This window comes from Apteryx mantelli, chromosome 5 (genome assembly GCF_036417845.1).
Source record: "Apteryx mantelli isolate bAptMan1 chromosome 5, bAptMan1.hap1, whole genome shotgun sequence".
NCBI lineage: Eukaryota > Metazoa > Chordata > Aves > Apterygiformes > Apterygidae > Apteryx > Apteryx mantelli.
Window position 1 is genome coordinate 46,642,033 of NC_089982.1, and position 72,089 is coordinate 46,714,121.

General features: G+C 37.2%; 1 protein-coding gene across 1 annotated transcript; it reads right to left on the reverse strand.

The window, feature by feature from the left end:
• Positions 1-4,182: 4,182 nt before the first annotated feature.
• HPGD (15-hydroxyprostaglandin dehydrogenase) lies at positions 4,183-31,942 on the reverse strand. The gene is made up of 7 exons (XM_067297131.1): positions 31,789-31,942; positions 31,556-31,679; positions 27,395-27,501; positions 14,969-15,065; positions 7,908-7,984; positions 5,690-5,853; positions 4,183-4,767 (listed from the first exon to the last, which is right to left on the reverse strand). The coding sequence occupies exons 1-7, from the start codon at positions 31,879-31,881 to the stop codon at positions 4,629-4,631; spliced, it is 801 nt and encodes a 266-aa protein (XP_067153232.1). The 5' UTR covers positions 31,882-31,942; the 3' UTR covers positions 4,183-4,628.
• Positions 31,943-72,089: the final 40,147 nt, after the last annotated feature.

A 72,089-nucleotide genomic window follows, 5' to 3' on the forward strand; every position in this document is an offset into this window, starting at 1 on the left:
AAAGGTAAAGGCATACAAGGCATTGGGCAGCAATGTCCCAAAACTGTATGGCAAACTCCAGCATATGCAAGCATATTTTAATAGCAGTAGTTCTTATGCAATTTGATATGAAGAAGAAACATTATGGGAACTGTATTTTTATTTATTATGATATTCATTTCACTTATTCTAAAGTGACCAGCATTTCACCTGTATCATGGTTGGTCAATGCTAGGTTTCAGCATCTCTATCCTGGCTCAGGATACCTATGTGTATTCTTCAGTGTTCTTGTTTCCTGCTTGTGGGTGAAAGCAGGAGGGCTAGAAACCCTCTGATGAAAAATAAAAGCTGAGAGAGTGTAGTTCTGTACTGAGAAATTCTGCTTCTGCAGTGGTAATAACCTCTGTAAGATTTGCCCAGCAGATGCCAGCAGTGAATTAGCACAGAGCTTGTCAAAAGTTAAAGAAGCTGAATACTTAACTCTTGTCCAGAGACATATTGCTTAAAGTATGATTGCTTGAAATAGATTTACTTTTTTTTATTAAGATTAATTTTTACTCTGAAGCTGCTCATCTTGTCCTCTGAATGCTTAAGCATAGTATGTTAGACTATTTCTGTACACAAGCCAGAAAAAATTCAGGTTTAGGTTTTGTCTACAACCCCCCCCCCCCAAATGGCCTTCCAAATAATGGAATTAAGTTATTTATTCTAAAGACATGTTTTAGATGGGGATTACTCTGAATCTTACATCTCTTTACCTGACAGTTCTGTTTTCTTCCTGTTTATTGTCCCCTTCAAAGTGAGAGCATAACTCTTCTTGTTTGCTGTCCCTCTCAGTTGAGTTACAGATTTAACCTGACATTTGTCTGTTCCTTTTTGTACTGGAGGGAAAAAAATTCTAAGTCATATGATATTATCCTTCACTTTCATTGAACCATCTGGACTTCTGGAGCCAGAGCTGAAAACTGTCAACATCTCTTGATGTAAAGCAAATAGACTTAGCTAAAAGGGGAAGTTAAGGCTGGAGAGTCACCCTGTAGAAAGTTTAGAGCAGTTCAACACTGGAGGAAGGAAATCATTAATTGTCAAAAGAGCCCCATCCTGTTCAAAAGCAAAAGCATTAGATATCTAATGCTGTTCCCTTAAAGCTTAGGCTCATACTCAAGATTTCAGTGGAAACCAGAGTCTGGTTTTACTAATGTTCATTTTTGCTGTTGTCAAAGCTCATGTTCTAAACAGGAGAAGGAGATCTGGTCTCCTATAGACTCCCTTAAGACTCCCTTAATTTAAAGAAGCTACAGGAAGGACTAGTTACCGCACTGACCTCTCCCTTAATAATAAAATGATAGTTTATGATACACATGATACAAGTCAATTCCAGATCCTCCTGAATAGTACAGAACCATAATAATGGTGATGATTGTGTTTATGTACTTTTTCATAAAGATTTCCTTAAATCAAGGCACTAACTACATACAAATAAAGGAATACCATCATGTCACAAAGATTTTAAAATGCCTTATGATTTTGGCTTTCATTTGAGATCACAGTGATAAATACTGAAAAAATGGAGTGAACAATAATAATATTTATCTTTTTATCCATGAAAAAGACTCCTGTCTGAGACTGTAAGAACCCACTGAGAAGGAAACTTTGTATTAGGTATATTAAGGAACCGTAGAATTGAAAATTCATTACAATAATGATAATTATATGAGTCTAGATTATTACTTGTCATTTTATGTTCCTGGCAATTAGCATCTCTCATTTAAAATATTTTTTTCCTTTTGGCTGAGTTTCCCTACAAAACTGGAACAGTCTGAAAATTATGATCTCCTAGGCAAAATAAATTAAGACTTGGAATTATGTCAAGACTTGTAACTGAAGACAAAGTTAAAAAACAATCTTTGTATGGAAATGAAACTCACTGTTTCTCCTTCTAACTCATCTTTCTACCATACTGTTTCCCTGGGTATTTCTGTCTGTAAATGAAACGCTCTTTTTCTTGCTTTCTGGAAGACTTCCAACGGTTGTGGGGAAGTCCTACAGGAAATCTTTCCAAAAAGTATTTAGGACTTGCTCTTCCTGTAGAGATAAGACCCTCAGATGTGGTTTTTTTAATACATACAATTGAAGCTGGAAAACTGTAATATTTGGTTTTGGGCAATTTTTTTTTAATTAAAACATAGAAGTTTGGTTTTTCTTCCTATTTAACTCTGCATCAAGAGCTCATTGCTACTTCCTTGTTCCTTTCAGCAAGTTCCAGATGTCCTAATAATTTTAGATTTATCATAATATAAATATTTATTTGATCAAACAAGCATGTATTGCATTCTGAGACCTCCTTATCAGATCATCAGATGAAAGTTAATGTGGTCTCTGCCTTTCATGAACACATTCTATATGGCTTTTATCCGAAAACCCCTGTCTCTCTGGGTTACAGAAATAATCCAGAAGAAAAGGCCTATATATATAAGAAAGGTATGTCTTTAACTTTTTGGGTTCAGATTTTCCAGGTGTCCTGGAGTCTAACTGTATATGTTTTTAATCTAGTTTTGTCTTGTGTGACTATTGATATGCCACATAAATTGAATCCATTCTTGGAATCCCACCAATTCCCAGAATTAGAACTTTGTACCGGTGAAATACCACAGGCTAATTATACACTGTCTAAAACTATTGGCTCTTATTAACTTTAAATTTGTTTCCTCTCAATTTTTATTTTTTCCAGGGAGCATATGTAACAGTTGCTGACCTTTTATTATTTACATTCTTCAATTATGTATTAAAACTCAACCCTCCCTGTTTAACAGGTATTTGGGGGGGAGGGGAGGGGGCAGCAGGGAGTAGAGATGAGCAAAAGCAATCATGGCAACAGTATGTCACCACTGTACGTTATACAATATTCTCGGCATTATCTGAACTATGTTATTAAGAGAAACAGCCGAGTTACTGTCTAACCTAATATGGTTTCTGCTAGTTAAGAAATTTGCATATACTATCATTATTGTCAAACCTTCTCTTGCTTATAAGCTACATTGAAATACTGCCTAACAAGGAGGGAAGCAGAGGTAGAAGACCATTTGTGTTAGGACAGACTACTTATCTAAAGTAGTAAGCTGACTTCTTTGTTTTATATCATGTCTTTTGCTCCATTTGGCCAAGTATTAAGAAATGTTCAAATCTCTTATAGCATACTCTGATGTTAATGAGATGAAAGTAGAAATGAATATGATCAAGCCAGATACTAGTTGTTCAGTCTAGGGGATATACAGATGCTTTAAGGAGATGCTGATGTTAGCACCATGCGTGCATTCAAAATAGACTTTAAAAATATCAGTGTTAACAGAGCCAGAACTGGGGGTGGGGGGAGAGGGGAGGAGGAGAGGAAAAAAAAATGGTGAGTTATTCAAGGTATGTCTGCTTCTTTTCTTCTTCCCACATTCTTATTCACTCCCTGACTTTCACACAAGATAAATATTACTGTTGTTTCTATTATTTTCAGTTACACTGCTGAAAAAGCAATGCTTAAATCAGTGAGATTAAAATCAGTGCTCCTGAGGAGGGTGTCTGTTAACTTTTCCCAGCTCTCCCAAGGGTTCTTAAATCTTCTTATGCTGTGAGCCTAAATTAATTACTGTGTAAAAATTTATTTTTATCAGACATGTAGCCCACAGAACACCAAGGTTTGTTTCACAGATGTAGCTAGGGATTGAATTGGATTCAGAAGATCCAATGGAGCTCAGAGAGTATAAAGTCTTTTTTTTTTTTTTTTTTTTAGTTCCATTGCTGTTATATGACATGTTCCATCTAAGAATAAGTATTGTGATACCAAAATGGAGGTGTACAAAACAAACAAAGCATTTTGGATTTAACTGAGATTTTAATCAATCCAGACAAGAAATCAGATTTATAGATTGAGAAAATGAGATTTAAAGATGACTAAATAGATGTTTCAAGCAATGCCAAAATATTTATCCTTGTATATACAAAGACAGAAAATTCATATATATATATATATAATATATGTATAAAAGAAAAAAATATTTTAAAAGTATTTTATAAATAGCTGAAATTCAAGAGGAAAAAAATCTGTACTTTCTTGCATGACATGCAACATCAGTTGCATTTATAAATGAGGAAAGAGAATTTTGCCTCTTCTTGTATTTTATATATTCATATAAGGACAAAAAAATTCTTGACTCCTTATAGGTATATTTGTGTTCTGGAGTCCTGAACTGAATTCCTGGCATGAAGAATTCAGGATGTAAAGAAGTAAACCTTTATTACAGTAAAAGGAATTATACTAAGTAAATTGGGTCCACCAAAATATGCTTGGGGTATGCAGATCAGATAATTGCACAGAACTACCAAAAGGAAAAATCAGACCCCCCCTTTGTGCATAATTAAGAATTTGCAGAGCAGTGTGCTTATTCTACTAAAAAAAAAAGTAAACCCTACTATTAGTGCTTATAGAATCAAAATAGGATGATAGCACCCTCCCGCATCAGATTTTCTCTTCCATCTTTGTTATTGGGTGCAACTGTTTGAATACTGTCACTGCTCTACACTAACTTTTTTTTCAAAAATTATTTTTCAAAGAATTATATTTAATAAAAACAAAAAAAATTAGCATAAAACAATTAGATTTATCTCTTTGATGGTGAAAAAGGCAATTGGTTGTATTGTTGAAAATGAATCCCTTGTGATGCTGTAATCTTCATAACTTCTCCATTTAGAGTATCGTCTTCAATTATTGTTATCAGTCCCTCAGCAATTAATGATGGGCTAAAAAGAAAAAAAAGTTGTTTTTTCAGAATGGTGGCATACTAGAATACGTGAAAAGGACAAGTAAAGGCACTCAGAGGAAACATATATGCCCTGCAAATAAAACAATCTACTATTTGAAGAAATTTATTTTCAACAAAAGCAGAAGAATGAAGAGTGTTTCAGGAAGGAAATTCAATCTTCTTGGTCAGGACATACAGCATACAGCTGCAACTTTACAAATCATCATTTGTTTGCTCTAGTTATTGCTAAATCCGTGTGGACATCCAGCTGCCACTGGGCTTTCTATCAAAGTTTTCTCTGTCAGAGTAATGGACAGAAGTAATCTTTACAAAATCCTCTGCAGCTCTTTGCTCTTGAATTATCCTATTTCAGTTATAGGACTGACATACAAATTAGTGTGAGGAGAATTTTGTCACATGCAATTTGTTGGCCACACAACATAGTTGCATGATTTTCTTTGTGCAGAAATGTCTGAGTGGCTAATTGTTAGGGGCTAAGAAAACATACCAGAAATATTCCAGTGTATTGGTGTCTTGTTCTTATACACTTTCCTAGGTGTCTACTTTTGGCCTTTGCTGGAAAGAGGACAGTGGGCTAGGTAACTCTTTGGTCTGATCTACTGTGGTCACTACTGTGTTCTTTTTAACTTGGTCTATTTTTGTCAGTGTCTTGATTTCTTCACTCTTTCAATTTCAAACTGTATGGAAACCCAATTCAAATGGCATTCTCTGTATCTCATAACAAGCTGGATTAAACAAATTTATGGAAGAACAGTCCACCAAGGGCTATTAAATACGATCCTTAGCCCAGGAACTTGATCTGTGCTTTACTGGGAACAGGAAATCAGCTGCAAGTGCTACTGTGCATGCTTGTTCTTCATTTACAAAGGGCAAAGAACACTATATCTAACTTTACTTACTCCATCACACCATAGAACTGCATCATGTTTTTGATCTCATCCTTGTATGAATAATATTGTCCCATATTCTCTTCTTTATCTATTGACTGAAGAATTGGTGTGTTGACAAATCCTGGACAAATAGTGTTGAGTCTTACACCATAGTTTTCCATACTAGCAGCTAACTAGAAAAGAGATACAAGTCAGGCACTCATCGTCATCATTTTAAACAATATTGTGAAAGTAATTTTTCAAAGAATACTTATCATCAAGTATGTTCACATCCTTGCCTCATAGGCAATTTTGTTGCTACTGGTTGTTTTGTTTCAACAACTAAGTTTGAAGTATGGTTTCTCTAGTAATCATATCTTTTTTGTTCAACATGTTTTGCTGAGAACAATTCTACAAGAAATCAAAACTCTTCTTTCCATACAGCTGTTTTTCTAAAATTTTTGTTATCAGTGCTCTTGGTATTAACAGTATTCTAGGATAATGATATAACCCTCCTATGCAAAAACAAGTAAAAAATATTTCCCAAATCTAAGCTTCCAGTGTATAAGAACTTTCTTATTTACAAAAAAAAAAAAAAAAAAAATCTCTGAAATCAAATTAAGACCTAGCTCTAAGGTTGTATGTTACCTCCTTTGCTTCAAATGAAATAGGATTCAGTCTCTACCACTGTAATAGTAATGCTAAACCTTTCCAGCTGGCCTTTTGTCCCGTCAGGGGAGGGATCTATCACACAGCATTGTTGGCCTGGGACACAACCACATAGGAAAGTTCGTGTGAACCCCAGGAAATCTCTTTCTCCCAGGCAGGAGTTTGGAAGGGATTGCTGCTGCTGGAGGAATCTGTAGCCCTTTCTCTATGCTATTTCTCCTTTTTTGTGGGGAACAGCTCAGGAACCTAATGAAATCAAGCAGTATGAATTGTCTGGGGAATGGTAGGACCCTTCCTCTGCGATGCTACCAATGCATGCCTGTAGCACCAGAGAAGCCTGAATGCTGGGTGATCTTTCTTAGTCATGGCACAGAACACAGAACTTATGAACTATGCCTGGTGTATCTGTGCCCCAGAGTAACCATAATTGTTCAACAATAAATTCCATATATCTTAACAATTTAAAAGGATTCTTCTCTGGTATTATGCAAATCATATGTCATTTTCATGATATGGTGACCTGCCCTTTAGGTTTGGAGAAGAAAAGAAACGGAAGTCCTAGTCGTTTAGTGTTATGCCTGCCCAGTGTTAGGCTGTCTGTCTTTCCTGGTAAGTATAATGATCTTTTATGTTTGGTCCATTTTTCCTCTTCCCAACATTCTCATGTTCCATTGAGAGACAACATTTCCTCTCATTTTCCTGCATACTCTTTGTTGTTGAACTTATAATGTAACATTTAATCATATATGAAAAAATAAAACTGGAAAACAAGGTTTCAGGTTCATGCTGTGGCTAATAGGTGATATGCAACAATCTGCTTAAGTAAATCTTTTTAAAGAAAAAAAAGTGATGGGGACAGTAAAATATGAATCTTTATTCTGGAAGTTAGACTGGAAATCTTATGTATGCAGACTATCTTTAAGCTGAACATGTAATTACCCTGTTATTAATACTCTTACTAACACTTATTACTAATACTTACTTACTTACTAATGCACTTCAATTTATTTTCTCATACTCTTTGTGAATTTAACTAGAAAATTTTGGAGTCACAAGCTAAGATTTACTATATGCTTGTATAACATCCAACATGTCCCATCCTGAATGTGTCATTTTGTATTTTTTAGCACATAAACTAAAAGTAAGAATAAATAATAGGCCACATTATTGTGTTGAACTCACTTTCTGCACACTTCAGCACCTATTCATCATAAAAAATGTCATCAGTATGACTTACAACTAAGGTAACCAAAATGTTAAATGACCGGGATAGAGTTAAAAAATTGTTAAAGCTTGGATAAGAGTTTAGGACTTTGGGGCTCCTCCCACTGTCCTTAAATTACTTCTCAGAATCTTTCTCCCATGATCCCTAAACCTCAGATCAATCATAAACCCACACATGCCTTATTTATTCCATCCTTGGATTCCCCTTGTGAAAGGAGGGAACCTCCACTATTTCAGGCACTTTCATTAGTTTTAAGAAAATTGGTTCCAGTCGTGTGACAATAGAGAGGGAACATGAGAAACTTAGCATGTTCCCGAGGAGCTGCTGATAATGTTTTTGAAAACACATACTTACTGCTATTGATCGTGTGAATCCAATTACACCATGCTTTGTAGCACAGTACACTGGTTGGAATGCGGCAGGCATGAGCCCTTTAAAATAAAAAGGCAGCTGAATAAAGATGTTGGGTACCCCTGCTTATGATTATCTTAAACACACACATACAGGACAATAATGGAACAAATGATGGGTTTATAGAGATACAAAAAGATAGGCAGTTTAGTAAAAATTTGCAAAGTATATTTTGTAAGGTAGGCTGCAAAAAAAGATATGAAATAACAGACAAAAACACAGTGGGGGGCAAAAGAGGGGCAGGTGATGAAAAGAGAATGAGTTTTGAGATGAAATATGAAGTATGACTTAAAGATGGAGCACAGGATCTGGAAGATTTTTAGACTTATTCTATGAATCTGGATATATGTAAAGTATTTTAGATAAATTTTGCTTACTGACACCTTAACTCCTGATATGCATCCTAGATACCTGTAATTATTTACAGTGGTTCTGGAGAGGAAGTGTGGGTCAAGGCAAGGGAAATAGCAAAATCCAGTTCAGCTACTGTAGCTGAATTCGTCTTATCTTTGTAACACATCAATAAATAAAAAAGCAGTAAAGAAATAAAATGTCTTACTTAAATTCCTTCCTTAAGTTACTTCTGTGGGATAGTAACAAAGCTGAGATAAAACTTTTTCTCCTAGCCCTAATAAGAGAAAGAGGAATGTGTGCTGCACAGCTGACTGAAGTGCAGTCAGCTAGTAACACATCTTTGAGTGCAATATTATTATGCATATTTATTTGGCAATATGCTTAGGACTAAAAGAGTAGGCCACATACATACTCTTTTGCATAGAGGTTTTTGCTCTAAGAAGTTTATGTGTATATAACGTATGTGTATATAACAAAATAATTCAGATTTGATGCATCATTGGAGGCATTGTAAAATTTATTTTATTTGTGACGCTACTCTGATATGTCATAGGTGATGGGTTCCCTATTAAATGAAGTAGGGAGGTCATTTTGCAATAAGCAAATGGAAATAGTGCTAAGAAGGGAATGCAGGACCTCAATGAAGAGGGTATAAGGATGAATGAAAAAACACTATGAATGGAATGAAAAAGTGAAGCCCGCAGATAGTGAACAGAAAGAAATGAAAGCAGGCATGTGGGTAGTAAAGCTTTTGAAGCATGTTCTAGCTCAGATTTGATGGGATGGAAAGAATTTCACTGTAAGGTACCTCCTAAAGTGGTCCTGGTTCTGAAACAATAAATGAATGGGAGGATCTTTGGAAGGAGAGAGGGAAAAGAGCTATCAATACTGGGCAATAGCATTACTATCTTCTGTGGAGGGAAAAAGGAGAGGCAAAACAAAAAAATGACTGCTGAGATTCTGAACCTTTATAGTGGGAGCGGGTGAGCATTAAATCATCATTTGCAGTAGAGAAAGAAAAGATGTTTCAGAGGAGAAACAAGAGCTTCATTCTCGTAAGACTGAATTCGATGGTAACAAACTATTCAAGCAGACATGGCAGACCACGAATACATGTATTTCTGAACTTTATGCCAACAACTTCCACTGTACCATGACAATCTGGACTGAAAGGGGGCGCATGGGTACTCTAATTCCACGTGAAAGCTATATCCTCATAAATAGCAAATCCCAGGCTGTCCTAAAGTTAGAGGGAGAAATTTGTCTATAAATGTGGCATCATAAAGTCTGGATGCTGATGTTGATGCCTTAGTGTTTAATTCTAATGGAAGTCATCCCAATTCATATCTAAGATATCTGGTTTTTATTTCATATTTTAAGTGATATAATCAAGAAAGGGTGTGACTTATCTCAGTGGAGATGATGAATACACTACTCAGCTCTTAAGTATGGAATTGTCAGAAAGGTTATGGATGCCAGAGACTTGTGTGGGCTCTTTGCTCTGGAATCCATTTTGTCCAAAGGAAATAACTTTCTAAGAAGGGACAGAGCTCTAATTACAACCCTCACAGCTTCAGGGTTTTATCTTGGTTTAAATGCTACATTGGTGATCCGTGAAAACATTGTTATTAGGACTGCTCAGTGGTGGGAAATGAACGACTTATCTTAGTGGCTGGTTGTTCTCTTAAATCTGTCTTTATCTCTTTAGCTTGGATTAATGTGTTATGCTTCTGAATGAGAACTTATTTTATGAAAAATATCTTCCAAGGTAACTCCTCTAGATTGGGATTGCAAGCAAAGCTTAATAGTCCTCTTTTTGGTGATTTATAACTGATAGACTGTCATCAAGCCTCAGCATTCTTCATGATAATTGGAAATGTTGGCATGATATCAGTTTGCTAATTCATGTTAGCAATATCATGGTACTACTCTTTTTTTTTTTTTTGGTAACCCTTGAGTTGTTGTATATCTTATAAAGATAAATACAATCCCAGTGAGGGTGCAGCTAAGAGACATACATAACACAAAATTTACTGTAAAACACAGAGGAGGAATTTAGAAGTTTGTTTTGTTTTGTTTTTTAACAACAGTGAGACAAATTACTTGAAAGGGAAGAGAAAGTCAAGAAATAAACAAAGGAAGGGCACAACTCACTGTAATGAAGTGGGATAGGGTTCAAAGACTTACTTAAATGTCAAAAGGCAGAAGGAATAGCTAGGCAGGAAGGCAAGAATAAATAACTTTTTTTTTAATCAAAGCATTAATAACAATTCTCTCCTAACAAAAACTATTATTTTTTGCTAACATGGAAAGTAAAGAAGAAATCAGTTGAGTAACTTTCAACCAAAGCAATAAAAATGAAGGGCTAGTGCTAGCATCCATCACCCAAAACAATGATAATGCCATCTCGCTTTTATTCATCAGTTCAGTACCCAGTACCACAGTGCAGGAGTTTTAGGTCTGAGCCACTTCCCTGCCGCAGGGCGAACTGAACCTGGATCTGTTACCAGAGTGTCCTAAAGACTATGCTGTAAAGTATTTTGGGTAGACTGCTGTGTGACATTGATTCTGCTCTGCTTAAATATTTATTGAACCAATGAAAGAAGATGACTTCATAGCATATCAGTTAGGGCATTCACCGGAGAGTTAAAACATCTAGATTCTATTCACCGCTCCCATAATATTTCTTATGCAAGGTGGAATGGCATCAGTGAAACAGACTGGAAAACATTAGGCATGAAATACAGAGGGTTCAAATGGATGATGATGTGGCGGTGTACTCCTAGGAAGGAGTAGATGTAGTCTTAAATCTCTCTGAGCAGGGGGAGGTGACTATATCTAGATTTTCCTCTACCTGGATAAGCTGTCACATCACTGAACTGTTATGTGGAAGGAGAGAGGGAACTTCCTTCTTCTTTACTCTTGATAAAATTTAATAAATATAAATATTTCCCCAAAAGATCTTCATCAAGAACTATTTGATGAAATGCAAATGATTCCATGATGACTGAAGGTGCTCTTTTGTTTACCAAAAACAATTCAAGTATCCAGCAGTAATCCTGTGTGTCAGCAGAAGCATCTGCTCTTTTTTATTTCTCTCAATTCTTGGCAGGGTGACAAGGAGACAGCTCTTATCTTTGGTTATACTCTGGTTGCCTTGTTGTTAAGGCATCAAGACCACTCATTACCATTTCAGACATGATGTCTTCTTCCTACTTCTTACTACAATTGCTTATTCATTTACCACAGACAATAGTTTTAATTAAGTTTCATGGCCCACATGTTGGGAAATTAGTATTTGAGGTGGAGGATTGTATTGTAAGCTTGAATTTGTTGAAACCAGTATTTTCTTTCAGTCCACTGAAGAGCTTTGATGAATACAGAATACCCACAGGTATGCTTTCCCACAGGACACGTGTTGTCATCAGAGATTTGAACAAGCCTCTCTGAATAAGATTTATTAGCATTTAGATGGTCTTTTCCACCATTCCCCCTTTTTCTCCATGGCTGCGCTGTTAAGCAGCTTGAGACAAATGTAATTCTCTTTGACAGTATCTTTTAAGTTTCAACAATTCTTTAAAAACTGTACTTTGTATTTGGTTGAGTGTGGCATAGAGAATAAAGAGTCAAAGCCTGTTTTCTACATGGCTGTAGATTTCACGTGGACTTTGGCCTCACCAGAATGCAGCCCTTCTACAGCATGATTATGCAGAGATCAAGCTCTTTTTCCAGTGATATTTTAGAGAAATATATTTACTATTAGAACATCTAAATACTGTATTAAAATATTTCATTTTTTTCTCACTAATAATCACTATGTCTTCTGCCATCCTAAATTTTCACCGGTTGTGAAAGAGATATTTGAAAATGGTGAAAGGTAAGTTTTGGCAGACTGATGGAACCTATTTAGAAGCAAACCAAAAATATTGTACTCTCTGCACGCTGGAAAGTAATTTGCCAAAGTAATTAGTTTTCATTTCTGCATTAGGTTTGTTTAATAAAATACTTATCAAAGCCTATTCCAAAATACAGAATAGTTACAAATAAATAACATCACAAGAGTTAGCCATATTTATTTAAATTAAATATCTTTCCAAACCACATTACAGAAATCTCCTTTATCGCCCTTAGGCAAAAGGCTAGATAAACAGTATGGAATATGTTTGCAGTGTGCTTTGAACAACTTCTTTTGAACAACCAGATATGTTACTAGAAAAATTAACTAGGGGCATGATGGTCCTTACAGAGTGATGAGAGAGCTGATTAAAGGGATTTATATCCTACCCTTTCCTTAAGAATACGAAGGGTTACAAGATTGCATTCCTTACGTCAGTTTTACTCTTGGGATTTTAGTCAAACCCAAGGAAACATGGAAAGCATAGCAGAAATTTTTAGCTGCATCACTTCTAGGAAATTTTCTAAGAATGAACTGAAGTGCCCGGGGATTAGTTTCTAAATCTCATTTCTGTGGATTATTGAATGTTACTTAAGCACTGAATATTACTCTTCTTACTGCTCAACAAGACACACAAATACTTGCTATCTGCAGAACACATCTGATAAAATCTTGCAGACAACTGGAGTGAGGGGGATCAAAACCACACAAAAGTTTAATGATCAGCAGAAGCTACCTCTGAGAAAAGAAAACACTTGAAGGGAATGTTAAACAAGTCAATGGCAGTTTGAGTTTTATCTATGCAGTGAACTGCAGGACTTAGACCTTTAGGCAGTAAAGGAGAATTGGAGTCACAAAGCACAAATAATAATAAATAAATAAACTATAAAAATTGGTCTATGTCAGCTTTTATAGTGTGGTTTTCCTTTTGACCTTGGAGTGATTGACAAATACAAGTCATGTAAGAGCAAACAAAGCAAAGAACACTGGTTTTGACAGAGACAGCCACAACCATTAGAGCGCAATATTCACATTAGAAAGCAAGTAAATAAATACAAACTTTGATTGAATAATTAAGATGACACTTATAGGCTCTTATCAAACTGAAGAAAGCCAAGATGTTGGATGTTAAAAGCAAAATAATTTGTATTTGTTTGAGAGTGATTAGAAAAGGAATGAAATTGCTACCTTTGCCCTTTTTTAAGTATTCCATGGGCATCAGCACTTTTGTGAAAATGTTTAATCTTTTACTTGTGTTGGTGAAGTGTTTTACTGCAATAGCAATTTCCTTCTGGTTAATTTGGTTTGAATACAATGTCTGTTTGAGCCAATGGAGATAAGCTTGCTGACCTCAGTAGGCAATGTGTTAGGCAGTATTGAAAAGACTGACTTAAAGTTACATGGAGACTTTTAATAAACACCCACCTGTTGAGGTAAGTATATGTGTTAAGCCAGATACTCTTAAACTAAGATATTCACCTGATTTATGTCAATAGGGTGAACTGGTTTTCTCATCACAAATTCCCCAGTATACAGGAGAATTTAACAGTATTCAGAACATTGACAACTATCCTGCACTGATCCCCATCCACAGTCGGGAGTTATGGCTACTGCTGTCTTACTGGCTTTACACTGTTAAAACACATAGGGCTCCCCCTGAATAACGTGACTATGATATGGTATTCTGCACGGATGCTGAAGAAAGTATTGACAATACAAATGTAAGCCAGTATGGATATTATTTTTCCCAAACTCTATGGCAGTATCAGGAGACAATAAGTAGGAGAGAGGACACGCATTTCCCCACAATTTTTTTGAGGAATGGCATCAGGTAGCATCATTCCATTCTTATTGCCCATTTCCCCTTCACTTGTATTTTTTCACTGTGACGACAGTCATTGCAACACAGTGTACCTACAGGAAAGGATGCAGAATTCAACCTTGCAGCTGAGCAGCAATTATTCTGACTAACTCAGAAACATGTAACTGGTTTGGTACTGATTACTTATCTGTATTTCAATTTATGAACAGAAAATGTGTTATTTTAAGCTCAGTGAAATAAGAATGTTAATACTATGGCTTCTTGAGCAGAGGTGGCTCACATCTGACAGGGCTTGAAACATTTACAGAGTACGTGTGATGACCTTCATTAACAAAATAGATACAGTCTAATCTTAAATATTCCTACAGTTGGGCTCCTATGGAATTGAGTAGGGAGGACCTGCTGCTGCTTCCTCTCTTTCTGTGAAAAGATTATCTGATTTTTCCATATTTGGTGCCTGATAAATATAATATCAGAAATAACCAATTTTAAAGAAACCCTGAATTCAAATTAGGTCTATACATTGGATTATATTGCTTACACACAGTATAGTGTACACATTGTTTTAATTTAGCAATGCTACTGAATAGTGTTGAATAAGTATAATGACTTGAGGCTGGTTAGGTTTTTTTCAGGTTTCCATACCACCATATATTAAGCAAAACCTATCTGATAGAGTTTTTACATCATGCTCAAAATTATTAAATAAAAGACTGATAGGTTAGGAAAATTACTGAATTCTTCTTTGAACTGTGGAGATAAAAGCAAATGAAAGCTATGGTGCTTTGTTGTTACTTCTGTTGCTATAATGAAAACTAGCTCATAATAGGAAAATAAGAAGATTCATAAGAAAGAAGAAAAATACGAGTGATCAACATTTATTTTAGAAACAAACCAGTAAGTAGCAAATATTTAGATAGAAAATATTCTCACCTGCCAAGGATGAGATATTAATGATTACTCCACCATCACCTCCATTTCCTTTTCTCATATATTCTAGGCCAAGGTAGGTTCCTCTAATCACAGATGTCTGGTATAGGGAAAAAAGGCATATTCAAAATACGTCTCCAGTAGCTCCTAAAAACTGAATCTTGCTTTAATTGTGGTACACAGAGCTTGTATTGCTTTAGCAGTGATCTTATACTTTGAAGATTATACACAAATAAGATATTCCACAGTAACACAATTCATAATAACTACAGAAGCAGAATTGCAGTGGATAGAAATAATAGCAGTTGTTTTTTTTTTATTCAGGTATGAATAATCAAACTAAAATGTTACAACCAGAAACACTGTGAAGCAAATGAAATATAGAATAAGTAAATAATTTATAGACCAAACAAATGTTTTGTCTGAGGATATGAGTGGCGGATGAACTGATCCAAATCTCAATATTTCTATTGACTAAGCACAGCCAAACTTCTCTACTTTGTAAAAAACGTAACTGAAAATGTACTGAATCTGAAGACATCAGTAACATTTATAACTCCACTTAGCTGGAGGCATAAGAAACCTCCATGTTTTAGGATTAAGTTGCGTGATATATTTCTGCTCCCAGGGTATTTAAAATATGTATTCTTTTCTGACTGAAGTTGCTGGAGTTTTACCATTCCTCTCAAAAGACGGTTAACCCAAACTGACAAACATAGATAAGGTAAAAAAGGCATTCTAAGAGATGTGAAAGACAGTGTTAGCATAATATTAGCTGCAGCTTGTGTAAGAACTTTTGTTTTTTCAGAAAGGAATTTAAGGAAGAAATTTTTTTCTGAGACCTGTATAATCTTGATTCCTTAAGATTTCTTTTTGAATCCAGCTGCAGTCAGAACTTTTGCTGTGATTCATCCCACCAAACTTCAGACATTTAAGCTGAGATTCCTAAATGAAGGCAAAGCCTGTAGTTATCGGCCTCCTAAACAAATCAAGAGGAAGAGTCTCTCCCAGAGAGTGTGTCCCTTTACTAGTCAAATTAATGAGTGCTACTAGAAAGGTAACAGGAGATGGCCCTAGTGCAAGAGCTACTAACTTGTGTAATATCACAGTATTACCACATTAGTGATAGATTTCACAACTATTTACTGCTTTTGTTAGATTTCCCCATAATCAATTCACATTTGGTTTACAATTTCTACTTAAAATGAACATATAAATTGAATCACTTCTGTATTTCCACAAGTATTACTTCACCTTTTAAACTAGAACTCCATGTATATTTTATTAGTGCCTAGCGATATTGGATCCAACTAAAATTAAGACATTCAAAAGATGAAGTGGCCCTACAAATCTTTCCACATCTGCATGTAATTCCCTGAGAGTTCTGAAGGAGGGTTTACAGATTTGTGAATCACAGAGATGAAAATCTCCCAAAGTAACACAAACACACAGCGAAAAACCTGTGTATGGCTAACATCCTAATGGCTAGTGGCTAGCTGTACTGGAAAGGAAGAGCTCTTAAAAATCAGAACATTAAGCATTCCTCTACTGTTATCTAAATTCCAAAACCAAAGTTGGAATAACTTTAGGATAGGTATTTCATTTTCATTAGCTGATATTTTTAAATATATATGTTGTAAAATATAATGTGAAACTCCTAATTCAAGTTCTGTTACCCTTCTTCAAGAAATATTCTTGATTTTAATGGGCATCAGATTTGGAAGACTGCATATCTTGCTTTCTTAACATTGCTTTATTCAGTGCCCAAGTAACACCTAGTTAAACTGATCACTGTCAGAGATAAAACAGCTTCAGACTTCATTCCCAAATTTGTTTAGGAATTTTGATACTGAGTTCAGTGGGGTTTTTTTTGTTTTCTGTAGTTTCATTATTTTCTGTTATATTTTCCATATTTCTGCTGTATTATGGTATAATGTAAACATAACAAAATATTAGTATTTCAAAATTCTGAAATAACATCTTAAACTTTTCTTAAACAAAAAATTCCCATTAAAAAGGTTTTTTGTTTTATGTTTTTCTTCTGGGGAGTTCTGTCATAAGTTACATACTTTTAAAAATGTTTTGATCAATATCAAAAGAATGTTGTTGATTAAATGATTTAACAGAAACATTCCAAAAAACTGTCTCCAGAGGCTTACAAAATCCTGAATTATATCTGATTCCTCTCTCACAACCTGTAAAGTAGCGGAGTCATTATAAATGTAATGTCTAGAACTATTTAATGTTGCTTGTTGCATATAAATTTCAAAACTTTTATTGGAAAACAAGATCATTAATGCCCACTAGTATTGCTGTAAGGTACACTTATTCTGAAGATAAACCCATTGGCAGCTCAGCTGAAGTTAGACCTAGAATTTAAGGGTGGTTAGATTGTGGGATTTTTAGTTAGGTTGTTTTGGGTTTTTTACATGTGACAAGTTGTGACAGGTGACAAGACATTTTAGAAAGGAAGGGGTTAATGAATAGCTATGAAGAGCAGCTGTGGCTCCTATCATGCCCTGGAGCAGTGGCTCAGCCTGCTGGATAGAAAAAGAGAAATCCACTTAGGGATAGAGGAAATAAATCAGTGGCAGCAGGAAGCAGCTTGGGGCTCCCAGAGGATTTTTCTCTTCCTCCAGCCCTCTAAATCAAAGAGATAATAGAGCTAGATGAGTCTTTGGCCAAACCACAACTGTAAGACAAGGAAAATGGGGTAGCTCGACTCTTCTATCCAAACCACAGTGCTGCTCCTTTTTCTCTCTAGACTACATTAATTCCATTAGCATTTCTTCAAGCTGTTTGGGGTAGCATTCTCCTTTATGTAGGTGTTGTGAGAAGTTGTCTTCCGAATTAAGGCAGACTTTCATTCCATTACTGCTCTTACACCTGCTGTCATCTGTAGACAAAACTTCTCAACAAGTGTGGCTCATCTGGGATAACCTGGCTACTTCTGATGTTTGGGCAGATAACATGAAGAATTATTCTGGAGATAAACTCTGAACAGGATATACAGGGTGACAGGAACCTGGCTGTCTGCAGACCCATGAAGTGAGACTCAGGGTGAAGGCTGTTTTGTGACAGGTCTTCCTCTGTCTTGCCAAAATTCCCCAACTCCAGGAGAGAAAGTTCTCTCAACAGTCCCTAAAGAACAACAACAGTATCTGAACTCACTGTAGTACAAGTCATACAATATGTACTTGTAAGTCTAAATACCACTTTCCAGTACAGCCTGTGGATTCAGGTGAGTTAATAAACTGAAGTAGGCTCTCATATCTGGGTGCCAAACAGAAATGGGAAAGAGGTTTTTCAAGGAAATGCATATACTTTCAAGAACAATACTATTTTTTTTTGTTTTTGTTATGAAATCCATCTTTGCAAGTGCATAAATTATAGCCTGAGGCCCTTCTCATATGAAATACGAGTTTGAATTCCTATCTGTTGGTGTCAGACAGAATATTACGGTTGAATTCTAGAAGAAATCTTTTCAGCTATTATTTCACTCTACCATAAAAATGCACGATAGAAAGTAAGACAGCCACAGAATGATGAGTGTTTTGCAGCCCAGAAAAATATCTGCAACATGGCTTTCAATAAACTTCTGAAGTGAGAAAAGTGGGAATGTGTTGGGGTGAAACTGAAAGTGTCTTCAGGTTGGATAATTCTTTGTGTATACTTCTGAGAATAGTAACTTAATCCTATGCTCTTAACGAATGCTAATTCATAGTTTATCTTTTGCAATTAGCAATTTTGGGGAAGTTAACATTTAAAATTGTCTAATTAAACAAAGTCTGAGTGTTCTTTTATGGCAAAAATATGCTGCAAGAATAACTTTGTACATGAAAGCATGTTGCCTTTCAGGAGAGACTTTTTACAGTTACTTTATTTACAACTGCATTCAGCTGCATGAATGTTCTCCATAAAAATGTCAAGAACAAAGAGTAGGAAAGTAGTCAAATATGCAATTAAATGCGGGTGAAATGAAAAATTAGGAAAGCTGACTCTAACCTAGCTTTTTGCTCATGGCTACTGAAAACTGGTATCATTAGAATCTGAAACTAGTCTAAACGGTTGTCATCCTATCTGTTGAAAAACCTGTGATCTTAGTGCTACTGATGTTTGTTTTCTCATCAAAATACAATGTTTTACTATTGCAAATAATAAGGACAGCCTGTTAAGATGCATTAAAGATCTGAGTATGCTCCCAGGAATGCCAGTCTCACTATAACTGCCAGTAGAGAGTCTAGACTTCCTTCCAGTGACGTTATGATGGAGAGTGTGGGAACATTTCCTAGTATTAGCTTCCCCAAGTTACAGATCTGGATTAGAGGAGATAAGACATTCTGGAGCACCATACAGTAATAAAAACAAAGCCCTGTATCTCACTGCATGGTACAACTTTGCAAAGTAGTTGTGCAAATATTCAAAACATTTTCGGTTGCTCTTGGAAGCATCCTATCAACAACCAGTGATTTAACATATTGATTGGCAATTTAGGTATCAGAGTCAAAATCAAAAACAAAAGTTAAAAAATCTGAGATTCTTGTCATTTCTGTGCTTCCCACAGCTGCATTGTTTTAATTGTATTGCTCTCAACAAAAACATATTGAAACTGACTCTAATAAGACTCTGTCTTCAACAAACACTTAATGCAGTTTGTTCTGGCTTTAGCAACCTGTCTAGTACAATGTTCTTGTATTCCAACATGCCATCTGTAGTTCAGTTTTACATACCCTGTCTGTATCATTGTAACATTCTTAGTTTGATCTATAAATGAAAAAATGCATATTCTTTAGCAGTGATGACTTCCAAAACATCATTAGTCATCATCCTTTGCAAATTACAATTGCTTTTGAATAATTTAGTATGCAGTGCTGCTTTTCTTGTGTTTCAAGACAAGTGTTTCAATTGCCATAGTTTCTTATACCCATTTAATAAAGTTTCCCCTACCACCTCCAGAGGTTTGATACTTCTGCTTTCTCCTTAGGAATGCTACTGCTCTATGCTGAGGAATTATCTCTGCATTCAGTACTGGAGATGACTATTCTGTTGTTGCCAAAGTGATATGGCAATATGCATTCCTTTGAGAGGACAAAATGGTAATCACTAATCTGTCCTGACATTTTACATAGGTTTCTAAGTTAATCAATTCTAGGCTAGGGATACTGAACAAAAAAAGAAAGAAAGAGCAATGGATTTGCAGTTTCATAAAGCATTCCAGCACAGGGCTGGAATTTGACCCAAGATCATTTGACTTTCATATTGTGATACTGCAGATAGATGACTATCTAGAAGGAAACATTTTGAAGTATTTTATGAGCTATTCATAAACTACCTAGGACACACTTTAAAAGTCTGAAACCAAGTGCTGCTAGTGAGATCTCTGGAAAATTTTAGCATTTTGCTGTTTGTCAGAGAGGTGGGACTGATCCTGTCATTAATACAGATTTCCTCAAAAGCAGACAGGCTGCAGCAAGCATGCAAGTCCATTGGCATTCCTATGTATAGACTGGTTTATTTACTTACTTTATTAAATCAATTTTCAGGCTGTATTTTCCAGCCCAAACTATGGAAACCAAGAAGCTTAGCAAGGGAGAGGCAGAAAGAAGGAAGGAATGTATAGCAGGATTTGATCATTTGCTAGAGATCAGTAGCTCTTGTATGGTATAAGAGTGAAATACTGTGCTTTAGTATCTATTGTGCAGTTTTCCTTACTTTTTCCCCCACATGTTCCTCAAGGACCTAGGATTACTATTGCAATTTGAGTAGCTGGGCACATGAGTTTTTTAAAATACGCTTCTTTACCAGTTCCTTATGACCCAGAAAATGAGCAACACAGAGTAAGAAAATGGAGTAAGACAGCTATCATTTCTTAGGTTATTTACCACAACAAATGCTAGCTGAATACTTAGATCTTTGAGGATGTAAATTCTCAAGACTGGTTAATATTCCCTCATTTCCCTAAATCTCTCCCTGTGAATATCCTCAAAGATGTTCTAGATGTTAAAAAAATCTTTTCTCAGGAAACGTTTGCTCCTCTACCCATACTTTCACAATATATCTGAAAAAAATGGTTTGTCTTGAATGCTTAATCTCAAATTCACTGCCTAAGCTTAAGTTTTTGTGTCTGATGTGTTGCACAAGTGCCTTCCCCCGCCTTGCCCAATAACCGGGAGTAATGTGAGTTCTCTCAATTGTTCAGCTTACTTAGGTTCTGCTTTTACTTTTTGGACAGTTGAATTGTGCTTCATTCTTCTTCATTTTATATTTGTTGAAAAAAAATGCAAGGAAAACACAGTAGTTTCATCACTCAGACATCTGCACAATAATGCTATGCTTTCTAGCTACTTTCCCATCTTTTGATTTACTGATGGCTTTTCTGACATCTGTAATGTTTCCTACGATAGTGTCAATCTCTGGTAGTACGTCTTCTTTGCGTATTCCTATTGATCCTCTTGAGCTTAGAATAGTTTGAAGTGTTCTGTTTCCTTGCATCTTTAAATAGGCCACCACTGCGCTTACATTTCCTTTTTTTCCACTCCACCCCCTCAAATGGAATTTGTTTTATACAGAACACCCCAAGGTTGCAGGTTTACTTCTTCTATTCCTTCACTGTAACAGCTTTACTGTTTATTGATAAATAGATCTTACCTTAAATTATGTACATATTGGTTTAACAAATGCACTAAATAGTATACTATCAACTAGTGTTTCTTAACTACAGTATTTTCAATACAGTACTCTCACCTGAAGATCACAAGACAGCTGAGGAAATTATTTCATTTTTATGTAGCTCAGATATCAAAAACTGAACAGACACTGTTGCATTCTTCTCTCTGCAGCACAAATCTAAGGATTTTGCAGGACCAGACCCAGAATTAGGCAGACTTCACTTTAGAAATTGACTATTCTGAATTCACAGAAATTTGCTACCTTTGTTTGCATGAATCAATTAGTCAAACCAATGAAAAAAATAAAAACACTTAATTCCTGAGTACTGCCACATTTTGCCTAGTAATGATGAGAGGGTCACATGCCTGAACAAATTTTACACATATATTTGAAGTTTTCTTCTCTCTGACTGACTTCAGGCATTTGGTGGTTTTGCTGATGTACATTTGCCTTTTTTGGTGGAGGGGGGGGAGCTATCATTAAAATGCAGACAAGAGATTGAAGAAGAACAAGAACTCCACTAGATATTGTATTTTAGAAACCAGTCCTTCTGAATCCTAAATAAGGTAGGATGTCAACTTTCTTCCTTTTTGCCATTTCTGTCTAAACACTTATTTTTTTCTATTTTTATTAAGATTGAAGCATGTCTGAAATAGACACATCTTAAATGGTGTAAAAATGACATAATTTTCTGACATGATTTTCAGAAGAACTCTTTATTATAGTACAATAACATTATATGTCTTGTTGGTCATATAAGACTAGGCAAAGTAGTAATAGAAAAGAGAACCAATTCTTTTCCTCAAAAGATAGATAAACAAGTTAGTATCAGATATGCATAACAAATAAAAAGGCATCCCCCTACATGTTAATGAATGGTTATTGTTTTTCTAGCAGAATGCTTTCAAGATTTTTGGCAGCTTATGAATTTGATCTTTCTGGACTAAATTTGTATACCAGTACACATACATAATGTTTTGAGGTTAGGGCTAGGTATTTATTCAAAGGTATTGTCAACCAGCCTTAAGATATATTGTGGAGAAACAAAACTTCTCATTGGACAATGCAGTTTAGCAATACTATTTATATTGCACATATTTTGATAATTGTACTGTTGTGCTGTACTGTAGTTTTAACAGTTGTACTGTACTTCTCCCAAAGGCTAAATCAAATTATCCCCGTTTTCGCTAAAACTAAATCTTCATTTTTTATACAGGTACACACTTAGATTCCAAAATAAATTAGATGAATCTGTGATGCTAAGCAGAGAAACACTCAAATAACCAGATCCTGTATGAGGGATTTCTTGTCATCCCCAGGTTATAGCCTACACTTGAAAGTTTTGCCAGAACAAAGATATTAGTTAAAAAGTGTGAAAAATCATCACCTAAATGGCACAAAATTGTGATTTTGCTGTCAAATTCTTGCATGAATCTAGTTAGTTACATTTAGGGAATGAGTATATCTGAAAAATAATTTTTTTTGGCATAAGAAAACAATAAGTCAAAATGTTATGTAAAGTGCTTCTGCACTTTTAATTCCAGTAATATTTAATAGCTAAGCATATGTAACAGAAGTACTCTTACATTTTAACTGTATAACATGACTTATCTCTGTCTTCAGAAATCTCCAATACAAGCATGAAAAAGGGACGTCCAAATAAATTTTTGGATTCACTTATTATAAAATGTTCTAAATGTATTTGTAAAGAGAAAAGATATTGTAGTTATAGTGGCCACTCTCTGTTCCAGGAAGCTTAACATCATCAACATAAGATAAAATTAAGGAAGCAAATTTTTATTTAGCTAACATGTATACGTTCAAGGCCAATTGAAATCCAGGTTTCTTTTTTTAGGGACTTCATGAAAGAAAGTTAGATTACAAAAATTTCTGGACTTCTTAAGCATAAGTTCTTGTGAAGTTGAATGCCAGAAACACTGTTCTTGTCATTCCAGAGGGGCTGTAGATACAGCTCTTGATAAAAACGTGTGTCATGTGTTCATGCTTTTCTGTGTGTGTGTGTGTGCGTGCGCATGTGGATTGTTGAAACTACACCAGTAATATCCACTTAAAAAACAGAATTCCTAAATAGTTGCCAAGGTCTTTATGTATCATAATAACAAGAGTGTACATTTGTATGGGAATCAGCAATTGAACAAATTGATCAAGCTGGTGTTTACTAGGCAGCACTATCAACTTTGGGGGCTTGCGGTTAGGAAGGGATGGCATTGCTGGAATACTTAACTAAAAAAGTTAATATAAATATTAATGAAGTAATGAAAAGGTAGATACTGTGCTGCACAGAATATAGCTAAATTGTGGAATGTATTGCTACAGGAATCTCTTTTCAGTGTTTGCTACTCTTTTTTTTTCCCTTTTCCTCTATCTTTATCAATCTGTCTTTTCTCCTCCTCAGGAATTTGTAATAGATACAAGTAGGAATTGTGTTTTATTCCCGCTTTTTCCTTCTAAATTATGTCCCACTCTTCAGACTTGCTTCTTCATTTCTGTTACTCACACTTTCTCAAGAAATGTTATCAGGGAACTTCCCTGCACTCCTTTAAAAATAGCTCCTGAAGACCAACCGGTTCTGTGGACTGTTGTAGCCGTAAAGAACACACCCCATACGTGTTTGTTCTGATTTATCTTGCTCTGTACTGCTCTACTTTTGTACTTTGTACTTTAAACTGGGGCAGGGAATATTTGTTGTATCAGTATATAAATAATATTACTAAGATGAAGAATGGCATGTAGAGTTTTTTTCTTTTTTAACTAGAAAATGCTTGCATAGCATGTATCAAAATGTGTGGCTATAGAACTTATTCCTATTCTTAGAGATAATACAAAGGGTATTTATATCTCCTACTCTGGGGATACAGAGACATTTTTAAAATTACATAGTTCATATATATTTTGTTCCTTTCTGTACAAGAAGCAAAAAATATTTTATGGGACTGACCAAAACAACATATTATATATAGCAGATGTTATTGTTCCATTGTTATAGTTAATTAGCAGGAAGCATTAAATGTTTATATACTGGTTCATGGAAATTACTATAACTAGATAGAAATACCCTATGGAAAGAAGCTAGGTAACCAACTCATCCAATTATACGCAGTAAAAGAATATTCAAATTAAAAGATAAGCGAAGATATTTAGATCCTAGAGTGTCCTTGATTTAACCCACATGGTTATTCTTGTTCATTTTATATATGCTCATTCCACAGCTACCTGCATGAATTGATGCATTTATTCAACTTTCAGCTATGAATTAAGTCATTAGTACATTTAAGGTGATCTCACCTATACAATATTGTACAGATTATTATTTATGGTAATATCTTTCCCTTTTTATTTTTAGCGGCAGTACCTCAATAGTTATGCATATAGCTTTGGAAGATCTGGATTCTAGTTTTTCTGTTACCTGAGATGCTTCAAACTCACATCTGTGTCCTAGTGCCCAAACACTGGCAATAAGACAAAAAGAATAGGAGAAGGAAGCTTTCAATGCCTCCTGTATGAAGCTCTTGGAATTTAAAAATTGCTTGGGCCTGACTCTGTAAGTTAGGATATTCACCTGGGGATGAAATATCTTCAAGATTTGCTGATCAGCACCGTCTTCATTATTTGAGCTAAATTTATAAGTGAATCTCAGACGAATGTTTCTCACATGGACCTCAATTTTTTCAGTCATGCCCAACTATCTGTGCTTGCAAATTTGACGGGTGGATAGCTAACTACAATAACCTGCATTCTAAATTAACTTCAGGCACAGAAATAAAGAGGAAAAAATCATTAGGAACCCAAAGTCTTCTTTTGAATTCAAGTCATCTGTGCCAATACATATTCAAATTGCATGGTGTCATACTTCTGTCAGTTCACAAAGTGAAACATCCTGATGTTTGATTTGCCAGAATATTTAAGAAATGAAAGAGGGAGGAACAAACAGGTATAGTTAAATCTTAAAAAAGATGTAAAGGAAAGGCAAAGGAAAATGAACAATATATTTCTCTTATTATGGGACTTTTAATCTGCGGTCTCAGTTCTGTCCCTTCCAAGAGCAAACTACATCTTGGATAGACTTGGAAGGTCAAGAAAAAGTGTTATCAAATCTGTAACTATGTTTTTTTTTATATATATAGTTTTCCAATTAATTTTCTATAAGTTGTCTCACACACAGCCTGTATTACTTGTCCTGTTTTTTCTGTTTTTTGTTTGTTTTCATGGACACACTGTGATTCAAAGACTTTCATCACAAAGGACTTTGTTTTTACAGGCTTGCACTTCAATGAAGATGACAGTACCTTTCAAATTTGAATGAAAAATACTGTTGAAATGCAAGTTACAGAAATACTTCAGTTAGGACACAATTTATTTTCTATTTTAAGTACAGAAAATGTTCTGCAGAAATCTTGTTTCAGGATCCATATAGCTCCTGTTGATACCCAAGTGAGCCTACAGATGCCTTTGTATTGCTGATATTCTGTCAACTGTATAAGGTAGTCCCTGATTAAGAGTTATCTCTACACCATGTACTGAAAAAAATGTGTAACATTGCATCAAGGGAGAAAGCAAAGAGTGGAGCAGTGATTCCCTTTTCATTCTAAAGTACCAAACAGAATTTACTTCTTGTCCCAGAAGAAAATTCTAATTCTCCTTTTACGTTGGGCTTCCATTCAACCTCTCCCCCGAGCCCCCTACCCACGTACCTTTGTCCATAAAACTTTTGACACAAATATAAACTTTTAATTTTCTTATACTCAGCTCTGTTGTTGGGCTAACAAATTCCAAATGACTGACTGGAATGAAACTCCACATTGCACTCTTCCAAGATTTATTTTGCTACTTTTCTTTGTAGATCTAGATTATAATGTTTGGTAAGTATGGTCATAGGAGAGACTTGCTGAACCCTAATCCTTCTATTAGAATTTCATATGTGGTAGCATATAAGCTAGTCAGAGTTTTATCAGCCAAGAAGTAGGTCTTTCCTTTGAGTTTAGATCTCCCAGCCAAGCAGACTGAAGAGAAAAACTTTCAACTGAAAAACAGATACTGAGGACTCGCTTATATATGTTCTTTCCCAATAAGAAGAATGAGACTTCGCTGTAGGACTAGCCAGATAACATCAAACAACTGGTAATAGTCTGTTTCTAAATAAATTTTACAGACTTGTTGCATGTATTGGGTTTTAGCTGGTAAGTGCTCTTAAGACGTGTGTTTCAGTCAGCGATGTTGCTGAAACGGCCTACATAAACAATTCAGATCTTATGCTTACTTCATTAGCGAAGAAAATATGGAGCTCTTGGTTGAACAGTTTTTCTTGTAATACCATGGTGAGCAATGTATTTCTCTAGTACAGGCCAGCTGAGTCTCACAAGTAGCTAAAACATTCTGAAACTTTTGTATAAACACACTGGCCTCATGTGGATGCAGCTTTACTGCTTCGGGGACCAAATTATTAGATCTACATGGATTTTGTTGTGCTTTGTAGCAAGAGAGTGTTGTCTGGTGTTAGCCTAAGTACCTTTACAGAGGGCTGTACGACTTGGATAGACAGTTTAAAAGACTCACCACACACACTTTTATTGGTTAGTACATATGCAGTTATGTAGTTTTGTTTTAAAATACCTGTACTTAACAATCTAATAATTAATGTTCTGTCATCTGCTCAATCTGTACAATCCATGGCCTCCTGACTTAAGTGTATTCTGGCATTAATTACTGAATTATGAACATTTGAAAACGGATAATGCTTACCAAGTTAATTTGTATAGTGCTTTCCCAGTCCTTCTCATTATTCACTCCAGCATTATTAACCACAATATCCAGCCTTCCGAAATGTTCAGTTACTTTTTCAAAAGCACCTATAGTAAAATCCAAGGACGAAATTCCTTAGCACTTATTGAAAATAAATGTAATGTATATTTTTTACTCTACATAAATATCACAACTATTTTGTTAACCGTTAATGAGCAAGACATAATTAGATTCTTCATCTAGCCATTCACTAATATTAAACATATTCAGGAAAACTGAAGAGATTAAGATACCATAGTAATCTTTTCATTCAGTTTTATAGTGCCTGATAACAATCCTGTTATGAATGTTCTTAGTAGCCATACATACTGTGGTATTGGAGAGGATGTTTGGCACCCTCATTATATAAATTAAGCATTTACAGCTTGTTCTTCTATCGGTTTGATATATTCAATAAATTCCAGATTTGGTCTCATCTATTTTAAATCTAAAATAAAATAAAAGCTTTATATATTCAGAACAATTTTCTTGGTTGAGTTTGAGTGCAACTTATTTTAAGAATGTAATTCTTATTCAGTGATGTAACTAATACAAACAGTATGAATCTCTTAACTACAACTAATTTGTCATACTTCTTGATTAATTTTATCCATTTATGAATAAATTATTATGCATCCTATTTATCAGATAACTTAATAATGCATTTCTCAAATTCAGATATCTGTTGATGGAAAGAAATAACCAGTCTTCCAAAGCATTTCAAAATGAAGTGACATTGTGTTCTCCCAGGTGACAGAGTTTGAACTAAAACAAAAGATAAATATGGAAAAACACAATGATATCATAGTGATGAGCAAACTCATCTAAGCTGGCCCTGCTTAGAGGGGGTAGTTGGGTGAGAAGACCTCTAGATGTCCAATCCAGACTAAGCTTTCCCATGATTGCTGACATTATCTGAAACATATGTATATATGTGTGTGTATATATATATGTCTATATCTATTTTATATACCGACAGCTTGTATGTTCTTCCTTCCAAATACAGTTCATCACCACTAAATATTTATTATTTTGCAAACCAAGAACCAAATGGACACACACACGCACACATGCACACAAATATTGTTTTAAAATACATCATATGGTGGCTGACTAATAATCTAGAGTATTTCAGGTATACTGGAAGTATGCTTGACATGACAGGCCTTAATGAAACCACTTTACTAAAAGGTGGTCCCAGGAACCTGAATCCTCTGCTCTTCGGTCCTTGGCAATTAGTGTCAATCAGGAGTATGGCAGTAGCTTTGAGAAATCTATCTTTTTTGCAGCAGTTGAAGGGGCTTATAAAAGTTTGTTCTTGCACCAGATGGTCAGTACTGTTGCAGCCTTTTCTGTGCCTGAATGCTCTAAGTCCATCAGAATCATCATCTTGTCGCCAGAACAAGAGCTAGGCAGCTGATGGAAAAGGTTTTCTTTGTCCAGTTGTCTGTTTTACATCTTTAATATTTTTAAAATCTCTTATACTAGCTTTCTGCCTTTCTTGTTACTGGTTCATTCTCTGCTTCCTGAACAGAACTCTTGAATTGCTTTTCCTTTCCTCATCCTTCTGATCCTGTACCAGCAACGGCAAGTGAAGACCTTTGACTTTATTAGGAGCAGAACAAATTAGTTTAGCTTAGTTTCAATGGGTACAAAAAATGCTATTTGGATCCTCCGTTAGATTCCTAATTTTGGAAAGTGGCTCTCTGATTCTCTTTCAAGCTTCTCATTATATTGTCTTTCATCAGCCTCATTCTTAATGCCTATCATTCAAAATCTTTTGCCTTCAACCACCCCATTGATAATAACACTTTTGCCAAATGATCTGTCTTAATCACTTGTTTATTGAGTTTACAGGTAGTCTTGATTAATTGTAGATTTCTAGCTTACACATTGAGAATATAACCAAATACTTTTCAACTGTTTGCATATCTATGTTAAAATAAAGGATGATTTGGAATATTTCTGGTAAAAGTTTATCTGGCTACAGTGATCCCATCTGTTACCTGTTCACACAAAAAAAACCCTCATTATAGTTTCTTAATCAGCATTGTCACCACCACATCAGGGTAAACTGACTTGTTCTTCATCTTTTGAAAGCAGAATAATTCTTTGTTTACATTGCACACTAGTTACTTGGTGCTCACAACTGTAAAAAATAAAAGTAATCATATAGAATTCTGACCATTAAAATGAAGAAGAGGATCCATTTTAAAGGAGAGGTAAGAAAAACAGTGGAAGGTAGGCATAAACACCAGTCTTAAGTGAGCTTCCTAAATGTTCATGGAAAGCAAAAATAAATGTATGGTGATTTTTCAAAAGTAGGTCAAGATAGAAGATTCTGCGGTGGGAGGAGCGTAATATGTGAGAGAGCCACCAGAGAAAAAAGCACAGGCATGAATGTAGATGGAAGAGTTGGTCTTCTAGTCATGAGCATTATGTACCTACATATACTGGTTCCAGTACTGCAACTTGTTTCATTTGGGAAAAGCTACAGTAAAATCAGGGGAGCTTGATGTGAGCACAAGAGCTTGGGCCTGACAAACAAGTACAGGATTTGATGCATCCACTGAGAACTTAAAAGACCAGGAGTGAAATTAATGTAGGTTTCTTAAGCAGTTGCTTGCAATTGCAACTGGAAAAAATTGTAGAAGGAAACAGTAAAAAACCCACCCCACCTCAACCCCCCCCCCCAACCCTCTCCCAAGGTTTATAAATTGTGATTACAAGTTAATGTTATGAAACCCACCACAGGCATGATGCAGTATAAGCAGCAGCCTACATTCTTGCTGTTTCTCCTTCCTGTGATTTCCATCCGATTTGGACTGCTCTTTCCCTACTAACTGGCTCTGAACCCTCCCTCCCTGGCCCATCCTGCTCACTCCAGTTCCCAGTGCTTTTCCCATCTGGCATTACACTGGCCTTGCGCTACAGAGACATGGAAACACAGGAGGCGGGAGAGAGCACTCTGGGGTAACATCCATGTAGCGGCACATATTTCCTAACCCTAAGATGCGTTTTTGTGCTCCTGGGTAACTCTTCCTACTTAGAGGAAAAGTCAGTAATCGACCTAGCTGACAGAAGATTGTTTGCTGATCTGAACAGATTGCAAGTTTAAAACCTTACATCTCTTACAAACAGTTAATGTAAAAATTTGGGATTAGGCATACTCATGCTAGCCCAGAGCAGTGAACAACATTGCTGAATTCTGCTGTATGTTTTGTGAAAGAGGAATGAATATGTTCAATCGCTGCTGTTGAGAAAGTAGTGGGTGAAGTATAGTGAATAAAAGCAAAACTAAATGTTCACATCTAGCCTGACGCGAACAATTCCGGTGAAAGGGCACTGACAAAAGTGATGTCAAAATCTGAATCTGACTCATTAGCTATGAATGTATTCCTTAATAATGAAACTTTCATGAAATGATGTGGCTCTTATGAAATATTATGACAGCTCCCCCATAATTATAAGATATTATAGAAACTCAGTAGGGAACAGGATTTATTCTGTAAATGAGAACACATATGCCAGTTATCCATGACAGAAGCCCCTTGCTGCCTGCATCTGCAAAATGTACATGAAGCGTTCCCAAACTGTATTTAACAGGGTGCTACAGCAGTGTCCCATCTTCTGCCATTTCTTCTTTCAGCTGCAGCAGCACACATGCAAGTAGGCATGCTGTACGGAGAGAGCGCTGCAACCCAGAGCAGAATTTATCACCCCTGTGATGAGCGAATGCAGCTATGGAGTCTGCACCAGAACCTCATAAAAAGCAAGTCTGTACTTTAAAGCATATTACTCATAAAATAAAAATTATCTTCTGAAGAGGCTTTCACGCAAAACGATCACACAGCACTCAGGGTAAATAACTTCTTCAGTTTTTTTTTTTTTTTTTTTTTTTTTACAACATGCGAAGTAACACAGTGGAAAACACACATGCTGGCAATAACATTTCACATCTGCAGGTTCAGAAACAAATCCTTTTTGAGTCACTGTCAGAAGCGATTGGGAGTAGGCTGTCCTCCAGAAACCTTAATTGCACAGTTATTGGTTGAGCAGCCCGGGCTGCTTCAGGTCGCTGCACGTTAAGCGAGCGCGCAGCGCTGGCAGTTTCCTCCTTACCTTTCAGCTGCTCCTGGTCCGTAACGTCGCACTGGATGAAGACGGTCCGCTGCGCTTCAAACTGCCCGTCCAGGGCCGCCTTGCTCTCCCGGCCGGCCTCGGGGTTGCGGTCCAGCAGGGCGACCTGCGCGGCGGGAGGGCGGCGGCGCTGAGCGGCGGCGGCGGCCCCCGACCGCGGCCCCCGACGGCAGCCCCCGCCGCCCAGCGCAGCCCGGGGAAGGGGGAGGCTTTACCTTGGCGCCCTTGTGCAGCAGCGCCTGGACGAAGGCCCGGCCGATGCCCTGCGCCGCCCCGGTGACCAGCGCCACCTTGCCATTGACATGCATGGCCGGGCGCCGCCGCCGCCCGCCTCTGCCGGCCCCGGCCCCGGCCCCGGCCCCGGCCGCCGCGCCGCCTCGCAGCAACCTCGCGCCGTGTCACCTGCACTCGGGTTTCCTCCCTCCCTGCTCCCTCCCTCTCTCCCTCCTCCTCCTCCTCCTCCTCCTCCTCCTCCTCCTCCTCCTGCTGGAGCTGCTGCCGAGGTTCATTCCCCCCGCCCCGCTCCTCTCCCGTGTGACCGGGCGCCGACGGTCGCCAAGAGCTGCCCGAGGCGGGGAGGAGGAGGAGGAGGAGGTCGTGCCCGGCGAAAGCCTGTTGCTGGCTGAGCCCCGGCGACCAAGGCCCTCAGCGCCCCCTCCCCAGGCTTCTCGGCGGGGCGGGCGCGGGCGTGGAGCAGCCCCCGCACGGGCTGCGGCAGCGGCAGAGCCGGGGCGCGACACGAAGTTCAGTTCCGCAAAAGCGAGCAGGGAGCCTTCTCTCACACACTACACAATATCCCTCCAGGTTTCCCCCTCTCTGCCCCCTCTTTCCGCCAGTAAGGGGAATCTGAGCAAGCAGTCACTAAGCACTAGGAACATTAGACATACCGACGCAGCTGCTTTCTAGAAAATTTCGGGTCAGTCGGTAACATGGCTTGTGCTTTAGAAAATATTAACCACTTTTACAGCTTATAAGGCACGTTTTGTTATATAAAGCTAATTAGACACAACTCAAAGTAAGTTTATCAATACTAAGCAACATATAGCATTGTACAATACAACCTTAATGATCTAAAAACTGAAATCAATTCTGCTGTTCACTTATCTGTCACTAGAGACTCGCAAATGCTGTCACATAGAAAATACAATGCTATGGAGCACTAAGCAGAAGAGAAAAATCCATCATTCCAGTCCTAATCTCTATAACACAGCTGTAAATGCATGTATGTGCATGTGTGCATTAAAACACACACTTTTCTGTTGTGTTCCATCTACTTTTGCTGAGTGTATCAGGTTTAAACTTTTTGCTTGTGCTTTCAAGGCCCTAAAATACTTTAATGTAGGCTTCACCTCTATCATTATTGTCTGTTGTAGTTTTACTTTGTTTCCCAGTGACAGCAATCCTATGCCTTTTTTATTTCTTCTCTTCTCCCAGCTGTGTGTTTTCTTTTACACTGCCTTCATACATGGAATTCCCTTCTTTAGTATTACCTAGAAGGAGCAAATTATATTATTCTAATACCAACAAACTGTTACAGAACCATTAAGGTAACTATGTTACCTAATTGAGAAAATTGAGTAACACAAGATCTTGTTATTATAACCTTTGTCCTTAAAAATGTGAACTAATACAATCCAGCTGCTAAATTGGAAAGCAGCCATTCATTTTTCCTAAAGATCATGATTCACAGTACTTCATAAAAGCAGCCAGAGCTGGCCTCTGGGATTAGTGATTTGTCTGAATATGGTACCTGTATTTCTGGGAGGGCTCCGGACTGCTTTGCAGCTGTGAAATTTCTGCCACCTAAACTGCCATGCCTAATGAGTTCTTTCCCAACCAGCTGAGCCAGCTTCCCTAATTTGCTGAGAGACAAATGCAGTGCCTGGTCAAAGGCACATCATGAGAACAGGGTTACTGCACAGGACTCTAATAATAGCATTATAGTGAAGTGTTTCATCACCCTGATACCAGCTGCCCCCTCAGCCTTTGACCAAGTCATGATTGTTAGCTGGTAAGGTCTTAATATTCATAATGTATTTTTTCAAGGGAGATGATTCTGTGCAAAGGAGATGATCTGTCAACAGTCTGCATGTTTTCAAATGGCTGTAGTCTGAATGACCTTTGGCAATTGTTTTCTGAATTATTGATAACTCTGCATGAATTTTAAGCATGATCTGGACTCTTCAGAGATGCTGTAATGCTTTAAGATTTGAATGCACACACTCTTTACATAAAACAAATCTTATAAGTCTGAGTCCCAAAGAACAACTTGGTTGAATATAGTCCTGGATGTCATAGGATGAAATTGCTAGTTTAATAAATTTACCTAAGGTTTCTAACTGTGGCTTTGTTCACTAACAGAAAGAGTTCATTATATATACTTGTGCAAGAAGGCAAAAAAGGATTCCACATCAATACCCCAAAATCTTGGCAAAATACATTTGAAATTAGAGATACTGTTTCTAGCTAGAAGAACAGCATATGCCAATCCTCCAGACAGAGCAGGAAGTAATAGAAATGTGGCTCTGTGATTTACCACTGCAGCCAGCAGAGATCACTTGGCTGTAAAGGATGCACATGCTCTGCTCCTTCAAACTGCACTGGCTTTGCTACTAGCTCACCACAGTTACTCTTAAGAACTTTGTTGCAGCATAGTCATTTACTACCACCTTTGTAATATGACCAGCTGCATGAAAGATACATGTTTCCCACAGGAAAAAGCTACTTATAAACATTTGCATTGTTAAAGATCCAGAGTTAACATCTCTTCTTAGTCTTCTCACTGAAACTTGGGTCGGTAGTTCTAAAAGTTTTTTCACTGTGACTCATAAATTGGAAATTTTTTGAACCTTGCCTTCAATTTTCATCTAAGAACATAGAAACATGAGGACTTTCACCTTTGATAGTTTCAGTGGTACATCTTTTCAGATAATCTATCCTTAAAAGAAGTTGGAAGAGCTGTCACAAGCGGCAATAACATACTATAATGGATCCATCTTTCTATGTGGCTGGCTTACAGAAGCAGAAGTGTTGGCACTGGATGTCTTATTTTGTGTGCGAGAGAAGCTGAAACATTATTTAAGAAAATGTGAGTTAGTTCAAAATCATGTGGCATTATTTAATGGTAAAGTCAAACCAAAATCATGTCACCTTCATGATTTTTTTTTAACCAAAAGGTACATTAATACTTGGTCTATGGGTTTACTATATAATATGTTATCTAGACTCCTTACTATCACAGAGGACTTATCTGAAATCACAGGCATAAAAAGATATTAAATGGCTTCCTGAATGTTTGTTTTGGGTGCTTTGAGAGATGAGTAATTCCATATAGTTAATCTGCACTTTTTAAAAATATCAGTAATACTAAATTTTGTCTTAGAGGCTGATGCTGTTCCGATTAAACCTTTCACCCCTTCTGCTAACAGTGCAATGCAGAATACATATAATGTTTGTATGTTATTTGTGTGCAGAATGTGATTTCACTTTACTGTTTTCTGATACACATTTTAATTAGCGATAAAATGTCTTTTTACTTTCCTTTCACTGTTGTGGTGCTTCCTCATCCCTTTCCTCCTTTTACTTATATTTATTCTTCTCCATGGCCCATGGCTTGTGCTCCAGTATTCCACACTGAGCACACTGTCATCAGAACATGAAGAGACTCCCCTGTAGTTTTAATCCATTTTTAAAAAGGAGGCAGGAATATGATCTCTCTCAGACATTTGTCGTCTTATTTATTCAATGGCAGTTTTGCAAAAAACAGCCCATGCCTCATTTCTGTTGTTGTTGCTTTATAATATACAATCTGCTGTTCAAGTTGCTATTAAAACTAGATAATCCAGTGAATGGATTATCAAGCAATGAATTTAAGAGGGGGTTCAGATACAGCTGCCAAACCATGTGTGCTTTGGTATTTAGTCCAGTTCATTTTCCTGATTTCTATTGAGAAGAAAAGGTGGAGAACAAAACTAGACAATGTCTCAAATGTCTAACGATGTGGGACAGTTAAAAGATAAGTTTCAGGTCACATACCTAATATGGTGTTCCCAAGCCTTCCTTAACAAGAAACCTAAATGTTCAGCAAGTATAAGCCAATTTCCCCTGTCCCAGAGTTTTTTCATAATGTGAATTCTCTATGATCTTGCTGTTATACAGCAACTTAGGCAGCAATTGCCACATAAGAAAATCAGGTTCTGCAACTATGTTTTATTTCAGATATTGTACCTAACTATGTATAAAAATTAATTCAAGACAGATATACTGGCTGCCAAAGATGTGAAACTAGCTTAGAGGGCAAGAAACTGAATAAACACCAGGTTCAGAGATTTGCCAAAAGGCATTTTTACTGCACAACATCATATCAGCCCATGCTAGGTCAATGGCAGAAATATCTTGCCCATCCAGGACAACCATATTACATGCACAAAAAATTATTATGTTTGTAGACAATAAAAGAACACAGTAGGATAAATCATAGAAGAGTACAAGAAGGTCAAGATGTCAAGACTTTCAAGGAGGGATTTGGAGGAAGGCAATAAAACAGCTTTGCAGACTTTTGTATAAAGATCTTTTCAAGCACAGCAGGCAAGACAGAAGAAAAAATAAAGTATTTTTTAGAAAATATGAGAAATGGGTAATTGAAGTTAGTCATATTGATAGAATAGAAAGGGATGTCAATGCCGTAATAGTATATGAGAATACAAAGTCTTGGTTTAGTAGCTTAAGGAGGACCATGAAGTGAAGACTAGATCACTTTGCTTTATAAAGTGGAAAAGGAGAGTCACTGGAGACATTCAAAAAGAGAATGGGAAACTTGTACTGTGCAGTATCCTGATTTGTTAAGAGTGCTTAGAAAGTATACAGTTTTTGTGAAAGTATTTGGCAGAGCATGTGAGAAGGATGTTACAGTAAAAGAGAGAAGAGAAGTGATGACTAATTTTTAGATTGCCTTTCATTGATATGATAGAAGAAGAAGCGCTAAGAGTTAGAGAGATAAATTACTATGCTGAAGTGACAGGAAGATGGTGGAAATGTCTACTGTGTCTGAAAAAAAGGTTTTGGGCAAGAGATCGGTAGAAAATATCGAGTGAAGAGGGTGGCAGGAAATAGCTGTCTAGGAAGCTATGGACAAGGAGATTTAGGAGTCCAGGCTTGAATGGATACCTATTCAGAGAGGCCTTCTAGCTCTTCAGCACACTTTTTCCTTGCTCAAAATCCTTCCCTTATGGTCACCACTACCACAGCCTGTATCTTCTACGGGACAATGGTAATTTTGTAAATCTATTGTCTGGCAGACAGACCAGATACTTGTGGAACAGAAAGCTGCTAGTATTTCACTTTTGATACTTGCACTTGTTAAAAAAACCCCACAAAGCTAACAAACCCAAAGCAATTAAGTTAACACAGTGCCCAATGAGGATGTGAGTATTATTATTTAAATTACTTTTTAAAAGTTGCTATGCAACCTCGGGAATATGGGGATAATTCCATGCCTGAGAACCAGTAATACATTTTAAAAATTATAGGCTACTGAAAGAATGAGAACATGAGCACGACTGTATACTGCCAGGGCAGTACGGGCCTTGCCAGAAGGCAATTCTGCAAGATTTTAAACTTCTCAAGGTTACAGCCAGGCTCTAAATGAATAAGGAAGGATTCAGTGTTAAAGTATGCCCTGCCCTCTCTTTATCTGATGTAATTATAGGAGAACCTTTAAAACCCAATATTTGGCACTGTCTTTAAACACTACAGCAGCATGGCAGCTGGCAATAAAAACAAAACAAAAATATGTGAACCCCTCCCATGCCTCTTGCAAATTCGGCAACATATACATAAAGGACTGTCTATCCTATTCATTTGATTATCAACTCAAGCAATGCACATATCTATACTTTTGGAAAGAAACTGTTATTTGCTTACTCTGAAATTGTAAAAGCCTTCTTTAAAAGGCTAGTGCAATCAGTGAGAATCAGAGCAGCCACCCAGCAAAGTATCTTGTGTTTCCTAGAACTAAAGAAGTCTTGTAAAAGTTGTCCACCAGTCTCTAAAGGGTTATAACCACAAGGCTAAAACTCATACTGTATGATATTTGTTGAAAGGTCAAATTCTTAGATATCTTTATTTGATAAATATTACCTTTCTTTGTTTTCTTTGACCAACGACGCTCAGTTGAAGAGAGATAGAATATGTGAATATGTTTTTAACTGTTTTAACTTTTTACGAAGTAAGAATCCTTAAAAAATCCCCCAAAAGCTTAATTCTAACTTTGAAAAACAATGGATTAGCATTAAGCCATTCAAGGAATCCTCCTTATTCCCCTCTTCAATTTTCTATAGGGTCTGACAGAGATCGTTCTCTTCTGAGCTACATTTTCAGCTTCTTCCTTTTTCTGTCTACACACAATCTCTGTCTGGGTACATCAGTTTCAGCACATTACTAAAGTCAATTAAGAGAATCTTTCAGTAAAAAAAATTACACTCATAGAGCTTTTTTTTGACATGGTGGGGGCAAAGTATTTTATTCTGCAACATGATTGTTATATGTAAGTTTTAGGGAAGTCGGAGAACTTCCACAATTGTCTCACGTGCAAAAACCTGGAAGTGCTACATTTGTAATGTGCTATAGGTTACCATCTGGTCAGAAGAATGATGCAGTGATGTTCACAAATAATATGGAAAAGTGAACCAAAACTCAGTGAAAAGATAGAAAAAGGGGAAGTAAAAGAACTAATGAGTGATGTACTTACTAGAAATGATACTTGTCATGGTCTTTCTCTCATCACCGGAGTGGTAAGGGAGAGTTCTGGCTTATATACGTGTGCTCCTGGCATGCAGGCGACCCAAGAGCAATAGCTTGGTGGAGCGCAAAATGAAGGTGGAGTATAAGTTTCCACATAGGTGATTCTTTTTTTTCAGATGGGGGTAGGATGTTCTGTCACTTGATTTCTGGAAAAAAGAGCAAGACTGAGAAAACTATCTATAGGTCATAAATCATAGGTGTTTAGAGGTACCAACTCTGTTTTTAATTCTGAATTAACTCTATATGGAATGATGACAATAAAAATGAACCGTGCCTCTTGCTGCAATGCAAAAGGAAGTGGCCAGATATCGTGGCTATCCAAACTGTAACACATTCTAAAGTAGAAATGAAGAAACTATTTATATGACTTGAAATGATTATTTATATCCTTTTCAAGGGCTGCTTGCAGCATCTGAGGATGAAACAAACATCTCCAAAAACCTTTAGTGAAAACTCTGCCAGAACAAATCACAAATGTTATGGAAGGTGAATAGTCAGTATTTCCATTGTGAAAAATCTCTACAAAGTTAAGTGATTGCACAAATAATTTATTTTTATGAGAAATGTAATTACAATAACGAATACTTTTGCTTAATAGAGAATAAAATAACATTGGATAGCAGAATGCTTATAACAAGGTGTTCTTTAGAAAATTTCTAAAAATATATGCATCTTTACATAAATATTCTAAAACCTAAGACGTCTGATACATGCTTAATGATTAAAGACTTTGAACAAATGTTGCTTAACATATTGCTGCTAACTTCAGCCCAAAGGATTAAGATGAAATTAATAAATTCAAAATTAATAAATTAAAATCTAAAATGTCAGCATCACAACATTTTTGCTTATAAGCAGTTCATGCTTTTAAATTATTTTTCATGCATAGTATGAAATAGATAGAATTGAATCAGAAACTCAATAACAAAGAAGTTATATAAAACTACCTGAATTAAGGTATAAGTATCTTAAAGAAATATAACTACTGATATTAGTTAGGGATAAAACAAAGACAAGCCAGAAATCTGTACTTCAGACATGGTAAATGTAGCCTTAAATGTAGATATGAAAGAGAACAGCAGTTATAAAAAATATATCAATAATTACATGTAATAAAGAAGTTCTATGTGAAAGAGACTACAGCTAATACTTAAATGCAAGTATTATCCAGAATGCCACTGATAAATACTGTGTGCTGCTATGGAAGTTGAGTCAGCCAGCCTCTAACAGAAAAATAACTGATCCAGTGTTTTTAACGTTTGCACATTCTCCCATTAGTAGTTATATTCTAGGATCCAAGCTAAAGAAAAAAAAAAATCAGAGGAATCTTTTTGGACTTATTCCATCTTGAGGTAAATCAGCAGCTGGCAGCAAAAGGAGTTCCACCTCATTTCATCTTATATATGTATATTCATAGAAAGAATGGTATGAGAAGATTAAGGTGGTATTTGTCTACTAGCTGGGGGCAATAAAAATGATTTCCAGAAAATATTTGATTTTGTTTAGGCACTGAGGTTGTTGCAGTGCACAAAGAATTTTCCTCCAATTTACAGTGATTTGTTTTTTTTTTTAATTTTAAAATTATAGATCTTCATAAAAGCAAACATAAATCATCATGAGAAATTATGTGGGTAATGATAAACAGAGCTGGTAGCACAATCTAAGAAATTGTCTCACTTTTCTCATTAAAGTTAATCCATTTAAATTTTTCTTAATTCTATCATTCTATGTCCTTCCTTGCTTAGGCAACTGTGTGAAAAGGCTCTACAGTGACTATAACAACTTATAAAGGATATTTTTTCCATGATACCAATGTGCCTTTTATGACAGTTAACTCTACACATTTCAGTATTTATTAAATTTGATAAAACTATTTCATTTTCTAATTCAGTATTGATAGTTATTTTGTACTCTCCACTTCTGCTTTGTTTGGTTATTATTGCACTGCAGCATTGAGAAATCCAGATGGGTCTGAACAAGCTAATCAGAAAACTCTCTTTTGGGGATAAATTACATGATGTAATAGTATTCCATTTCATAAATCTTTCCATAAATGTAAGGTTTTGAAGATGACGTTTAGTGCTAAAACTGCATACGCAGAGTGCTTTACAAGGTTGATGACTAAAATTATAATAGAAAATTAAGACACAGACAAGGTGAGGGTGGAACTAAAGTACATAAAGACAGTGAAATAAAATTTCCTTTAATCTTTAATACAGGGATATTCCATTTAAATCTAACAACATTTGCTTCGATGGTGGGATTAAGTAAGGAACAGATCAACACCTTGTTATGTAGCAGTGGTTGCCTCGGGGAAGATAAACTCATTTGAACAGGTAAGCACATTGTTAGTGATGTTTATATGGATTAAATATATTATCTGGTATATTAAAACTGTCACTTTGATACTCAACTTTCAAAATGCAGCATTAGGAGAAGACAATTAAAAAGAATTCCTAATTCTTGTGCCCTTTCATAGATTAAAACACACATATGTACGGTCATCCTCCCTCAGCTGCATGCCTCCCACGCACTGTGGCCACGTAACTCAGAGCTACCCCTGCAAAGGGACTTCAGTAGTTTTCGAACACCTGCTTAGCTGCTGTAGCCTTTGGGTGCTTATGTTTTACCAGGAAAATTGTCTCACTGCCTTAGTATGTTAATCTTTGTAAAGTTGAACAGTTTGATGTCTAATACGTACATAAACCCATTTGGGTAAAATCTTCGCATCTCCTGACTGGTCCTACCTGCTGCGACCTGAGCTCTCAGTGTGCACAGATCCTGAACTGCGTTTCACACCACGGCAGCAGCCTCTCTTACTAGATTATGCTGTTGTCCTACTTTTAAAAAGAATTCCACGGTTAGAATATTTGCGTAGTCTCTGGTCGTTCCTTTCCTCTTTCTATCTGGGACAGGGGAAGGTTCAAATCCACACCTCTTTCCCCTGAGAGGAGTCATTCTCCTATCTAAATTTATGCTACTTTAGGGCTTAAATGCTTCCAGCTTTCCCCTTCTGCAGGGCAACACTGAAAGCCCATTAGGCCAGACACAAAGTGAAAAATAAAGGCGGAGACACAAGGAATACCTTCCTTTGACTGTTTCCTATTTATTGCCTTTGAACAGGTTTAGAAATGGGTACAGTGAATGAGCAGAACAATCTTGTAATAAGCTAGGCAGGCTGATTATTCAGATACCTAATGTTCCTAAAATATACATTTTATAATGTACTGCTGTTAATGGAGTTAAACCTGGGGCTATATAAATGAAACATATATATGTATAAGCACTGAGATACAGGCATCTTTTTATAGATCTAGACCTTCATTCTTGTATGAATGAATTTTGTTTCTGGAATGGTGATTGACAATATCTTACAATTACACTGTTAAATGAAATTTGCTGATTTAGTGAAATGCCTTATCAGTTAAGAGAGGAATATTGCTGCTATTTGTATTATTTCATGCTGTGTAACATTACTGAATTACAACATTATTTTTCAGATGGTAAGGATCAATTGTTAGTCTTTTTAAATGACAAGTGAAAAAAATCTTGAAAACTAAGAAGTTAAAAATCTTAAATAAGAATATGAAAATTAATGTAGGAAAATATTCTGCCAAAGATCTATGAAGCATTTAAGAACAGAACAGGTGGGTGACACACTGGGTAGTCCTGCAAATTTGAAGGGAATCAGGCTCGATTGTTCAATTTTTCTAGCTCCGTGTACCACATGACATCTCAGATCACTATCCTCTATAAATAGGGAAGGTCAATGTTTCAGTGTTATAAAAGGCCAAATCTCTTATGGAATCATATTTATTTTGACAAGTTTAAAAAAAAAAAAGAAGTTAGAACAAGGACTGTTAAATATTTCACTAATTATGATAAGATTTCTTTTGGTAAAATTAATGTGTTTCATTTTGAATTTGTTTAGTTATTCTTTATTTGAGTTTCTATATTTTATTAGTCATATTGTACTGTAGCACAATTTGTGCATATATAACATTTCTTGATCAGTTTCAATTTCCCAGTAGTTTTTTTTCCCCCAGAATACTTGTGAAATTTCAAGACTGAATTTCCTTTTAGAAATAAAAAATATTTTTTAAATGTTAGAATTTCCCATAGAATTGAATTTCAAATTCTCAGCCATTCTATTCAGGAGTTTTTTTATTGCTTATTAGGCCAATGCATTTAGATGGATTGACAGCCTGGAGAACAAAATAAAGGGAAACTCCTTAGCCTCATAATATAACTTGACTACATTCCCACTGAGTGAAACATCCCTTTCAATCCCCCATAACTTCTAATGTCTTCCAATTATTGCCTTTTCTTTTGCATTATATCTTGGAGCTCTCACAAGATATTGAAGTGTGTGTTGTACAAACCTTCATTAGATATACAAGAAAATGAGGGAAAAAAAATCTTCCAGTTCTGGAGGGAAATTTTGACTTGGCTTATGAATCACAGCCTAGTTGTGAAGAACTACGTAATCCATTTCCAAGCAGCTGAGGCAGCAAAATCTATAAAACAATTTACAGTATTGCAGCAGAAGTCTTCAACAGACTAATTAAAAAGTGTTCTGGTGATCTGAAGATATTCATAATCCAGAACTGGAATTAAAGAAGTCCACATCAACAGAACTTTTTCTCAGGCTCATGATGCCAACTGGCATCGTTATGTATATGTACATATATATCTCCTATCATATGTATAAATCTGCATTTAATGACCAAAATACAGAATGGCTCTTCAACTACCTCCAAAAAAGTGATGCAATGTGTAGAAATGAGGCACCTTGTCCTGGCTGGTTGATCCAGATAACTTAAGTGAGGCATTTAGGCCTTCTGTACAGTTCATGGAGAGAATTAGATGAGGGACCTAAAGAGGAAACTTGCCCACTGGGTTGCTTAGGGCCTGCCAGTCAGAGTGCTGAGCACAGCACACATCTGAACCCTGCACATTGGGTGTCTCTGCTCATTTGGCATCCAGCATCCTTTCTGAGCACCACTGCCTAACTGGAAAGGATTATTTGGGTATTTAAAACACAGATGTTAATGGTGGTGGAATCGTTACAATATGCATAATGCAGTTAGACTATGAAACTCATAGCCATAGGCTGTTGCGGCAATTTCACGAGTTCAAAAAAAGATTAAGCAAAGTTAGGGAAGAAAAAAATCCATGAAGAGCTATTAGACACAAAGTTACCATCACTGAAAGTAGAAGAGTACAATGTTGAAGTATTACCATATATATGTTCTGTTCTGCTCTTCCCTAGTCATTGCTTACTGTCAAAGACAGGATTTTGTGGATCTTCATTCAGAATGAGTATAGCTGTTACATTTTCAGTAATGGCTGTGTTATAATCTCAAAGTTAAGTCTCTTCCACACATTTCTCAGAACTTTTTTCAAAAGAAAACAGATTATTTTGGAAGAATGTTTGAATTTTAGACTTAATGTAGGTATACTCCATTCTGTCTTTCCCTCTATATCAATATGCATTCAATAATCAAAGTATGTTTATATGTGTGCATCCATATATACATAGCCGATATGCCTTTATAAACCTAGGAAATAGCCTGGTTCTCCATGTCAATAATTTCTATTTGAAAAATAAATTAGCCTGTTACAAACTCCCCAGACTGGTACAACCTGGCAAAAAGGCAACAATGTTTACACAGTGAGTTTAAGTTTTTCTTCCTGGCTTAAGTGATGTTAGGTGGGGCTGATAGAGTTCAGTGCCAAGAAAAGCAAACGTATGTATCTCAAATGTCTTTTTAATGAACTTATCTGATTCTATACTGCCAAAAAAATCATTCCTGTTTAAAAGAGGAAGAAATTCTAATATGTGATATTTTTATCACTTTTGCAGTAGGGGTATTTGTTTCCCTCTCCTCCTGAAATTAGTGAGATTAAGGTTAAATCAATAAATCTAGTTTTTGTGTGATTCTAGATTAATTTCAGATGATCTTGAGATGTGCCTCGTGTACTTCTAAGCACCAAGAATCTGATCTGATCATGGTCCTGCACACTAAAGATAATACAATCACAGAGTTTATAACATGATTTAAAATTATAGGCAACGAATATTTGGGATGGAGTGAAGAAGGAGAATAGCAATGTTTGAAACAGAGTTTCATAAATGTGTTATTTTCACAAATTATAAAGTCACAAGACATTGAAAATATTCTAAAATATTCTCTGCCTCCATAAGGCCTATTGACCTACTTGGATTAGGTAAAAGAATGATTTTTTTTTTTTTTTTTTCACAGAGGAGAAGGAGACTACCATGACTCATTATTATTATGGTATAGTCCATTCCTGAATATATTTATTCATTTTATTTTGGACTTTTTGCCTTTTGTGGTTACTAAACCTGGTTACTCTTCCGTATTTAATTCATGTCTGGCTTCTGTAGGGTAGAAATATGTTCTCTTGAAGTAAATTATGTGGGGGCTTCCCAGGCCTAGTGCACAAACCTCAAATCTGTGTGTTGAGTCAGAGGTGGCTAGTAAGTACAAATTGTACTACTAAGCTGGATCCCTCAGGTTTCCTTTTGGCACTTATTCTGAGGTCATTTTTTTGCAGCTTTGTGCCTGTGGTTGGAGCATTTGTTTGCATAAAGTCTTCAGAGTCCCTTCTACACATGAAAAGTGGGGGTGGATCTTGGCACTGCTGTAGGTTCCTTTTCCAGATCTGTTTTGGCCTTTTTTTAGTTTCTGGGCTCTAGCTCAACTTACTAACCACATCTGGCAACTGGAGCAAAGTCAGGATATCTCAACAGCCAGCAAAAAGTTCCAAAAATTTAGAGAGTAACCATGTGCAAATTCAAAATCATACACCAGGAATCTAGGAATTAAGACAAATCAAATATTGAATGATTAAATGTAATCCAGTGAAGTTAAGACAGACATGAATTATTTCATGCTGATTCACTTAGTTGTATGACTAATCAAGCAGAGCTAATGCAGTGGCAAACTCGAAACAGAGAGATAGCTGAAGAAATCAAGCAAAGTTGGAGAAAATATCACTAACTGGGAAAACACTTTGCTTAACACCTTTAATTTATTGCATAAATTCATTGCATAGCTTCCTTACATTGCTGTAACTGAGAACAAATAATCAGCCCAAACAATCAGAGATGTGTCTACACTAGCCTTTTGCCCTACATCTTACCACCATTATTAATGGTGGCTGATACAGTATTACTAGCACTAGTAACTCTTGGCATGCCTAAGTGCTGACAATATGGTGGTCAAAAGCACTAGTAACTTTCCTGTGGTAGATCTCTCCAGTTTCTTGTACTACTAAAATTACTCTAGATTAAATTAAGGCTCAGGAAGTTTCAGGCCAAGATCCACAAAAATATTAAAAAGCCAAAAGTGGAACCTTAGGTGGGCTTAAGCACCTAAATCCAAGACTGGGGTTCTCAAAAGCCCTGGTGAACACTATTGGTGAGTACATTTTTGGCAGTGAATCTCTCCTCATGCCTAAGATTCCACTTTTCCCTTCAGTGGCTGCCCTCTTGTTAGGATTAAGAAGACTCATAGCTATTTGAAACTTAAATCTGATTGGCATCCTGAAAATTGGCATTTCTCTGCCCAAGTCTTTATGTATCCTGCTCCATGTTAACTTCAGACAAAATATGGTTGTCTTGGCCGCTTTCTTTAAACATACAGGCTAGGAGGCATGAGTTGCATTCTCTTCTGCAGAATACCTGAATAATTAGCGCATTCCCATTGAATATGGAGTCAAGGGGTGCAGGATTTTCCACAATATGAATGAACTGAAAATCATATCCCCTTAGGAAGTGTCTTAACCATGAAGCTGTCAAACTATATGGTAATGCACTGTTCTGGTATAGGGAACTGCCATGGTTTTGAAATTGTGCCATGGTGCAAACAGGAATCCAAGATTCATGAAGTCAGAGAGAAAGAAATGTGTCTTTGGATTCCAGATGTTGTGTAGCCACTTATTGAGGGCACTTTAAGTAGTAGCCTGAAGTATGCCTGTGTATTTCAAACTAAAAGATCATTTCATATAGCTGCATAAATTGCCAGGTTCACCCAGGAAGTCTGTGATAGAGCAAAGTATTAATATTCAGTTTTTGGCTAATCATATAACTGCCTGACCATCCTCCCCTTCCTAATTCTCTATTTAGTGAATAGAGTTCTGAACTGTGCTGTCTGTATTAGGTATTTTTATTGTTTATTTGTTTTTAAGCTTTTAAGTTAAAATATATACTAACATGATGCATTTAAACTAAATAATTCCTTCAAAAGGCTGTTTTCTCACTGTGTGGGCAATACAAACAATCTGGGAAGCATCAGCTGAGACTAGCAAATCCATCTTGTGATAACTGGGGGTTAATTATTTCATCTACATATTGCTAAAATATTTTTCAGGAAGAACATAAAATGAAATAACAGGGATAAATGCAAAAGTAAAAATAGGAGGAAGATCTGTGCAGTTCTAGTAGAATTCTTATGTGAGCTTGTTGTTCATTTGACCTAGAAGCTTTATCAGCAGAAGATGTCAGTTATCATGGCATTAAATAGTTGTGACTAGTGTTTGAAAAAATTTGGCAGGGGGAGGGATAAAAAAAGAGGTAAATAAATTAAGCTTAGTAAAGACCTACCTAGAAACAACTTCTGTTCCTTTTTTGTTTATCTGGAATCAGATAGCATTTTTTTGTCACAGAATCAAACTGAATTTTCAATGCTGTAATTATGAAAGGGACATGGAGTCAGAATTAATGTAGAGAAAGAAAACCAGAGCTAGAAAGCGACAGATAGAAAATGAGAAAAAGAAATACACAAGCAATATGTGGTAAGCACAGTTTCGTAAATCATAAAGGCAAAATACAGATGGAGTACTCTGTGAGAGGGAGGTTGCAACTAAATGACTGTTTCTTCCAAATTTCCAAAGAAAAATAGACTCTCATGCCTTATGCCCAGATATTTAAGAAACTGGACTACTCAAATGAAGTCAACTTCATATTTAAAGTGTAAGGACTTAGTCTGCATGTTTATAGAGTGTCTTTGACACTGGCAAATAAGCAATAGTCAATAAAATGCAAATTTACCCCTTATGACAATTTTTTTCCTTTAGTGCAGAGACAACAGAAAGTATGTCATGGGTTTCATCTACGTGTACTAATAAAGAAGCCACTATCTTGACTTTTGAACAATGACTGTTTTGGTAAGATCTTCCATTCCCTAAAAATGGTTGGTAGAAAGCACCAGAAGAGTTACTGCTTAGAAGTTAAGCATCAGTCTTTGACTCACACTATAGCCTTTCCTTCAGTTTAGAGATAATAATGGGAAGGCTTCTGCTGCTTAAACATAGGCATCCAAAGCCACTTCAGATGCTTTAAGGAATCTTAGACATCCATTGACAGATATGATATCAGACTTGGAAGAAACCCTGGCTTTTCTGGAACAGCAGATTCTGTAACAGTGAATTCTTATCCCCTGAGACCCAGGTCTGCTCTAATGCAACAGAGAGAGATTTCCTGTGAGTAGAGGAGTTTCTCTGTGTCATGAGAACTGTCACATCCTGTTGACAGCCTTGCAATCCTGGGATTTGAGAATTCAGTTGACATGAAAGAGCATATGTGTGTGTGTGTCATACATATGCATAGGCTGAGACAAGGAGTTAATGAGCTCACAATACAGTAAAATGTTTGAGATAACATTAATGATTAATTTTCAATTCATTGTGAAATAATTTCAGATCGAGCCTAATGCTCTCTCCCCTTAGAGCAACTCATGCTAATGGAATAAAATAAGGTGATAAATCAAAAATAATTTAAATATTTTGCCCATCACATCAGGATGTTTACAACTACACAGTATGAAATAACTTACTAGCTCAGGATGACTCCAGGAAGATTTTGTATTTGTAAGATGGAAGATTAAAAAAAAAAGTTGCCTCTGGTACATGTGAGTCTGTTATTCATTTCAGTTTACTTAATGGATTCATTATTAGCAGTTTGCTTAGCTGTTGTGACTGTATGCCAATAGTTGCAATATATATTCTTTATTGCATGAGGTTTAAAATCAGGTGACTACTTGCTCAGCTATGTTTATCAAGATTTTAGCTCCTCAGTCTGCTCCTAAATGTTAAGAACATTGTATCTGAATAGAGGACAGATTTTTCAGGCAAGCCTTACCTGTATCAAAGTATACTCTAAAGATCACTCCAGCAAGTCTCCGAGTTTCCATGCATCTATTCAGCACTTTGCAAGAAGTTTTCACTATGGCTGGTCAAAATTTTTCATGGTCTTTTGCCACAGAAAATACTGGTAAACTGAAGCCACACAATTTGTATTGGTTTCAGCAAAATTTCCAGTAGCATGCTTGAGCTAACTGGAAAATGTGTTGCCTATTTTAGCTTTACTATTTCATTTTGGTTTGACATCAGAAAATTCTACTTCTGTCACATGTTACTTCAGGTGTCCGTTGATTATGCGAGTCCACAATGACGATATGCTTGGTTCACTGTAGCAAACTGAAGTCACACTTAAAGTCTGCCTCTGGGTATAGTTGAAAGTCTGTCCATTTGAATCTGTACCTGTTTACAGTCTTGTATGGAAGAGAGTGCTCAGAGCAAAAGTAGAAGTAGCAGTCCCTAAAGAGGAAACCCTAGAAGAGCTGGCTGACTGCATACATAAATATACTTTTTGAATGAGGAAAAAGAGGACTGGGAATTATTAACTGTCTTAGCATCAAAGAAAGAAAGAACTGTATCTGATAATGCAATATTGCTGCTTGATCTGGCAGCCTTACAGTTCCCAAAGCCACAAGCTGTGTTTGTGGTTCTAGGAACAGCAGTATAGGCTGTTCACAGGCAGCATTCTCCTAAGTCTTCCTTCAGAAGGAAAAAGTTTGTTTTCCTCTGTTTTGGGGAGCTTGCTAAGTAGGACAGTTAATCTGGAAGTTTTGCAACATGAATCCCAGAAATTGGTGAGTATGAATAAGCCTAAGATGAACTCTGAAAAGGACCTTGAAGCACAGCTCATCACTTTGAGGATGTTATTGTTGTGGTGGAAGAGGAAAATCTCCACTCAGTCTAGTACCACCTGAGATAACCTCTCCAAAGTCTCAACAGTTGCTGGCCATTTCCCAGAGATTGCAAACTTATTCTAAAACAGTGGTCTGCTTTCAATTCTGGCAAAAATGGTTCTTTTTCACAGCACCTAGCTAAAGAAGTTCCCTACTAGAAGATCAGGTGATATATTACTAAATGTAACTTAATAGGGACCATGACCACTTGTGATTGTTAAAATCCATCAGTTTTTGAATCTAACACTATTGAATGGCACAACTGCCATTTACCAGCTGTGCAGATGTAGAGACAGTTTTGGCTGTGACCCCAAAAGGGTGGGGACATCAGGCATGATTAAACACATTAAAAGCAATCATAGAACAAATATACCCCAGAAGGTTACTTCAGGAGAATAGGAGGCACGCATTGTGTCTGCTAGCAATCTGAACATAACACTCTCTGTTGCTTTTCATGATTTCATCAGCTCATTCCAGCAGTGTGGCTCAACAGACTTTAGCAAGTCTTTTCAGAGGCAGCAAAAATAAGATCGCAAACACCCTGGGGCCATGAACTTGGCCATGTAATGTTTGTGGATGCTGGCCACAATTATGCTTTCTTCTTGGGAATAGCAAAGATGTCAGATGCTTTGTGGCTGCTGCTGCCTCCAGTGACAGGTAGTGTCTTTGTTAAAAGGGCAGTTGCCAGGCTCTGTGGTCCCCCAGGAAGAGCACTGCTGTACAGAGAGGACATTGGCAGGGTACACCTGATCACCGACCATGTGGACAACTGTCTGTAGGGTGGTGCTGCCTCTTGGATCAAATGAATGTACATGGTAAGGAGAAAAGGTCCTACAAGAATGGTTTACTAGGTTGTGCATTTGTAACAAATGCAGAGCAACATGCTCCTGTTAATGTCGATGGCTAAGTACCATGTCACGGATGAGTGAGCCTTAGAAGCTTCTGCTAAGGTTTCCGAACTTGACAATAAAGCTGCAGAGGCAGTGTAAAACAATTACTTTTAGCATGGCCAAGGAGAGGTTTCCTGAAATGTATGTAGACCTATTTTCCAGGTGGATGATGTCTCTGTAAAACCCAGGAGTGAGTCATATTATTTGCTTTTCTAGAAAACCGGCATTTCTGAGCGGTCAGGAGATGGAATACTGATGGGTAGCAGCATCAGTTGCTACTTCCTTTCTTTCATCAGGAAGCAGCAAAGCAAGGGGGGAGGGGAAGCCAAAGCCCCGACAGACATGACAGAAATCAGTGTGCTTCAAGACAATATCAGCACTTTGGCAGAATCATAACAGAAGTGAGAGAAGAACATGGGGAAAGGAAGTACTACCATGAGTTTTGCTGCTACAAAAATCATCCTTCCTTTGGCATAGAATAGAGGACAATTTGCCAGTTACCTCTTCTCATCTGTGGAAGGATGAGCCTATGGCTGCTGCAGGCAGAGGTAGAGGAAGAAGAAGAAGGAGAGGGAAATATTTACAATTTATTTAGGTCCTCTTGGTAACTGGTAGTTGAAGGAACATACATATCAGGTCACTGTCACCTATCCCTCTGTTACATAACATGTATATAAGAGCACCTTGTAAGTACCATGGTCATAGACATTTACAGTCTATTGATGAGAGTTTGGGGAGGCTTTAACTCAGTTGCTTCCTGAAGAATGCATGTGGCAGAGGATACTAATGACTTTTTGTAGACCATAACAGGGGGGGAGGAAAGGAAGGAAGGAAGGGAAATGAACTGTGAAAAGGTAATTGTTCTTGAGTTCCATGAGTGTGGAAGGACCTCAGAATAACTCAGTGAAATAGTTTTCTTTCTCCTTTTTAAGTTTAATATGGAAACAGTAATAGTTTCATTTAACACCTTGCTTGTCTTAATCATTATTTTTTTGTAAATAGACTATATGGCAAATGTTGAAGTGAGAAAGACATGTGGCTCACCCTACATGATTAATTACAAATAACAGGAATAGCAGGTGGCAAAATACATTTTTGTAATTGTAGGTGTTAATATTTCATACCCCCCATTTCTCTGTACTCTTTTCCTCTCACCCCTCACACTTAAATAGCTTTTTATTTGTTGTGCTTACCAAAGAGGCTCTCCAGGTTTATCCGCTTTACAATACAGGGAAATATAAATCAACAGACTTGGAAAACCTTGACATTTATCTAGTGTTCCAGAATTAAGCTGCTTCAGCATTTTTGGCTTCTGATAAATTTAAAAGTTCTGGGTATTGGGCTGGACCGAATATTACAAATATTTTCCTAGGCTTCTAGAGACTTAAAAATTTGATATATTTCCAGTTCAGGGGTTTAACATCTTTCAGAATTAATCTCTAAATTTTGCTACCAATCCCATTTTGAACTTTTTTGGTTGTGTTTTGAGCAACATATACCTATGCTTTTTAATGATGCGGATGGGACCAGGTAAAGAGCTTGAAAAGATGTGTTCCTCTCTCACTTTTAGAATACCTAATCTTTGGCTACTTCTGACATAATTGGATCGTATTACACTGCATCACATAATTGCATACTGTCAAGTCAAAGTTAATTCATGTACACCCTGTGAAAACAAAAATAACAATCACAATTATAAAATGTTTCAGGAAATAGAAATCTTAAGTAAACCTTAAATAAAAAACAAGTACAAAATGACAGCTGAACTGTATAACTGAAAGGAGTTCTTCATTCTTATGTAATTCTTATACAAACCAAAGAAATGATCTGGCCTGAAAAAAAATAATCTTGTGAAACAGATAATTTTATAGAATTTAAATTTTCTGGTAACGCAAATTTAGTCACAACTGTGACAGGTTGGCATTACTCCATTGAGAATTCAGATTTAATATGCAGTGGGTAAGAATAAAAAAATCATATTCACCCTAAGTTCTTAAAAAAAGGCTGAACTGATTTCAACTTCACACCTCCAGCCAAGTCTGCTTGCTTGCAGAAGCATATTCTTTAAGCTAGGACAAAGGACAGATAACCTCCAAGACCCTGCAGAACTGTACAGAAAATAACAGGAACTGTCTAATATTCAAAACATAGTTCTTATTGCTTGAGAAAATGTACATAATGAACATTCCAAATGAGAAAACATTGACCCCTCTGAGGAAGTTATCAGTGTGTATATTTTGGGGGGATGTCTGATGTTCAAAGATATGGACCTACACATTTTGGGTTGAAAGCATCCCAGACTACAACTGAAGGGAGTGAAGGAATTACAGGAGTGAAAGATTATATACTAAAGAAGCTAGACACAATGACGGGATAATTCTGAACAAAAAGGCTTCGAACAAAAAGCCATGTTGAACACAGAAGTTGTGGTTGATATAAATGCAGAATATTTCTTCAGTGATGTGAGTTATACCATCCCACAGCTTTTTCTGAGCTGGAGTTGAACTGGGAAATGCAAGTGTAAACTTCCTCTGGTATAAACTGTCAAAACCAGTCTTCTTTATTTGGTAATACTTTATCCTTGAATTTGCAGCATGTACAAGGAACAACAATCTTCTTGTTTTTAAATTGCTGTTGTTGTGTAAATTTTAGCTAATCAGCTAGAATTTTAAGAGAGCTAAAGGCAGGGCCTGAGGTATAACTTGGTCATAGGTAATACCATAATAACATAATTCCATACAGGATCAGATCAAAAGGTCAGTATTCTATGGTGGCAGCAGTAAACATTTTCGTATAAGAAACAAGGCATTACAGAGTGGTTCTTTCCCTGTTATACACTTACGGATCTAAAAGGTAAGGGAAAATTTAGCTCAGGATCAAGCTCAGACTTCCTGTTTAAAAAGCAATAATGTGTCCCCATGCCTCAGTCAGTACTTCCAACTGAGACAGTCATTGCTCCTCAGCCCTCGGGCAGACCTTGAAGTTTCTCTCAAAGTGTCAAAACATGCAGCTGCAAGAAGCTGCAGTAACTAAAATATGGAAAAGGAACCAAAAAATCAGTTCTCTGGTTTGGCTGCTGAACCAGAAAATTCAAAGGAAAAAAAAGTGTTTTACTGAATCAAAATATGTTTTGTTGGTTTGCTGTGCTGAAATGAGCTCGATCCTTGTTTTCTGCCCCCATACTTTCCCTTAGCGAAACACTTTGTTCAAAAGGAATGTTTTTCAGGTTTTGTCAGAAAAGCAAAGGACAGGAAAGAGTACATTCACAAAACCAGTGAAAAATCAGGTTTCCTTTGTCGGGTGGCTATGGTATTCAGGAATAAACTCAGGGGTTTAGTTTTCTGTTTGGTCTGATGGATTTTGAAGTCATTTCTCTTATGTCCTGAAAGAGTATCCTGACTACCTGGGTGCTGAATGGCTGTTTTAACTACTGTTAGTGTCCAGCTTGTGGGAACTGCAGAAAGAAAACAATGAGAAACAAAAAAGAAGAAGGAAAAGAGCGACTCTAATTTGGTCATTGGGACATTCATGGTAAAAAATGGGGCACCTTGATTCCCTTTTCACTTCAGTACTTAATTAGTATTGATTGCAAGGATAGACGAAGAGCACTTTCCACTGGTACAAATGTTCATGTAAGAGATGGGAGATACAAGTAGTTAGCAAGTTTTGAAGGCATTTTTCAAGACTAATCATGAGACAGCCTTCTTTAAGAAAGCTTGTGTTAACTACTCCTGTGTTCAAATTTCAGAAAAAAACATATCTCTTTTCATCCTTTCCTTATTTCCAAGATATGAAAACATCAAGAATTTTTAGTAAGTTCACTGTATTCAGTATTTCAATGCTTGCCAAAATCCCTACCAAGCTTAAGCATTTTACCAGAAGAAAGAATCTAGTCACTGTGCATAGTCACTGTTGCATATTTGTTTTTCTTTCTCTGCACTTGGATGCTACTAAGTTTCTTTCTTTTCCCCCTAAATGTTTATTATTGTATGAGCAAGCACTAACCTTAATCCTGTTGTGGTTAAATGAGAAGATTTAGAAATTTCATTCCAGGCTTTCATCTTTAACAGCTCTTACCCATGCACATTTGTCTCTTGCTACTGTTCAATCTGTCCAGAAGAAATCTGGTAGAGAACGCCATCTGTATAGAGTCTCATCAAGGGTTACGAGCATGTGATTTGAGGGCTGACAGTAAAAAGGTCTGCTGTAACTTTGCATCTCCTTACTTGGAAATGGTTAAAGAGGAGGAATACCTGGCATCCTTGATGTTCACAGGATAGCTCTAAAGTGATAATGGGATGCAGCATGAGAAAAGGCAAATACACCTTTGCAGAATTCCAGGAGGACAGTCAAGGAAAAGTTCAATGGCACCAGGCCTTGAGAAGTCATTGGCAAGAGTCACAGCTCTGGTCACACACATGCAAGAAAATGAACTGAATCTAGTTCACTTCAAATGCAGAGAAGGCTGTTAGGGTGACAGAAGGAATGGGAACCTGACTAATGAGAGGAGGGTGGAAGGGTGTGACTTGTTTTTGAAAAAGGAAGGCTGAGAGGGGATAAGATTGCTCTTCTCAGGGATAAACACCACAAGGGAACAGAACTGTTTAAGTTAAAGAACAATGTTGGCACAAGAACAAATAGATATAAGTTGACCCTGAATAATCTTGAGCTGGATATTAAAAGAAATTTGCTAACTATTAAGAGTGTTCTTCAAGTAGCCACATCCATCCTCCAAAGACAAACAGTGTACACCTGAAGTAAAGGGGTTTGCACCTCTGAGTGAACATAGATATCTCAAAAGCAGCAGAGAGCCTAGTCACAAATGGATACTTCTCTAGCACCAGTTTTCTCCCTATAAATATGGTTTATGGAATGAGTGTCATGCTGTGTTGCCTGCATTAGCAAGGGTCGAAATAAAATGACTTTCTTCCAAGAACATATTATTCCCATTAAGTTCTTAAAATTTAACTGATAGAAGCTGAATTCCTCTGTACTGATAACATTACAGGATTCATTTTTAACTTATATGTTCCAATTATAGAGCATTTGCTGACTTAATGCAGCATTTACTTGCTGATCTGCCACTGATCTGCCTGCGCATTAAGTCATACTAAGTTATCTTAATTCCTACGAGTCTTAAAACACATTAATCTGTGGGTGACCTGACCCTAAGTGCACTGGAATCCATGGGAATCTTCCTATGGCTTCATTGGTATTTATAGATAATGAGCACATTTCTAAAAAGAGTAAATTATTTTTGCCAGCGGGGATTCTGTGAGGTGTCAGCTATAAAAGCAGCTATCAAGCATGGTTATGACATTTACAAAGACAAAATAAAGAAGCTTTGAAAATTACATCACTTACAATAGATTATTTACTTCTGGCTGTCACTGATGAAAGATTTAGAGCTCTGTCCAAGCTATATTGCAGAAGAACATTAGGGGTTATAAACTTAAAAGCACCTGGTTTTTATGTAGTAGGCTAACGTGAGATGCACTGACATCTGTTGTAATGTTGTCCTTGTAGGTAAAGGCTCTGTTCTGCCAACAGCATTATATACTGTGGAAAAATATATCCAGTTATTGAAGAGTTTTTCTAAGATACCTTTGTAGAAAACAGAGATGTAGGGACATGCATTTGGCATAAAAAATTGCTAAGATATAAGGTCTATTGAGAAGAGTAGAGTTAGATAAAATTAAATGCTTTTCTTGAAGAAATAAAGATTTAAAGCCCAGCTTTTCCTGAATTAACATACAGTACAATCTCAGGAATTTTTTTGTAACTCAGAGGTGAATAGCACTCTACAAAAATTAAACTGTGTCCCTGCCCTGCACAATTTACAATCCAGCAAAGTTGATTCAGCAAACATTATGCTGGGCATAAACCAACAGTTAAAGAAGCAAGTAAATTTAGTTTCTTACCAGGATCAACATAATTTTTAGAGCATCAGCAAGTAATAATGCTTAATTTGTTCAGGATGAATGGACTACTTTCAAAAAACTTGTTTTCACAAAAAAGTGCTAGATATTTTTACCTTCTCTTGAAAATATTGGTGGTTTCTTGGACCAGGTAGCTCCATGATCACAGGGACTAGCCTTTTTTTTTTTTTTTCTCTGTGCCTCACAGTTGTCTTCCTGTGGTTTCTGAAAACGACCAAAACTTTTCCTATGGCAGAAGTATTTCTGAGATCTCTTTCCCGTGGGGATTTGTTAGGGTTTAATAATGTATGAACTGACTCTGCATCTTTTCTCAAAAATTGAAAAGCTGTATGGTCTATATTTTCTGCCTGGCCATTTATTTTCATGGAAACCACCTCCACCCTTCTATCAGATTTGTTTAAAATCTGCTAAACTCTTCAAGAATTATTAGGGAAAGCCAGACAGTCAGACAAAAACATACTGACACTACAGTCATGTAAGTCTTGTTTCCATGGAATATCATATTAAAAATTGAAAGAAATATATTGTCTTACTTACTTTTGGCAGCTCATTAGTCATGTTGATAGTGGTTTTGATAGTCTTCTATAAATATTTTGAAAAATGCAAAAATAAATTGAACAGCAAAAGAGAAGTTAGCTGAAATCTTTTGAATTGAAAAACCTTAGAACTTTAAACATATTGGATCCTAGTTGATCATGCCTGACCAAACTGGGTTCTCACAGAGAGAAAATGGGAACCAGAATACGAGGGTAGAAGAAAGGAAAAAAAGCAAAGATGGCAGGTGAAAATCCATTCCAATTGCTCAGTCTTCCTTGCGTGAGCAACTGCTGAGCAGTAAATTGAAAGAACAGTGTATAGCTCCTGAAAGGATCTGGCACATCTAGTGCACGTAGGCACAGATGTGAATTGACTGAGGGGAAGGAAGATTAGAACTGAAGCTGTCAGTTTTCCTGCTGCAGAGATGGCACCTGGTGTGATCTCAGTTCTACATTGTGATTTTTCTCTGAGCCTTGACCCTTCATGAAGATACAGGGAGCAAAGATGGGATGTTGCACAGCATGTAAGTCATGTTTCCCTTTTCTCTGCTGCGGACAGGCTAACATCATGTGACATAAACCAGGGAACAGTCTGTTACTCTCCCCACTCTTTGCTTCAGGGTTGTACTTGCCCTTGAAGCTGCTTTAAAGTTTATTTTAGTACTGCGCTTTTTAAAACTTTAACTGTTTTTTAAGGGAGATGAATGCCTATAGGTAGCTCCAGTTAACTGTAGTACATTCAGCACTTACCAGGCATCAAGAAAGTATGGGAAATTTTATCATGGACCTTGATGGAGATGCCCTTTAAGAAAATTTACTACTTTAATGATAAAATGCCAACTTTGCTCTTAAAATGGGACAAGGAGAGATATTTTGAGCAGAAAGGAAATGAAGTGGAACCTGAAGAAAATGCAGTCTAGAGCAGAAGGGAGGGAGGATCTGCTGCTGCTGTGCTGCCTTGGCTGGACAGAAAGAATAGCAACTCCTATTCCCTTCACTGGCAGTAGATGAAGTATCCAGCACATTTTGTGGTGCTTGCTTTCTTATCCTCCTGACTGTGCCACGGAGGTAAGAGTGCGAACTGAATTACCAGCAACCATTTTTTGGGCTCAGAAAGAAATTTTTCCTTCTATTGAAGTTGACAGGTGCACAGTGTTTTGCCTTTCTTTTTCATCTACCTATTTTTTGTTTTTTTTACACCACCCTCTTCACAGATGGCTCAGGGTTAATAAGAGCAGAACAGAGCAGAGCAGAGTTAAAGAAAAATAGGAACGGAAGTGAAAAATTGTAATTCTGCCACAGTTTGTGTCCAGAACCTACTCAGAAGAGCTCTGAGGGATTTCATAGGAGCTGGCAGTGTCTGTTGGATGCAAGAGCCTAAAGGAAATAAGAGAGACTTGAGGTCATATTAGCCTGAGTTTCCCATCACATGTACCCTTATGTTTCCTTGCATGAGAGGTGAGAAGCTTCACAGGGGAAGTAAATCACAGCACTTAAGCTGAAATGCATCAGGTCTGAATTTTGGCTTGTAGACCTTACTCTGGGCTATGTTGACTATGTGCGGTGAAAATTATCTTCTGTTGAGTCAGTAAAATGGCAGTCTCCAACTTAAAATCCATCCCAAGTGTCTTTATTCGCAAAGTAATTTATTATGAGGAGTCATGCTAAAAGGTGCTTGTTGGCAGAGCAGAATGCAAAACAAATACAGAACAAATGTGCTAACAAGGGAAATGTTAGCGAGACAAACTTCCGAGAGCTTCCTGTTCGCCTCGGAGATCTGGAGGAACCAGCTGTAATGCCAACACCTGCCTCATGGTCTGCGTATCATCTCAGCAAACCTGCCATCTGTTAGTTAAGCCCTGAAGCCTGGAAAAAAAAAGCCCTTTTAAGGCTTGCAACAGTGTTTACAGGGTTGCTTAGTAGTTTCTTATTACAGACAGATTTTAAAAAGGCAGGCAAATGCAGAATGTACTGTTCAGGTATGCACACAAGATTTGTCAAGCATTTCTTAGTATTTTAAACAAATACACGTTTGGCCTAATCACGAGATCGGCCTTAGTATTATAAGGTCGCACAATACTGAAAATGTCAAAAAGGGTAACAAGTTTTTCAGCTTAGGGCAGCTTAGACAGGTCAGTAGCAATTTTTAGAGGAGAACAAAACAACGGGAAGCAGTCGCTACCGAGCATACTGCTTACTGCCAGGGCTTCTGCGACACTGTCCAAAGCATGTAACCCTATCACGAGTATGCCCCAGGCGCTGAACGGTGTGGGAAGAATAAGGAATTAACCTAATAGTGAAATTCATTTAAGAAAAAGAGAGACTGGTTTGTTGCCAAGGTGAGAGTCACATTTCCTAACTGTCCCACTGTTTCCCTGTGCCGCTGGAAGATACTGTTCTTGTCTGGCGCAGCTTTCGTACCCAGGGCGGTGCACACCCTTATGGGGACCTCCGCGGCCCCACAGCTAAATACCAATGCCCCGCAGCGGCGTGACCATGGCCTCTTCGGCAAGGCTTTTCCCGCAGCAGCCCTGCGTTGGGCCCCGGGGTCCCGGCGGGGCCCTGCGGCGGGCCCGGCTCCCTCCCACCGCCGGGGCCCGTCCCGCCCCGTGGCGCCGGGGGCAGCGGCTGTGCCCCAGCGCGGCGGGGAAGCCGCGCCCGGCCCCCCGGCCCCGGCCCCGGCCCCCGCCCCCCCGTTAACGGCCCGCGGCGGCGCCCGCCGCCTTCCAGGTAGCGCGTGTTGGGGGAGGGGGGCGTTGGCGGCTGCCGCGGGGAGGACTGTGAAGGCCGGGAGGGGGCCGGGAGCCAGGTGCGGGTTTAATCCACACAGCGGTTGACTCCAAGGGGATTTTAACGGGCATCCTGGAGTTCAGAGATGTGGAAGTAGCTGTGTGTGTGTGGTTTGCCTGGCCTTGCCCAGTAGCAGTTTTTCCAGACACCTGATTGTCAGGAACCTGGAAAACACTTGTAACTGTGCAAACCGCATTGTTCTTTGGGGTGCTTCAGGGACTTTCGTGGGGTCCAAGGTTTCTCCTATAACTTCATCCAGATGCCATGTGATTTCCAGTTGCAGCTGTTGTCTGTTTTCGCTGGTACCACACTGGCGTAGAGGGCTCTCCTCAGCTGCTATACGCGGCTCGTTTGCCAGGCGCACACCCATTCGTAAGTAAAAACACCCGTATTTGCCCCCCAAAAAGTGAGAAGAGATATCACCATGGTGGAGCACATTGCTTGCTTTTACCGCCACACCCCGCATACTGCAGCCCTGACTCAGGCTTGCCTTCATCCCATGTGGCAAAGCTATGGGCCTGATTTTGCAAGGCTAAAAATAAATGGCCGTTCTTCTCCCAGCTGACAGAGTAACAATGCAAAGCCATACATATTTCCTTCCAGAGGAAAATTATATAAAAAAATCCTCATCTTCCCCTTAATGTGTCTGATTGTGGCTGAAGATATGGAGCCAAACCCTGTTCTTATTTGCAGTAGTTTAAGTCTGGAACACTTCCATTGACTTCAATAAAGAGATTACAGATTTACACCTCTTTAAGTAGAATTTGGCTTAAGTTCTTATGGTTAAAAAGTGCTCACATGGTTATTACTTTTAAAATCAATGTGGTACAATAAATTTTAAAGAAAAACTTTTAGTCTTACATTAAACTCATATAAAATACCCATTACAAGTGTCTGAAGTACTATGCAAATATTAGCAGAATAATGCTTCTTTTATCTTCAGATCTTGAAGAACTTTGTAATCAGTCTTATTTATAAACTGGGAAACCGTGACTGGCTTGTCAAGTAATCCTAACAGGTCACAACATTTTTTGCCTCAGGAACAAAACCAAGGGATCCTCTTAATACCCATTTAATACATGAAGCTACTTGAAATGTTCTAAGGATCAGATCTTGCATGCGCTTAGGCACATGCTTAAAGTTAAGTATATAAGCAGTTTGTATTCATTTCAATGAAACTACTCTTGTATAAAGTTGTTCCTGTAATTTGAAGACCTTTGAGCACATATTACTTATCTCCTGGCTTCATTATACTGTTATTTGCAGTCATAGTGTCTGAATTGATGCTGTTTTTGTACATGTATGTTTATCTGTAATTAATCTAGCCTTATGCATAATGATGATGATGATGATGCAAATATAGAAGCATGCTCTAAGTCATGCTCACAATATACAATAAGGCATGAATTAGTATGGAGTTAAAACAGTTCTCTGTAGGGAAATGAACTTACGGGGGAATGTTTTGGTATACAGTATGAGTACAGAAAAGATGTGACAGAGTAAGAGAAAAGCTATGAACAATAATAGAATTGCCTGAGGTTAATTAATAGCAAGTAATTCTTCTTTGTGTTTTCAATTATTCATTACAAGATGTGATTGATTTTCCTGGATGCAGATATATGTGTAAATATTCTGTACCGTAGAGAAACAGGCAAAGCTAGATGTAATATATTTGGAGTCAAACTTGCCGTTAAGTTTATGTACTCTCCTGATACATCAGAAGTAATTTACTGGATATTTGGATGACTATAGTCCTCCCAAGAAAGGTGACACAAAATCACCATGGACAAAGAAAAGAAACCTTGATTTCTGCTTACCATTTGCTGTGAATTCAAGATTATGGAATTGACACCAACTAAACAGAAAAACAACCAACACACTTCATGCGTGGATCTAAAATTGTAGAGAATGTAACCCATCAAGGCCATAATATGCAACACTTGAACTTTCATTCTTTTTATGTCTTTAGGAGAAAAACACTGTGCTAATATGACATAAACAAGCTATCTTAACTTCTGCCTTATTTATGAAAAAGTTTGTAACTAAAATGCCTGAAAATTTTTCTTATTTTCATAGGAAAGAGGCATGACACATTTCTTGTGCCCCTTTCCAGACATGTGAGGTCAAAAAAAGCAGATAGTATCTTAATTTCTGTTTAGACCAGAGAAAGTGAGCAAGTGTTGCATTAATGATTATGCTTAGTGATTTGGCTCTAACCAAAATGAGTAGAATCCTGGATTGGGGTCTCTACTCCAGAGCCATTTAATATGTTTTAGCTGAAGTTTATTTAATGTAAAACATTCATTCCTGGGCAAATGCCTCTGCCTCAGGTGCAGTGAGTCTTCAATTATTTCTTCTCAGTGGAAGTTTGAACAAGAGGTGTGGAGAGTTCCCTCACTTGAAAACACCATGGGAAGATAGGTGATGTGGGTTTGAAACCCATTAGACTGAGAAAAACATAAATCACACTTACGGGAGGGAGCTGCAGCACTAAAGAAAGGCACCACCCTGATAGCTGTGGTGTTGCATTAATGCAAAAACAGACTTTATGTTTTATGAAAAGCTTGGGTTTGCTGATATAATGCAGTCTGCTCTAAGCACACCTAATGACTTTCAGAATGATTCCTTTCTGATCCTTTTAGCTTTCATATATCTGCTGATATCCAACAGGTACAGGGCTGAAATGAGCCTTTTCAGAGGAAGAAAAAGCAGAAAAAACAGTATTCAGGAATGTTTTCAAGTTGTGATGGGCTCAATCACTTTTCCTCTGTCAGTAGTCAGTCTTATATTTCAAGTGTGATACATATTAGAACTCTTCCAAACCACACATGCACACAAAACATGCTGCCAACAGCTAATATATTTGCACATGAAATATCTAAACTACCAAAAACTAAATACTAAATGAGGGATAACTGTTTAAACTATTTCTGTTAATCATCTTGCACCATGGTCCATACTAGCTTTCCTGAACATATTTTATGGAGTCTCACTAAAGCCAGTGTGAAGTTTAGCAATGGTACTTCTGAAAGTGCAGACCTCCATTTCACTTCAGTGGTTAAAAATGTACTGATACCTCATGTTATGATGTATTAAAAGTGTGCCACTGAAGAGGAAATATAGATAAATAAATAATACACCCCTACTCCCTATGAATAATATGTGGAAATGGAAGTGAAATAAAACAGAATGAAGGACAATAAAATAATGGGCTCATTTATTATTTTAAATAGTTAACATCTTTTCCACATATGAGTATTTAAATAAATACAATGCAAAACTATTCTTCTAACTTGTTTTTATTTAGATGATAGATATGTTTTATTGTATTTATTTAATATTTGTATCTCCCATCAGCCTTCTTAAAAAAAAAATATTTCAAAAGCCCTGTTAATTCTTTAAAATAAATATACCAAGTCTCTTTCTTTGAAATAGAACAGTTTTGTTTAGTCTAAGACAGTGGTGACAACATGAAAAAAATCAAAACACAGCATAAATATTAGCCCTTCACTTTGTCTCTTTAGTTTACTGAAAGAAAATCATCTGAATTCCTATTTTAGGAAAGGAAGAAGAATTATCACCGGTCTTTTTGGATCGGTATTATTTTTGTTTATTAAATAAGATATATTTAACTGAAAAATCCAGCCAATGATACAATTTTATCTGAGATGGCAAAATTAAACCTGTTTTAGAGAGATGGACTCACTTAAAATAAACTATTGCATTAAGTACTGAAATTACAAATATTCTTTCAGTGCTAGAAGTAGAGCATTCTATTGTCATGGAAAATTTCCAGATCTCACTAAGACCAAGGAAGCAGCTTACTTCCTGAAGAAATAGAGGTTATGCCTCCTCCCTCCTCCCCTTTTCTTAGAAAAGAAAAAAATAAAAGGAATAAAGTAAAAATGTCTTCTCATTTCTCCATATTACAGGATCAATTACAATGCAGTTATGTGAAATTCATATTGTATCAAATAAAAAGCTTTTTTCGGAAAATAAGACTAAAACCAATGCAGACTAGAATATAGGCAAACAGTGCAAACACAGTAAGGGGCCCATAATGGATTAAATGCTTATGTTATTTACATCACTGTGCTTCCATTGTCAGAAGTAATTGTAAAGGGGAGGCACCAGAAATTTGTCAGTTTTCTGATGCTGAGTGAGTGGCAATCTTGCATAGGAACAGCTCTTGGCGGTGATGCCAGTTTAGATCCTTGCCTTGAACCTACATCACTGTGGATTGCGGTGAATTTATATCTGCTCCCACTCCAGTTAATATGACTCGCTCCTTAGCCTGTCCTACTTCTTGTACTTCAGAGACCTTCGTGGGCCACAGGGTGTGAGCCGTTGGTTTCCATACTTTCTAAATGCTCTTCCTAGCTGTTGCACCATCAGAAATGCAGCGAGACCGAGAATGTAATGTTCAACCAGAGCTATTCTAATGTGGCTTTGGCTGACAGTGGCTTGTACAGATATTCCAGGCTTGCATACGCTGAGACAGTTTCTGCCTCATATGAGAGACCTCTCCCAAATGGGAGTTTTCTGATGATTATACATGACTAATTTAAAGAGATAGTATCACAATACACTACCTCTGCCATTTCCCATAAAAAATATCTCAGACAAATAATGTCCTCATTATCAGGCCTGAGGCATACTTCTGACAACCTGCTGATTATACCTGTGTAGGTTAGAGATTGATAACACTTAACCCATTGGAGCTCTGTCTTTATTGCTGGCTCAGTCTGGATGTGAATACCGTGCCTGAAATTGTCATGTTGGTCTTGATATTGTGTGGCGTAATCATCTAATTTCCACCATTGGGCTGCTTCTTTTGGCATAGTACTTCCTTACACCTGTAGACATTTTACTCTCATGTAAATTCTCTTTGGCATTGTGAATCATAGTAGTGGGTGTCAAGTCATTCTTCATGTCCTACTCATGAATAAGTGTACAGGAAAGCAATAAATACTTGTCAGTGATGCACTTCTCAGCTTTAGGAGGGTTAGTGTTGTGCAGCCATCTCAAGAAGCACTGACTTCAGCATCTCAGTAGTATTTTGGGAATTACCATTATCCAGACCTGAAATGAATATGTTCCACTTCCTATGATATCACAAATTTATCCATTTAAAATTGAGGTACAGCTGTTTAGTAACTCATAGGAATCCCTGCCTTGTCTTTTAAATAAGTTGCTCAAATTAACAGTGATAGAATGTACTGACTTGTTTAACAGAAAATGGACTTACAGAATTGTGGAGCAGCTTTCCAAGCTTCTCCATGAGAACTAAACACAAGAGTTGCTGAAGTTGGAAAAAACTCTACTGCTTTATGTAGTTGTTAATTAGAAATCTCATCATAACATAGCAGGTTTTTGATTTAATGCCCTCTACTTCTGATATAGCTATAAATTAATTTGTTTTTTTGAGTTATACCTAATGAATACATTATCAGCCCAGTACAAGACCTTGTGGTTTGAAAGCCTTAACATAACTATGGAAATGATGGAGCATATGCCATCATCTGCTGTGAATAATCCTTGTTGAATTAAAATAGTATTTTTCACAGGTCAATGTAATTTGGGCTCCTCTGGCCATCTGTTCTGGAACTGGTCCTCAGTTTTATGTAAAGTTTGCATTGCAGATTTTTTCTGTGTACATCCTTTTGTATGTTCAACTAATTTGTCTTGAGTCTAAGAGGTGAGCTTACTAACATAGATCAATGTTTTTATCATCCTGTACAGTAATCCATTAGATGTAGTTCATAAGAATCTAACAGCAAAGTGCCCTTCTATTATGTCTGTCCTATTTTTTGCTATTGAAGCAAAAGTGTGTTATAGTTCCTATTGGCAAACATCATAGCTAGGTTTTCCGTCTCAGTTTCAACAAAATTTTGGTCTGCTTCAATGAGAGCTCACAATGTCTGTGAAGAAGGGCTTGGTCCTGTAGTAAAGAAATTCCTAATTTATCTTCACATGTCCAGCTGCATGATGATCAGGCCAGTGAGATTAGTCTAGAAGAAGTATAGAGCACATGGAGAGAGTCAGATGATAGGAGAGTTAAAGCTGTGAGTTCTGCATTTACTGGGCAGAAGCACTGCAGTGGGTTTTGGACTAGTGACACAAGACAGAGCACTGTTTCTAGTTGCCGCAGTGCTCCATCACATTTCTATGACCATTGCCAAGTTATCCTGTTATTCAACTTTTGTTTCAGTAGAGCAGTCTTCCCTTGGGTGCCCTCTGTGGTTAGCCTAATTACCCCCAGGATCTTTTGCAGAAATTTTTGTACAATGAAATCTTCATGTTTTCTGTCATCTGGCTAGATTCCCTTTGTATTTGCCTTCTTTTAGCCTTCACTTGAATTAAGTTAATATTTTCTGCTTAGATTTTTGCCTTCCCTTTCTTCTGTTTCTGATCATGTTCCCCCTTGATTAACCCAGTAATTATCATGTCCCCAGCTATTATGCGAATGTCTGTAATAACTCCATATGTTTCACTGTTGCTTTGTTGTAACACATTCCTAACAGCTCTTATTCCAAAAGTTAGATTTTATCTATTTTGTAGCTGCCTCAGGAGTTCCATAGTCTAGATGATTTCTCATTTAAAAAGACTTGCCAATATTGGTCTTTTTTTTTTTCCAGAAGAGTAAATCCATTTTCACGAAGGAGTCTGTGCTGAACATCTGCTAGTGAGTGAATGGAATAATGCTTAGAATAGGCTTGCTAAAATGTCTGTGATTAAGATAAGTTCCAATTTTTTAGCTATGACTAAACTGTAAACCTTTGTGGAGATGTACATTTTGGCTGTGACCTTCTGTTACCAGATGTTTGGGTACAATTTAGAGTCTGTCTTCCCCTGCAAAGAGGCTGTTTCTCTGGCCATGTGTGGTAAGAGTGACTGACTGATCCATGTACTGTACTGGCATACTTCTAGGCCTGCAAGGGCTTCTGGGAATCACACAATCAATTTTTCTTTTGTGCTGGCTGCCTTAATACATAACACTTGTATTAAATATATTAGATTTGAAGGTATTGCAGTTTCTCAGTCTAATACCATTGTTGACAAAGGAGTGACAGAGCTGAAGATTTGATCTTGAATGGTGTTTAAGTGACTTAGCTTGGAACTTTCATCCATTATAAGTGTAACAGCAGATTAGATGGGACCTGGCATCTGATTCAGAAGTTGAACTGAGAAAAACTTAGCTTCAGGTCCAGTATCAGTTCTGAATATAAACAGTGGGGAAAACCAAGATTTGCTGTGCCTATTGAACACCTTTTCCTACTCAACACTCCTCTGTTTTCACTGTAGGTTCAATCAGATTCAAATTCATCCACACATTTGGGCTATTATCTTACGGGTAAACTCTGATCAGGTCTGCATATGGAAGTGTAATTATTTCATTTTATGATTTTGCAGCATGTTGCTTTAAAGGCTGAACAAAACCAAGTACTTGTACGCTGCAGCACACATGCACTGTTCCTCTGAGTGAGCTTTTGGTGTCTGTTTTGCACTGGCTATGTCTACCTTAGCAAGTAGTGTGTCCCACTGGGAGCAAATACAGTGAGACAGATGTTGCTGAGGGCACCCATACAACAGGCATTTGGGGAGGTAAGGGGGTTACTTCAGATTAGCTCCAGGTTCCCGTGAACAGAATGTCTATTACCAGCTGAAAGGCATGAGGTGGAAGTGCATTAGGTCAAGTCCTGCACTGTAACTCAGTCTCATCCGAAAGGAAACCAGGTCACACACTCTGGGACTGCTTTGCAATGCAAACCAGTGTGTAGTGACTGGGGACTGCTGAGGGATTTGCTTCACAAGGGCACTTTTGAGCCAAAATAAAGTGCCACTGTAGATATATCCTCTGACTCTCAAATGGTGTGATACCCTCTGGGATACTTTGAGATAGCAAAAATTGTCAGGATGAGACAAGATTTCTATTTCTGTGCCCATGACTTGTAAGAGCCTGCTAATGACAGTTACTTTTTTCCATTTCAAATCAACATCTGTGACAGTCTTTTCTGTAGCCTTCTGTCAGTTTTGTCTGACTGCATCATTTTTGGTATCTCCAAATGCATAATTTCTTGCCTCTTACATACCTGTGATTCTGCTTTTTTCCTATATGTTAGTCTGTAATTATTCTGAAGACCTTATCAAAATGGCAGTATATTCATAACCATAACACATAGACTGTTATGAGCTTTGAGAAGCTTTGCTTCTATGGGCAATAAAGTCCTTTACTATTTTATCATTTCCTGATGCTTTCAGCTGTATAAGGAGTTCTGATCCCATCACCTCCAATCCTCTGCAGAGTTGCCAAGGAGAAATAAAACTGGGAATGGCTTACAATTCTCCTGGTGTGCTTTTTCTTAATATTGCTTTTCAGTTTATTTGTGTTACTTTTGGTTTCATTCTTGGCATAAATTTTATAGTCTCAGACAAAGAGCCTCTTCTTGCTTTAACCTAACCAGTGTCATTTCTGACACAGCATTGTTTCCCAGCTGTTGACTGCTTATACATCATGAATTCAGAGTGAGACTGAAGGATACTGAAAACTTCTCTTACCAGATACCAGATACTCTACCCCTAGTGCTGCAGACTGAGTCAGTATATGTTTCACTTGGGAGATGCTTCCAACTTCTTCCTCTAACAAAGCCTTTTGGTTGTTAGAAATGATTCATTGTAATGTAGCAACAGTATAGCATAATACACTTGCATTAACTGAGTTTTTGGAGTGTATTTATATCTCTGTATGTTATTACAGGGGAGAAAGAATCAGATCCTCTGTTTATGTTAGAGCACAGGACATTCTTGAAAAAGATGTAGCATACATGTCACTTCGCTCATTTAAATAGCTTCATACTGAGTAGGTAATAGGTAACCTGTCGCTAAGGGTGATCTGGCTGATAGTTTACTTGTATTTGTCCACAGGCTTTTAAGGAAAGGAAGCAGTCTTGGGGAAAGAGGGAGGGTCCCAAGCACAGGGATTAATCACTGGTTACAGGATATCTAAAAAAAAATAAGAGTATATGTTTTTTTCTCACAAGAAAGAGAGGTCACCACTATAGTTCCACTGTGTCTGGGCTCATCAACATATTTATAAATGACTTAGGAAAGGGTGTCATCAGTGGGTGAGACAGTTTGCAAATGATATTATTTAGTAGAGCATTTGAAGAATGGCCAAAGGACCTTACAAAACTGTGTGACTGTGTAATTAAGTGGCAGATAACATTCAGCATAGATAAATGCACCGTGATGCACATTGGGAAAAGCAATTCAAACTTCATATATCAATGGGCAGCGTGAAGGTGTGCCATTACCACTCATAAGTGAACTACTGGGGTTATGATAAGTAGTTCTGTCAAAACATCAGCTTCATGTTCAGCAGTAGACAGAAAGGAGTGTTAGGAATTACTACAAAAGGCAAAAAGAGCAAAAGGTAAAAAAAATAAATAAATCACTATGCCACTGTGTAAATCTGTGGTTCACCTTCTCCTAGAATGTGTGCATTTTTTGTCTCATCTCACTGTAGTAGAGTATAGGCTCACAGCAGAACTTGGAAAGATACAGAGAAGAATGACAAGGATGATCAAAGGCGTGGAATGGCTTCTGCTTGAGTAATGATGAATGATTTCAGGCTGGAAAAGAGATGACTGGATGGGCATACGATACAGCTTTACAGAATTGTAACTTTGTTGGAGAGGTTGAAGAGGAATAAACTATTCACTGTCTCACAGCTCTTGTGTCTTACAGCCCAAGTGCTAGGAGCTCTTGGAATGAAGCTAGTATGAATCAAGTTCAAAACAACCAAAAGGAGGTGGCTCTTCATGCAGTGGGGTAGTACATCTTTGGAACTCTTTGATAAAGGGTGCCGTTTGTGCAATAATTTAACATACACTCATGCAGACAACTGAAAAAGTACTTAGAAATGAGGTCCAAGTACTTGAGAGAGGTTATTAAATAGACAAACTACATCAGGTTCAAGAAATCCCCTAAAGTGAAAAAAGTTAAGGCCAAGAAAATATTAGGGGAAATATAATCTGTGCTTGCACTGTACTTGCCTTTCTTAGGCACTTCCTTTGTCTTTGGGAATCAGGATGTTGGCCTAGTAACAGTGCTCTGAAGCCATGTTCTTATAGTCTTGTGTACTTTAGTTCTGGGCTATTGTTTGTGTACTTGTGTACTTTAGTTCTGGGCTTGTATTTACTTACATTATTTGCTTATTATTTATTTATATTTACTCTTGCAAATAAAATTAGTGACTTCATTAGTATATTTCAGTAGTCACTTTGTTGAAACTGGTTCATTTACTCTGGAAATTTTAACATATTTGTCCAAAGTTCGCTCTCTGTTACAACCAGTTATCAACCTCTCTGATTAACAGATTACCAAGTGGAAAAGTGTCAAAGTAAGTTATTTATGCGATTAATACTAGATAGGGGTGGAAATAAGAAACATACCGTACACATATGCTGGACATTACTGGACAAACTTTGCCATTGAACTAAATTAATTAAACTTATACACGATACATCCATTTAGTAGTTATTGCATATGATTTTTTATGTGTGGTTGCTTCTTTTATGTTTATACTGACATTGCTTGCTCTGTTCAGGAGCAGAGACGCATTAAACTTTTAGTCAGAACAAAGCTAAAGACATGAACTGGGAGGAACTTTATTATCTGTAAGCAGCAGAGAAGTTAGCTTGGTTCCATGTCAGATTTTCTTGGAAGGGAAAAGGGAACTTATTAGTATTTACTAAACAGTATAGTTTCAGACTACTGATAGGAACCAGAAAAGGCATCAGACTTCATACTGTTACCAACTCCATGCAACCACCACTCCACAAAACATAATTACAAAAACCTTAGGCTGGCTTTCATTATTAAGGAAAATAAGCTTTTACCGCCAGGTAATTACTACAAACAGAATGCATGCAGTGACAAGGAACTTTAGTTTAGTAAATAAATATAAAGAAAAATGAGATAAGCAAAAGGCATACTGCTGACCTAGTCTGTTTTACCTAAAGGCAAAACTGGAGAGTCTTGCTTTTACTGAGCTTTTACTTCAGGATCGGTCTACAGGCTAGATGCAAAAATAAAACAAACCAAAACCACCACCAACAACAAAAATAACCTCCCAAACCACCATTTTTTTAAGTAATAAAACAAGAAATTATGTTTACAGAAAAAAACCCAAACCCTAGGATTCTAGGAACATTGCATGTGTATGCTTCCTTTGGAAACTCGGTAGGTCACCTGAACCCTAGTTTAGATTACTACAGTAAAATAAACCTGCAGGTTTGTTTTATTATTTTATTTGAAAAACCCTACACAATTCAGTCTAATGTGTAAATTTTGCAAAGACTGGTCAAATACAAAGGACCAGTACCCTCCCCCCGCCGCCCCCGTCATTACCAGTGATTTTCATACGAACAGTTTGAGATAGTTCCTTCTTTTGTAACACTGAGGTGATAAAGATCACCAGACTATTCTCAGTGTAATCATTAGTAGCCTTCTTTGTTTTCAGATGAGACCTAATTTAGACCTCAGGTAAATAGATGAGCTATCTCATACATCTTGTTTTCACCAAAGAATCAAGGTGTTTGTTATTCAATTTAGCTAGCACATGGTGACTAAGATTACCAGAAAGAGGTAAAGTCCTCACGAAGATAAATCAGATCGTAATTGCAGCATGAATTTGGAGATCGGGCTGGACCTTTGCTCCAGCATAATCTACTATGTCAAATTGCTAATGTGTGAAAGCTGCAATTTGCCTGTCTTCATTAGGAATTCTTTAGGCATTTGTTACCATAGGTGAAGATATGCCTAATTTCCTAGTGAAGACACATCTCCCATGAAAATGGCTTCCATGCTTGGAGAGGGTTTTCCTAGCTGCAGTCAGGAAAGCAGGCAGAATCAGGCACACGGAGCTTACAGTCGTTTGGACTACTTGCCTGCTTCAAGTTAAGCAGCTGCTAAATGCTTTGTGGCTTACAGCCTAAATTTTGGAATTCGAGACCCAGCTCTCTTCCTACCCCCACTTGCTTGACAGTCAAGACTTTTAGAAGATGGTGTCATGCAGCTCTGTTAAGTTTTTGCTTACAAAGTGGTATAAGGTATGTGTTTGTTTAAGTTAGCTAATGTTTTCCTCTTTAGCGAGGGGTTGCTTCTTTTTCTTTGCTCTACGAGTTTGTTTTTTTGAGTATGTGCATGTTGGTGGGAAAGATTGCAGAGCATAAAGAACAAATATTAATAATGCCCCAGGGGAGATGAAGAACATAGCTAGCAGTGTTAAGAAAAGTGATAGGAGCCAGTATCTAAACACCACCTAGTGGGTTTTGTCCTTGTTTTCAAGAACACTAACTGAAAACAAATTTAGCAGAAGGCAAGATTCCAAATGCTGTAGCTAGAACATGCCATAATTAATCTTATAATTTTTTTCTGATGTGTGACAGATAATGACTTATTTTGCAATAACTATTTAATATAGTGAATAGTTTTTC

Bases quoted from the DNA above. Each gene is read 5' to 3' on its own strand.
- HPGD (XM_067297131.1), bottom strand. From the start codon at position 31,881: ATGCATGTCAATGGCAAGGTGGCGCTGGTCACCGGGGCGGCGCAGGGC. The intron at 27,502-31,555 runs GTAAGGAGGAAA...ATTTTACTATAG, and splicing joins GGACCAGGAGCAGCTGAAAG to GTGCTTTTGAAAAAGTAACT. The intron at 4,768-5,689 runs GTAAGTAAAGTT...TTTTCTTTTTAG, and splicing joins CAGTTCTATGGTGTGATGGA to CCCATCATTAATTGCTGAGG.